The following is a 72,089-nucleotide window of genomic DNA, read 5'->3' as shown; positions in this document are numbered from 1 at the left end:
TTTGCACAATATGTTATTTAATACTTAAAAAAGTTTAAGAGTAAGACAAAATACATTATTAATTGTTTGTTAGTATTGTCTTCTACAATATAACAATTTATATCGAGGTATCTGATTCGATTTGCCTCGTGTTTTAACTGTTTCTTGAAACATTGGTGCTTTGTGGATACATTCACTATATAGGGGAAAAATAAATATCTACAATATTTGAGTAGACGTTAGAAAAGAAGTGCTATTCTGTGATTTCATTTACTTTTATGTGCAGAATAAAATGTAAAAAGTTAAATGATATTTGAAAATATTGGAAAAAAATCAATTTTCAAGATATCATTGAACCTAAGGATGAGATATATAAATGGGGGAAAAACTAAGGAAATGGTCATAGTCTAATAATGGCTTCAAATTCATGTTGGTCTGTGTTGTCACTAAAATTCAAAAATATAGGCCATAGTTTTACCACATTATAAGAGCAAAACTTTCTCAGGGTGATTTAATATGCCGAGTTCCAGCCTCATGAACACAGAATATCATGTTACTATCCTCTTGATTTCTTTTGTCTCCTTAGAGCAACTACATAAATCCATAATAAAAAGTCTTATTAGATAGACAGATAGATGATAGATAAGGAGTAAGACTAGGGGTGAATTTTTTTTTTTTTTTTTTTTTTTTAAAGCAGTAATTTTGAATAGGTGAGAACTCCGAAAAGTCAGAGGTTACCATTAAACTGCAGAAAACTGTCAAGGGACGGCATATTCCCTGAGAAATTCTGCAAGAGTAGCATAGTAATTTTGATACGCAAAGCGGCATTTTAATAGCCAATTGCAATGGTTATTAAAATACCGTATTACACATTATCATTACAGCTCTAATGAAGACTGCTGATGACAGCTCCTCAAATGAAGGCCGTCACTATTCAGTTAGCAACACTTTTTGTTTGCCTCAGTGTCCCTTTGATAACCTGCAATAGTAATCAAAAGAACCACTAAATGAATCCCTCAAAAAAAGTATATGCTCTACTTTCTACTCTATCCCATGTCCTACCTCTACCCAATATCCTAATAAAAATCCAAGCCCTTAGAAATGAGCAAAATACAAAAGAAAGTGCAAATGCACAATTTTTTATGTTTATGTGATAACTATTATATGGATGTTGAAACATTATAAATCTTAAGTAAGAAATTTATAGAACTGTTAGGCAGTGTTTTTGTTTTCGTTTTTTTTTCTTTTTAGGCAAAAGAGAACAGAGACCATAGAATGAAGAATTTTAAAGCCGTAATGGAAACAAATTGGAGCTTTAGAATTTTTTAAAGTAGGCTAGCTCCTAAATAGGAGCTAGAAATTCTAATAGGGGTAGTCAGAGAAAATGAATTGAAAATGAAAAAAAAAAAAACAAAAAAAGAACAAAATGAAGAAGAATGTTTTTCAATGGAGAATCTGAAATTTCCAAATGAATCAGATTTGACATATGATATTAAAACACTATGTGACCAGGCAGGTATTCATCCTACAGAAATAAAAAATTATGTCCACACAATAGTGGCATAAATGATTCTTCATGATCACAGTAAATTGAATATGACACAAAAGTCCTTTACCAGCTGAATTGATAAAGAAATTCTAGTTTTAAACCACTACACTGGAATAATGCCCAGCAATCAAAAGGAACAAATTATATATTGACAAACTCAGTATAACAGATGAATTTCAAAAGCATTTTGCTGAATAAAATCAACAAGTCTCAAAGTATTACATTGTTTATGATCCCCTTTATGTGCTACACGGGGAAAGCAAAAGCCACAGGAATGGAGATCAGTGGATGTCAGGAATTACATACAAAGGAAAAACAGCACAAATCTTTTAGGTGATCAAACAGTTCCACATTCTTACTGTAATAGTCATTAAACAAAACTGTACATGCATTTAGTTTTATGTATTTAGATTTACATTAAACAAAACTGTACATGTACATAGATACACTAAAATCAGTCTACTTTAATGCATTAATTTTTAAAAAATCAGAGACAAAAATGTACTGAAATATTTAAGGAAAATAGAAGGGAGAGAGACAGAGAAGAAGAGAAGGAAAATAAGAAAGAAGAAAGAATTATTGTTGCATTCTAACTTGAAAAATTGTGGAAATTCTTTTTTTAACTATTCCTGAGAAAATTTCTAAGAAAATGGACATCAATTTGTTTTGCTTACAATATCTTGTTGTTAAAATAATTCAGTTCCCTAGATAAGGTTACAATAAAATCTGTTTTTGCTGTTTGTACTTGATGTGTTCCAATAAAGTATCAGCTATTATTTCTAACTAGAGTCTTTCATTTTATAAAAGCAGTTTAAAATAGGGTCTTTGACATATATTGTAAGCATTATAACAAATGTACATTTAAAAATTATATTATTTAAAAATTGAATGCACATTTTTATTATTAAAATAAATTTCATCATGTTACTTTATATTATTTTATTAATTTTCATGAAATCACAATTTTGATGGATAAATCAGTTATCTATATTTGACATTTAAGAGTCACAACATTATATTGAGTGTTGATGTAAAATAGCAATTGAGCATTGAAGCCTAAGAGACAGAAAACCTCAGTGGGAAAGCCCCCGCTGCCCTTACACTATGGGACATTAACCAAAATGTGTAAATTTTTAAAGGCTTAGCTGCTTTATTATAAAATATGAGTTACAATAGTATTAATGAACTTTTTATAAGTTTAAAATTAGTACCATATTTAAATTAGCATGGTACTTGGCATACATAATTTCAAAATTAGTATTAAATATTATTGGTATAAATATTACTGTTATGATTATTTGCAAATATATCTTTCAATTAACTGTAAAATGCGAACAAATCTTGTAACATTTTAAAATTGGCAATTGTTCATACCGCCAACAATGAAATGTGTTCAATATTCTTCTATAGTTAAGTATTCATTTTATGTGTCTGAAAATTTTGTGTATTTTAATATTTTATGTGTATAAATGCTTTCAGAGTAATTACTCTAAAAACTACAGTTCATTATAGACAACATGTGCATGAGCTTCGTATTTTTTATTTTTATTTAAAAAATATGTTTATTGTTATTGATGGGGAAATGTAAGCATTGATGTTTCTTTCTGTACCACTAGAGGCCATCATATGCTTTCTTAAACAAATAAGTGCATATGCAAATAAAATCTTAATTTGAAAGGCACTTATAACTAGTCTGGAAAAATTCACATGTTATATAATCGAGGAGACACCATATGGAGTCTGGGTGATTTGCTCTCCTTTACTGGATTATTCAACATACTAGGATAGATTGGTAGCTATAACTGAAGGCAACTTGATTTTCTAGTAGTTGCTCTTGTTATAGCAAATACAAGGAAATAAATAGAAGTAAAAATAAGATGTATTTCCAAGTTCACCAAAAATTTTGTCATGGAAATTATTTTGTTGCTTTCTTTGTAATATATTGAAGGGTAGGATGCCAATCAAGTAAATGAAAAACATTACATTCTTGAAATACATTAGATATTTATAACGTGAAGTAAGATAACCACAAATTGATGGCATTTATTTTTCTTAGGAACAACTGCGTGAGCTATATTTAAAGAAATACATAATAATTTCATGCATATATAAAAAAAGAAGTAGAAAACACTGACATATTTCCAAAAGTTAGCATGTGGCTTTATCATAAAACTTCCATCTTATTTTTAATTTTAGTGAACTTAGCTTTTTATGGTTTGCGTAGTAGTCCCCCAAGCTGTTCTGCAGTTGGAGCATAGAATCAAAGAGTTTTTGTTATTACGTCTGTATAATTCAGTGAACATTACAAGCTAATCTAAAAGGTGTTTACATGAATTAATTATTGCTATAATTTACATTATAGATTTATATTATGATGTTACATATTTCCATACACAGTAATGGAAAGATAACTTCATTAAAGCAATAGCCACCATATTAGAATGCAAATGGACCATATTTGAAGATTAGGTATGAGAAACTCTAAAATAACACTTGCAATAATTAAGAATATACTTCGAAGATTATTTAAAATACTGTTTGCCAAAGCATGAAATATCATTTGAAATCATGCTATTATTTTAGAAATTAATGAGCAGCGGTATATCACAATGACCCTGATTAAATGATACAGAAAATTTAATCTCCACCATAACAATTTTACATATCATTGTATGTAGAACCACCGATGTGAAATATCATTACAGCCCTCTTAGATAATTATAGGAGAAGCAGGAGCTTTTCAGAGCACTAAAGACTTGCTCTTTAGTTCAGGAAATAGAAGCAAACCTTTTAGCAGCAAAAGCTGAATCACGTGCTCTTGGGATCCAACACTTTAATTTTTGAATGATTACTAAACGAAGTAAAACATAATTCAAGGAAGTTGCATGTGATAATATGATGTATTTCTGTTTATGTAATTACTATTTCCAGTGAACTTTAATTTGAGTTGCAAAAATGTTTCTTCTAGTGTCACATTGCTAAATACTATAAAACAAACTGATTTTGGTTAATAAAATCTAAACTTTACTTTCATTAAAATATTAACCAAGTATTATGTAGTATGGTATAAAATAAGTGTGGTCTCTCTTATTTAAGATCTTTGATTTATAATAGACATTTTCTAAATTAAGGTAGTTTCTTTATAAATCTATATATGCAGATTTTTAAAGTACCATCTATAAGGGCAGAGTCCTAACTTTATATTTTACTTATGAAGACTATGGATACATATAATCTTTGAAGATTTAAAAATAATACTGTGCATCGTGTAATATTAAGGGGAATTTTAATATTGGAAAATGGGATATCTTATTCTACGTGTCAGCATTATCTCATCCACTTTATTTTTTAACTGTGGTCTTTAATTTTCCTGCTAAATAATCTAAAACATCTTAATGGGCATTTTCCTTGTGAAACTAATAACTAAGACTTTCAACAACCTAATCAAACCAGACCCCTCCCCCCTCCAAAAAAAATAAAGACAAACAATACAGCTGGGATTAAAGAACCAAGAGAAAAAAAAAAAAAAGCCTATATTTAATCAAGTATTTCAATGAAAAAAATTATACCAATTAAAATAAAATTCTTAAATATTTAAAAACCAGAAGGGAGAGGATGAATCTTGTCTATATGAATTGCCAGGTTACTAAATACAGAAGCTGACTCACTCAGTCAAGTCTCCAAATAAACATTCATTGCACCCAACATTTGAGTCACTGATATTTTCAATGAGATTGGTTCATAAAATTATTTTATCTTTTTTTATTATTTGCAATATGAATAGTATATCTTCATGTGTCCCTTTATTATGGAGTAAGCAGGTATAAATATTTTGCTCTGCTAGCTTTGTGTGTTCAGAGAAATATTTTAACTACTGACCTATGTGATCAAGGTACCTATGGAACTCTCATGTATCAGTCTGTTCTCACGTTGCCATGAATAATTACCACAGACTGGATAATTTACGAAGAAAAAAGTCCTCAGGAAACTGAGGTCCTTCAATCATAGTTGAAGGCATCTCTTCTCAGGGAGCCAGAAGAGAATGCATGCAAGCAGGGAAATGCCAGATGCTTATAAAACCATCAGATTTCATGAGACTCATTCATTATAATGAAAACAGCGCCAGGGAATGACCCCATGATCTAATCACCTTCCATGAGGTCCCTTTCCCAATACATTGGGAATACAATTTAAGTTAAGATTTGGGTGGGGACACAGAGCCAGACCATAACATTCAGCCCCTGACCACTCCCAAATCTTGTATTCCTCATATATTAAAACACAATTATGCTTAGCTGTTTCCATAGATCCTCTGAAATCTGTGTGGAGATTCCCTGACCTCAGTTATTAAATTTTGTTCATTTGAGGACCCAACACCATGTGGAAGCTGCCAAAGCTGGGGCTTGCACCCTCTAAAGCAACTGCTCGAGCTGTACCTTGGCCCCTTTTAGACACAGCTATAACTGAAGCAGCTGGGTCATAGGACACCATGTTCCCAAACTGCAAAGAGCAAGGGGAACTCTAGGCTCAGCCCACGAAAGCATTTTTCTGTCCTAGGCCCCTGGGCCTATGTTGGAAGGGGCTGACATGAATATCTCTGACATGCCCTAAAGACATTTTCCCCATTGTCCTGGTGACTAGCAGTCAGCTCTCCATTATTTATGCAAATTTCTGCAGCCAGCTTGAATTTCTCCTGAGAAAATGGGTATTTCTTTCCTACCTCATGGTTAGGCTGTAAATTTTTCAAATTTTTATGCTCTGCTTCCTCTTGAATGCTTTGCCACTATTTCCATGTCTTACATCAGGTATCCTAAATCATCTCTCTCAAGTTCAAAGTTCAACAGATCTCTAGGGCAGGGGCAAAATGCTGCCAGTCTCATTGCTGAAATATAACAAGAATCATATTTATTCTAGGTTCCAACAAATAAGTTCCTTATCCCCATCTGAGACCACCTCAGCCTGGATTTCCTTGTCCATATCACTATCAGCAATTTGATCAAAACCACTTAACAAGTCTCTAGGAAGTTCCAAACTTTCCCACACTTTCCTGCCTTCTTCTGAGCCCTCCAAAGTGTTTCATGTCTTTCTGTTACTGAGTTCCAAAATTGCCTATATATTTTTGGGTATCTTTACAGCAGCACCCCACTCCTGGTACCAATTTACTGTATTAGTCCATTCTCACACTGCTATGAGGAACTATCAAGACTGGGTAATTTATTTTTTAAAAAACAGTTTTAATTGACTCACAGTTCAGCATGGCTGGGGAGGCCTCAGGAAACATACTATCACAGTGGAATGCATCTCTTCAGAGGGTAGCAGGAGAGAGAATGAGTGCAAGCAGGGGAAATGCCAGACATTTGTAAAACCAGCAGAGCTTGTGAGACTCACTCATTATCACGAGAACAGTATGGGGGGACCACTCCCATAATCTAATCACCTCACACAAAATCCCTTTCCCAAAAGACGGTGATTACAATTCAGATTACAATTCAAAATGAGATTTGGTGCAAATATTTTGCTCTGCAAACTTGTGTGTTTAGAGAAATAGTATAAGTACCCACCTATGTGATCAACATTCTTATGGAACTCTCATATTTATTCTATAAGTCAGGATGCAAATTGTTAATTTCTGGAAGTCTCTGCCCTTTCTACACCAACCTTGTTAGCTCTATGCAAAGATTGGATACATTATTTACTTGGAACCCAGCTTTTGAGAAAATTTCATATAATTTTTTCCCTTAATATTACAATATGTCTGATTTTTTTCAGGTGGCTTATCTAAAATATAATACAAAAGTCAAAAGTAACATTCATTAATTTAAAATATATGATAGCAAAGGCCCTGATTTTTCCCACTATCTTCAGCCATTTATTTAATTTTGTGGAGGCAATTTTAAATATTGTTCTGAGTTGAGTAGTCAAATCAGAGCTTAAGATAGATAATACTTTTCATGATACTTCTGTGTTTTCTAATCTAGTCAGGTATAACTCCAGATGGAAAAAGAAATGACCTAGTCACCATCTGCTGCCAGAGCCTTGTCATTCATTGTCTCAGTGGTGGAGTGGTCTATGCTCTTTTATGGATTTGTGTAAATGACAGCAAACTAACACTTTGAAAATTAATTAACAAGAACATATGGAAGTGGGTGTCAGTTTCATAACATACAAAATGGTTCAATTTTATAAAATCCTTCATCTAAATATTTCTTTTCATGCAGATAATCATCTAAAATCATTTGGAAACTTGAAGGAAAGTATGCCTTAGTGATTCTGACTTACTAATTATAATACAGGATAATAAATCTACATGAAATCATTTTATATCTTAGAAATTATATAGGAAATAATTATAAGACAGAAGATTTCATCTTGAATTACTCAGATTTCCTTCCAATTTTTACATTAATCCTTTTTTTCATGGAACACAATATAGATTAAACATTGGTTTTGTTTCTTTTCAATTAAGCAAAACGGTTAGACTTAATAAAGTGAAGCAATTTATATTAGTGAAATCACCATGAGATATTTTTACAGCTACATGATTCCAAATACATTCATGCATTGCTTAACAGTGGCGATACATACTGTGAAATGTGTTGTGATATGATTTCATCATATGTGAACATTATTTGGTGTACATACACAAATCTAGATAGTATAGCTTACTACCCATGAAGGCTATATGGTATAGCCTATGCTGTTAGGCTACAAACCTGTACAGAATGTTACTATACACTCTATGCTATTAGGCTACAAACCTGTACGGCATGTTACTGTACCGAATCCCTAGGCAATTATAACACAATGGCAACTGTATATCTAAGCATATTTAAACATGGGCATGGTAATGTGTTGCACTCTCGTGCTATTACAACTACAATGCCACTAGACAATAGGAATATTTCAACTCCATTATAATCTTATGGGACCACTGTGTTTCTGTGTTCTGGCCCATCAACCAAAATGTCATTATGAAGCACAATATGTAACTTATTTGATTATATTTTTATTTTGGCCGGATATTTTTTACTAAAATTGGTAAATTCATAAAAGAAAGCATTGATTAAAGTTACAAAATTATTCCACCTGTATTACAGTTTGATTTAAACCTTCCTTTGAGCACATCGTGGAACTTACTAACATTCTACCTTTGCAAGAATTTAAAATGTCCCTAAGATGATCTATAGCAAGCTTTATGGCAAGAACTGCACTAACACAAAATTATTTTCAGAGGGATTTTAATGTACTTGCACTTCAAATATTATATTTTAAATGAGAGATTAATAAAATATTTATTTTTGATATATTTACTAGCTTCCTTTTAAATATCTTTGTGTAGTAATGAAAATATATTCTTTTAATGTGTTTTTGTTTAGAAAAATAGATTTTTAAGTGACTGTTTTATAATAGAAATAACATATTTTAATGGTGACATCAGAAAATGTGTTGTTCTCTTTACCAAATTACAGACTCTTTATTTTCTCATAAATTACTATAAAACATAAATAGAAACATTTAAAAATACTACTTTATGAAACCTGATTATTGTATAGATATCAAAATCTACATAAAGAATATGCATATGAATCTGTGATTTGAGCAACATGTGCAAAATGATCAATTTTTGACTGATGTTGTTCACATATTCCTTTTCATCAATAGTGCATTTCCCAACCACAATTGATATTATCACATACATATTTTGTTTCCATCTTTCTTGAAATAGTTGATGCTTAAAAATAAAACTGTGCTTGTTTTAGATTCGTTTCATGTTTTTCTATGCTTTATGCAACTCATATTATTAACTGCATTTTCTTAGAGCAATAATATCTGCAGTGTTTATTAATACTATTTCAAATTTTCCAGGTTTTATGAATGTATTAGTCAGCTTGGGATGCTGTAACAGACTACAGTAGGCAAGGTGGCTTAGGACACAGAAATTTATTTTCTCACAGTTCTGGAAGCTCAAGGTGCCAGCACAGTGTGTTTCTAATGAAGGCACTTTTCCTGTCTTGCAGAGAGCCATCTTTTCACCGGGTTTTCACATGGCCTGTCTTCAGTGTGAGTGTGTCCTTGAGAGAGAGGGGGCTCTCTGGTGTTTCCTCTTAGAAATACACAAATTCTCTTGCATCAGAGCCCTGTCATTATTTAACTTTAGTTTATTCTTATTCCAAATGGAGCTACACTGAGAGTCAGGATTTCAACATTTGAATTTTGAGGGAACACATACATTCAATCCATAACATTGTAGAAAATTTTCAGTTATAACATTTTTTCTCATCTTTTTAAAATGTAGTCATTAGAACTATTGTTCTGCAAAAGTTGTGTCTCTTGTGAAATAAGAAATCTTTCGAAAGTCAATGAATTTAAATATCATGTTTGAAGAGAGTCCCAAACACGTAGACTGTGTTTTATGGATTCGAATTGGTTTGGTGATTTCTTCAGTTCCACCTGAAATTTGATAGCTACAAAAGCAAATACAAAATATCAGGAAAGACATTTTTTGCAGGAAATAGATACCACCTCATTGCCAGAAGTTACCAAAATTGTGATTAATTTCAAATTATTTAACGTGAGCATTTTTGTTCAGTATGCTATGTTGTATGTACAACAATACTATTATTTCACATACATTATACACATACTTCTCATTTTATTAAAAAAAATAATATAACTATTGGTAACTTACTGGCTGAAATACAGCAATCTGGAACTCATTTCACGTATTCAAAAGAAAATCTCCAGAAACAGTTTCATTCTTGGCTAAGTGACACAGGGAGCCTTTGTCATAGGTCCAGCACCATAAACATATCCTGTGAGAAAGAAGATGTATATATGTAACAGTATGGAAATACAGGTTTTAATGTTCAGAGCATACCTTATTGAAGACATTTTCCAAGAAGAGTATTTTAAAAAGATGATGGGACAAAGCTATTGCAGGGGAAAGCCACTTGAAATTCTAAAGCTCTGATAACAAGCCCTGGAGGAATTCGTTTGTCCTAGCGTGAGCATATATGCAGGGACTTGGAGAGCTTATAATTTCAGCAGGCAGTCAGATAATAGATACATCACTCTACATTTGAGATGCATGCAGCTACTTCTTTCCCAGTCTCTTCTCTCAAACCTAAAACCTTCCTATTTATGCCTGGCGCTCATGGTATCCAATCTTGAATCCCATAAAACTACCCCAATGAAGGACCAAAACACCCAAAGAATATATACACTCATCAGAGTAGAAATAGTTATAAAATCATTGTATTTTTGTTGCTGTTACCTGATTTATTTCAACATTTTTTTTTTCTGGTAGCAAGTATTTTAGAAAGGATATTATAAGAAAATATACCAGTTTTTACTCTGTAGACTTTGGGAAATTTCATCTTCTCTTTCACTGTCTCCAGTCATATCTCCTCCAAAAGTTTTGATTAACCAAATATTTCTGCTGTGTAGTTTAAACTCTTTTTTTCAAAATTAACTTAATTGTTTAATATAATTTTAGATTAACAGACAATTTAACATATAGTACAGAGTGTTTCCATCTATTCCACACTCAGTTTCTCCTATTGTTAACATCTTACATTATTATGGTATATTTGTTTCAGTTATTGAAACAATATTGATGTATTATTGACTAGAGTCTATTCTTTATTTAGACTTTCTGAATTTTTAACTTAATATTCTGATTCTGTTCCAGGATCCCATCCAGAATACCACCTTATATTTATTAATCATATCTCAAGTTAACCACTGTTGGCTGTGACAGTTCCTTAGACTTAACCTGGCTTTGATAATCTTGACAGTATTTAAGAGTACTGGTCAAATATTTTGTAAAATGATGGCTTATTAGAATTTGTCTGATAGTTTTTCATGTGTAGACTGGAGTTACGGGTCTTTAAGAGAAGAGATAAATAGATAACATCACATTTTCATTATATAGCATCCAACATTAATACTATCAATGTAATTTTTACTATTCATGTTGACCTGGACGATCAGACTGAGGTGGTATTTAACACATTTCTCCACTGTGAAATTACTGTGGAATACAGTTACTCCACATTTGCCACAGGAAAGTTAATATTCCTGTTTATGTGCTCCACACATAGGGAGGAAGTCATTATGTGTAGCCCATATGTAAGGGATGGAAATTTATGCTCTACCTCCTTAAAGGTGGGGTATCTGCAAAAATTATTTGTAATCCTTCTTCATGGGAGATTTGCCTCTTCTCCTTGATGTACTTATTTATTCAATCATTTATTTATATCATTATAAACTCATGGATATTCATTGTATGGTTTAGGGAATAAACCAATACTAATTCATTTATTTAGTTGCTCCTACTGTTCCAGCTTCGGCCATTAAGAACTCTTTCAGTTGTCTGTTTTATGACCCTTTGACATAACCCCATCAATGTAGAATAATTATGAGCTCTCAGTGATATAAAGAAATTATTAAATAAAAATAAGTAGAGGATAAGAGACAAACCTCCCGGTTAAAAGAATTCCAAGTAATTTATGTAGATTCCCTACTCTCAAGGAGATGGAGCAAAAGTTCCCAATTCTTAAGTATAAACTGTATGTAATAACTAGCTTCCAAAGAGTAGACCTCAGAAAGGTTCTGGGTAGGGGGAGAATAAACGTACACGAGGAAACCTGAAAAACGCTACCGTATCCAGATGATTTAGGTCAACATCAATAGTAATTAAGCATGTTGATAGTATATATCCTTGATATTACGTGTTGATAACCATACTTTATCTCTGAAATCATCCTCTCCCAAAAAATCTGTAACCCTCATATCTAAACATGAGAAAAATCTCAGACAAATTCTAGTAGAGGAGCATTCTACAAAAAAATAGTTAATTAGTGCTCCTCAAACTGTCAAGATCATCAAATACAAAGGAAGGTTGAGAAACTATCACAGCCTAGAGTTGCTAGGTCAAGCAGATATGATGACTACATTAAATTCAGTATGGTATGTTGCATGAGGCCTTGGAATATAAAAAGGACATTAAGGAAAAACTAAATATAATTTTAGTTAATAATATAGCAATATTATTTTATTAATTGTAACAAAGGGCTTTCTTAATGTAAGATGTTAATAACAGAAAAATCAGGCAGGATATATGGGAACTTCACTCATCAAATTTTTGTTTTCTATAAATCTAAAAATGTTCTAAAAATAAAGTTGTTGTTAAAACAATGCTATCTGATCATAATAGAATTAAATAGAAACCAGCAACAGAAAGACATCTGAAAATTCCTCAAATATTTAAAAATTTGACAACAAAATTCTAAATATCCTATGAATGAAAGAGAAAAATCCCAAGGAAAATTAAAATATATGATAAATTGCAAAAATATAAAATTCAGTGTATAAAAAAATTGCAGAAAGCAGCTAAAGCCTTCCACAGAGGAGAATTTATAGTATCCAATGTTTATATTAGAGATTAAAAACTGAATCATATCAATAATCTAAGCTTTCAATGTAATATTTTTAAAGAGCAAAATAAATGCCAAACAAGCAGAATAGTAAGAATCTGTAATATTCAAGACAGAAAAATAATAGAGTAAAACAATAAAACAGAAAGCTAGGTTTTTGAAAGAATCAATAGTGTTCATAAATCTACTGAGGCTGAAAAAGAAAAAAATAGAAGACACAAATTATCAAAGTCAACAATAAAAAGTGAGGTGACTATGTTTTTTGTCTTGTTTTGAAAGTCTGTTTTGAACAGTTAATTAAGCGAATGTACCAACCACTTCCTTTTGGGCTTTCATACTCTGTGGCCACTGTCTACCTACACTAATCACCCTGGAGTCAGGTGATTAGCCATGCTTCTTAATTCCCATGTATTTGTATAGTATTGTCATTATTTTTTTGTCTTTATTCTACTGTAGATTGAGAAGATACTTGATATAATTTTAATTTTTAAAAATTCATGGCCCGGCGCAATGGCTCACGCTTGTAATCCCAGAACTTTGAGAGTCCGAGTCGGGCAGATCACGAGGTCAGGGAATCCAGACCATCCTGGCTAACACGGTGAAACCCCATCTCTACTAAAAGTACAAAAAGATTAGCCGGGCGTAGTGTTGGGCACCTGTAGTCCCATGTACTAGGGAGGCTGCAGCAGGAGAATGACGTGAACCCAGGAAACCGAGCTTGCGGTGAGCTGAGATCGCGCCACTGCACTCCAGCCTGGGCTACAGAGTGACAGAGTGAGAGACTCTGTCTCAAAAAAAATAATAATAATAACAATAATAATAATAATAAGACCATAAGACTTTTGCATTTCCTAACACGTGGCCTATATTGGAGAATGTTTCATGTGCTGATGAAAAGGATGTATATTCTGTAGTTGTTGGGTAGAATGTTCTCTAAATGTCTGTTAAGTCTATTTGGTCTAAAGTCCAATTTAAATCCAATGTTTCCTTGTTAATTTTCGTGTCAATCATCTATTTAGTGCTTTGAGTCGGAGCTTCCACTATTATAGTATTGTTGCCTTTTTTTTTTTTTTTTTTTTAAGTCTAGTAATATTTGTTTTGTAAATTTGGGTGCTCTGCTGTTGGCTGCATATGTAGTTAAGATTGTTAATCTCTTGCTGAGTTGGTATCTTTACCATTATAAAATGACCACCGTTTTTGACTGTTTTTGATTTAAAGTGAGTTTTATGTAAGTATAACTATTCCTGCTCACTTATGGTTCCCATTTACATGGAATATATGTTTCCATTTCGTTATTTTCAGTCTGTATGTGTCTTTACAGCTAAGGTGAGTTTTTTGTACACAACATAGAGTTGAATTGAGTTTTAGAATCCATTATGCCAATCTGTGTCTTTTAAGTGGAGCATTTAATTCATTTACATTCAAGGTTAATATTGTTATGTGAGGCTTTGTTCCTGCCATCTTGTTGTTTTCAAGTTGTTTCGTAAATTATTTTTCTTTCCTTTTCTGTGTATGTCTTTGTAAAACAATGAAATTCTGTGTTGGCATTTGATTTCTTATTCTTACTCCTTTGTGTGACTATTTGATATAAACTGTGTGTTGATATATATCCATGTGTTTTCATGATGGTGATTATCAACCTTTCATTTCCTTGTTTCCATGTTTAGTACCCCGTGAGAGTTTCCTGTAGGACCAATCCAGTATTGACAAATTTCCTCAGTGTTTGTTTGTCTAGGAAGAATTTTATTTATACTTCATTTATGAAGCTTATACAAAATTTTTGACTGACAGTTATTTTCATTCAGAACTTTGAAAATGTCATCTAATTGTCTTTTGTCCTGTATGGTTTTTACTGAGAATTCTGCTATTAGTTTGATGGGGTTTCCTTCATAGGTGACTAAGTATTTTTCTCTAGTTAATTTTAAAATTTATTCCACACAGTTTGACTTTAGACATCCTGAATATAAGACATTTCTGTGAGATAATTTTTGTGATTTTTTTTACCTAGGGATCACTGGGACTTATATGCCTGGATGTTTAATCCTTTTGATAAATTTAGGAAATTTTGATAAATTATGTTTTAAAATATATTTTCTAAACTTACTAATTTATCTTTCCCCTCAGGAATACCAACAATTCATGTTTGGTGACATGATTAGTCCCAGATCTGTTGAAGCTTTTGTTCATTCTTTCTTATTCTGTTTTCCTTATTTTTGTCTGACTGAGTTATTTCAAAAGAGCTGTCTTCAATTTTTGAGATTAGTTTTTTTATGCTTTGTCTACTTGGTCTAGTCTATTCTAGAAGCTTTAAAATGTATTTTGTATTTCCTTCAATACTTTTTATTGCCAGGATTTCTACATTTTTTTTTTAAGATGTCTATCTCCTTGGTAAATTTCTGATTTTTAGGGTTAGATTCGTTTTCTGATTTCTTTGAACTGGCTTTGAGGTTTCACTTGCATCTTATTAAGCTTTGTGGGGTTTTTTTTGTTTTTTGTTTTTTTTTTTTTGAGACAGAGCCTTGCTCTGTTGCCCAGGCAGGCTGAAGTGCAGCAACATGATCTCAGCTCACTGCAACCTCTGACTCCCAGGTTCAAGCAATTCTCCTGCCTCAGAATAGCTGGAATTACAGGCATGTGCCAACACACCTGGCTAATTTTTATATTTTTAGTAGAGACAAGGTTTCACCACATTGGCCAGGCTGGTCTCAAACTCCTGACCTCAGGTGATCCACCTACTTTGGCCTCCAAAAGTGCTGGTATTACAAGTGTGAGCCACCATGTCCAGTCACATTGAGTTTCTTTATAATCCGTGTTTTGATGTCTTTTTCTGGAATTTTGAGGAATTCTTTTAGATTAGGATCCGTTGCTTAACAATTGCTTTGGTACTTTGGTTGTGTCATAGTTTCCTGTTTTCCGGGCCCTTACATTGTTTTCTGCATGTGTGTCAGTCCAAACTCAGGCCCAGGGTGGGACACAATCCAGTGTTAAACTCTCCAGATGGAGCCTTGGACCTGGGAACAGAAAGAGCTGGACACCCCCCAGGCAAGCAGGGTGAGTATAAAGTTGTGGGGAGTACAATCTGCTCATGAAAAGATACTCTTAAGAAAATGAAAATAAAAGGACTGAGTGAAATTATTTGCAAAATACTTATCTGATAAAGAAATTGTAACCATAATATAAAAGGACCCTCAAAACACAAATATAAGCAACTCAGTAAAAGAATAGGTGAAAGTTGTGAACAGGCATTTCACAAAAGACTATCTATGGATGGCAATTAATATATTAACAGATGTTCAACGTTATTACTTGTTGGGAAAATAAAAATTCAAATTCCCCTAAAATACTATTTTTAAGATGAAAGAAATATGTATACAATATATGTATGTATGAGTGAATATGCACTAATCTTTAATAAACCCAATTGCTAGGTTTTTTGTTTATACAAAAACTGCATGTGCAATCTAATAGCATTGTTACTTACAGTTTCCTCAAACAGAAAACAAATTTCTTTCAATTTGTGAATAAGTAAAAAAACTGTGGTATATAATATAATACAACTTAGCAATGAAAAGAAACAAACTTGATTCAAACAACATAAATAAATCTCAAATGTAGTAAACTAAGTCAATCTCACAAAATTCCTTAGCATATAATAATATTTGCATGACATACTGGAAGAGGAAAAATTATAGGGAAAGATAGGGTGGTGGTTACCACCAGTGGGATATGAGCAGAGTTTTGATTACAATCAGCATGTGAGAGTCTTTGGGAGTGATGAAGGTGGTCTTCACCATTTCCAAAATGATGGGAATAATAACATGGGTTGTTAAAATTTTAAGAAATATACATTTAAAAGGCTGAACTGTATCATATGTTTTCTTTTTGAAGTTTTATGCCATGGAAATGATGAACAGTATAATAAATAGTGAGTGTAAAACTGCTACAAAGTACATTTTGCTGAGAGAAATATATTTCTTTGTGATATAGTGGAAAGACTTGCAGTGTTAGAGACCTTTAGCTTACATACATAGCAACTGGAAATGCTGGCTGTTACACTATTAACTAATGACCCAGGTATTCAATGCCTGACCTAAATCCTTTAATAAGCACTGACAATAATAATAGATAAATGATCTTTTCAGTGCTGGACACTCTGGCAATATACAAAGAGTGAAAATACAACAAAATATATAAGTATCTGATTTAATTCATGATAATTTCATGAAACTTACCTTATTTATTCATGTGTGATAATGTAATTACAATCTAATATAAAAGGCTTACTTTTGCTGAGATTTTTAATAGCAAGTTTTAAATTATAAAAATAATCAATTATTTTATCTGTGTTAAGTTTATCTAATATTAGCTCTTTTCACATTGTAAAACTTAATATATATAGTTTACATAATTTCTCTTTATGTGTATAATATACATTTTTATTTCCAAAGCCAACCTCACACCTTTTGCCAACAAATCAATGTTAAGAAACACTTCAAATTTATGAATTATTTTGGTTAATGTCTTTGTTTTACTCCAATATCATGATTCCAATGATAAATTACTTAGCTGGAAGTTATTTTAATGACTTTATGTCCTCAAAAAAATTGACATTATAATATAATATTATAGAGTATGAGTGTATGAGTGTCAGAAAAAATAAATTGAATTTTAAAAGACTATTACTGATACTGATAAAATATAAAAGAAAATCTACTTGAAATACCACAGGTTCTCCTCTGAAATTATTGCAATATCTTTTTAAAAATATATTTTGAGGTTAAACTATTATAATTTTATCTTTTTTTTTCTCTTTACTGATCTTTCAAGCTTAAAATCTTCTTTAAAATTAATGATGGCAAAAATAGAAATTATTGTGAAAGAAACTCAGTGTCATTTTTAGCTAAAATAATAATTTATTTGAATTTAATAAAATTGCTTAGAATGCTCCAAATATTATAAAGAATGCCATTTAAATAATTCAGATAAATCTTTAAAGTGCCAAGCTTATGAGATTTGCAAAATTAACTTTGTAATTACTGTGTGTCACAAAAGACAGCGCTGATAGGCATTTTCCAACTGAATGAAGCACTATTTAAGAAACGAACATTATGCATAGGAGAATATCTGTAGATTTGTATATTATATATACAATAGATATACACTGTATAATATGTAGTTATATAATAGATATATTATACAATAATATAACATTATATATTAATGTGTATATATATTATATATATATAAAATTTGTCATCTCCAATCTTTGCCTGTAAAAAATGCATCAGAAAATAAATATCCCAGACTTTTGTGAAAAGTTCATACAATTTTTTTCATTATCTGATTGGATATTCAACTGAAATATCTACATTAACTTTTAGAATAATGTTTGCTTTATTCTACAACAAAATAACTTAATTTCCCTTTTGAACAGTTTTTATTTTCAGTTGAATTGTGACATTAAGAGATCTCTAAACACATTTTTTTATTGATTAGTGTATTATTTAAGTCAATACAAATAACAATTGCAAATTGATAAACTGTTGCTTATTATTGGATTAAACTTAAAGGAACAAAATATAATTTTAAAAATGTACATTTAAGTTTTTGATTTTAATACATTTTTATATTTTACTACTTTTCCCAGACCACTATGCAATAATTATTTTCCAAATGTCATGAGCTATTTTTTCCTCTAAGATCTTTATTTCTAACCTTATAACCTTGCATATTACAATGAGACCTCTAGTACTATAACAGAAAAATAATATATATTTTAAAAAATGATAATGAAAAGCAATTTAAATCTAGCTATTGAAACAAAATAGACATGATATATCATCATTTTGGAGTATTCTAACTTATTTTTTTCATTTTACTTTAAATGTTTTGAAACATCTGTAAAGAAAGAATTCACCATTACATAGTCTTATTATCCACTACCCCTAAACAACAAGTTGGACTTTATATTTTAGTAATGGTTATTAATGTAGATAATACATTTGAAACAACCTTCAATTAAATATTTTGATATGAGCTTTGTGGGTGCTTTTAGTGATCTTCAAATTATGTAGCAAGGTGTCGCAAGGATTCAGTTGAGATGCTGATATACATTTATCATAAGAATATCTCACTTAATGTTATTTTGTACCGACTTGCATCAGAAAAATCCAAGTGCACTAACATCCTCCACTAAATGCTCTGCTCATTTCTGGAACAGAGTGACATCCCTAATTCAAGAGGATTACCAAATGAATCAAATTTTAATTCCTCAGGCCTTTTCCCTTACTCCCTGTAATTTACAGACTTAAACTCCCTTAACTGGTATAATAAGGTTTAAGGTGTGTGGTTCAAAATTGAGAAGGAATAGGGTTTAGAATAGGGACGTATTATTTATCACTACGAAAACTGTCTTATTTCTTGTGCAAAAAGGACTGCTAATCCATCATTTTATTCTGAAGTCCACAGGATGCTGGAAAAAAAAAAAATGCATTCAAAGTAAGAATTTTTTTTTCTTCTTTTTTTTCTTTTTTTAGACAGAGTTCTGCTCTGACGCCCAGGCTGGAGTGCAGTGGCACTCTCTCCGCTCACTGCAAGCTCCGCCTCCCAGTTCACGCCATTCTCCTGCCTCAGCCTCCCGAGTAGCTGGGACTACAGGCGCCCGCCACCAGCCCGATTAAGTTTTGTATTTTTAGCAGAGACGGGGTTTCACCGTGTTAGACAGGATGGTCTCAGTCTCCTAATCTCGTGATCCACCCACCTAGGCCTCCCAAAGTGCTGGGATTACCGGTGTGAGCCAACGCGCCTGGCCAAAGTAAGATTACATTTAAAAAGGGAGTTTAGGGTGAGATAGGTGATGTTTTCTATTTCATGTTTGTGATCATATGTACGTTCTCAGTGTCTGTTCTTCCTTCATTTTGTACAATAAAATTCATTTATCACTGAAGCAGGATTTCTTCCACCAGGCAATAATTACCTTTAGGGATGTTGTCTTTGGAAAACAGTTACATAATGCATAGAACAAACTGTAGAATTAACTAATGTAAAAACGTTTTCTCCTTTCTAAATTCCTTCAATTTTTTGAATAAGGCCTAACAGATGCAAAGTTGCAATGAAATGTTCTTCAAATAGAAATATGCAAAACTCTGAGACTGAAACAGGAATTCATCTACTTAGAGGAACTCTTTTAATATTTAGGGTTTAAATTGTGTTGTTTGGGGTGGGTCCCTTCAGAGCTTCCATTAGTTGTACCAGGAGTCATCATCTGCAAAGTCAGAAAACATGGGTTAAGGAATAGGATTTATTGAGACATAAGAAAATTCAAGAGGACAGAATCAGCAAGACAAAGAATCATGTAGTTCCTCATTCTCCACATCTTCCAATGGAATGTTGTGCCAGTGCGAAGGGCCCAGCGGCAGTGGGCCATGGTTTGGTTCCATTGGAGGGAGCTGACATCGTGCCCTGTGTCTCCCCTCTTAGAGTGTGAAAAAAATAGCCTGTGTTTCTGCTTGGTGCCAGTTAGTCTGAAGTATATGCTATTTACAGGAGTTGCTTTGGAACTTTGACTCCAATGCGTCTAAGGAATTAGGATCTACCTGTGGTGCCTGTGGAGTGTCACAGTTCAATTTTACACCCTTACTTGCTGGTGGTGGTGAGTCACAGATTGAAAGATTTAGTACTGTCCATACCACTTCAGGTCATTCTTAGACAATTCTGCTCCTAGCATAATTAATATTTTTTCTTATGTGATTATTTAATGCAAGGCACATATACCAAATTGGAACTCCTGGAACCTTTTTCTATGACTGCCTAAATTTTAGTTTAAAAATGATGATTCATCAGTAGCAGCATTGCAGTTTTATTCACACTGCAATTCAAAGGGGAAAATAAATTGGAAATTTTATTATTTTTAATACATCTGATCTGCCTGTTGAGCCATCTACTATCATGATTTGTGAAGGAAAAACAAGAACAAATCAAGTCCTAATCTGGGATTAAATATTATTTTGATATAATAATTCATTCTGTTTAGGTTTAAATAAGTGTATTTGAGATATATAACAATTTTTCAGGTATTCCCTCTCCTCTGACATGACATCTGGATATATGGGAAAGGGACTTATATGAGCTCTCAACTTTCGAGGGAAGAGTAGAATCTGGCTTTATGAAGGTACACACTGCTGTCTGACAAACTGAGATGTGATTGTTGCAGTAACGTACTCAGGTGTTAGGCCATTATCATGTGTCAGTCTTTCGCCAAAGAAATCAGAGCTCTGTGGTTTCCTGTTTTAGTTAGACTTTAATCTGACTGTTAGGGTGCCGCTGCTGTTTCATACCTTAGGTGTCATATCTTCCTTCTTTTGCATTTAGGTTATGATCTCACTCTGCTTCCTTGTTCTGCTTCCCCAGGACTGCAGGTCCACTGGGCAGTCCATGAACTGTATCTGCCACCAAGGAGCTAAGGCAGACTGAAGAAAACATGCTGGGCCCACTTTCTGCCTGTTCACATCAACTATGCTATAGCTACCTGGAACCAACCTGCCCAGAAGTCTGCCAGAAGACCCAGTTAAAAGTGACCCTGGAATTCCTCAGTCTTTGAGTTATGCATGGAATATAATGTCATTACTTCTGTGGCATCAAATCCCCTGGGTAGAGCCCCATGTTTTTCATGCACTTTTTATTCTTAGCATAAACTAAAATCTCCTCTTCTCTTTTGCTGAGAAACACCTAAGCATCATCTCTTTTGTGTGTGTGTGTGTGTGAGACAGAGTCTTACTCTGTTACCCAGGCTGGAATGCAGTGGTGTGATCTCGGCTCACTGCAACCTCCACCTCCCGGGTTCAAGCGATTCTCCTGCCTCAGTCTCCCAACTAGCTGGGACTACCTGTGTGCGCCACCACACCTTGCTAATTCATGTATTTTTAGTAGAGACAGGGTTTCACCATATTGGCCAGGCTGGTCTCAAACTCCTGACCTCATGATCCGTCCACCTCGTCCTCCCAAAGTGCTGGGATTACAGGCGTGAGCCACTGTGCCCGGCCGCATCGTGCCTACTTTTCCCAACTCTTCCTCATGTTGCCTTTATATACCCATAACAATCTGGAGTATTCTTTTTTGAAAGACTATTCATGAAAATTAACTGTTGAGATGTCTTAAAACAAAAAGAAAAAAAAAATGGGGAATTGATATGCTTTGGCTCTGTGTCACCACCCAAATCTCATGTTGAATTGTATTTCTCAGTGTGGCAGAGGGACCTGGTGGGAGGTGGTTGGATCGTGGAGGCGGTTTCCCCCTTGCTGTTCTCCTGATAATGACTGAGTTCTCATAAGAACTGATTGCTTGAAAATGTGTAGCACTCCTCCTTTTGCTTGCTTTCTCTCTTCTGCCACCATATGAAGATGTGCTTGCTTCCCCTTCACCTTCCATCATGATTGTAAGTTTCCCGAGCCCTCCTCCACCATGCCTCCCATGGAACTGTAAGTCAATTAAAACCTCTTTTCTTATAAATTACCCAGTTCCAAGTAGTTCTTTATAGCAATGGAAGAACTAACTAATACAGAAGTAAATTCCAACAGTGAATTATTTTTTCCTCTGGCAGACTAGCTCAAGTCAAATATATTTTGTACATTAGCCCAGTAAGATAACTCAGAAAATTCAATCTAGTATAATCATTTTAAGTATAGAAGAAATTAAGACCTAAATACACCAACTTTCTCAAAGAAGTAAGAGAGAGTATTAGAACCCATTTCATCTTCTCTGGCCTTAATATTCTTTCCTGACTCTCAAAAAGCCATAGGATCCTGTATAATATGTAGAGCCCTATCATTATTAAAGCCATGTTGTTACCATCAGTAAACTATGATGGTCAACTTTTAGGAAACATTCCTATATGAAGTTTTAGCTAAATATGTGCACCAAAGGAGGAGCATACAATGTCTGTGCATAGAATTCTCAAATCCGTATTTTAGAAAACAGTAACCAAAAATCCTATTCAACACTAATTAACCAAGCCAATGCAAAAATGAACAGAAAATACATGAAAGAAAATTCATTTTCCCTCGTTGAGAAATCAAAACTCTAGAGTCTTCTCTGGTGCAAAAGGCCTGAAAGTATTTCACCGTATTAACAAAGTAGATAATGAAAAATATGTGTTTACCTGTAAAATAGCAGAAACACAAATGTTAGCATTAGTGCAAAGTAATAAGATTCCAAAAGGATGATGCAGTTTATCAACAGTACATATTTTCTCAGGGTGTCTGTGAAATATAACATGCATTTAAATGTCTATAGTTGAGGAAGGACCTATCAAATATTTTTAAATCTGATGAAATAAAAAGTAAGACATATAAATATCAGTGATAATTTGCATTTTTCCTACTTAGACTTATTTTTCATTGTTCAACATATTCATAATTCTCTTATTACGACTAAGACCCATTTAAATCCATAATTGTCTCATTTGAGCTCAGCATGGTTACCATTTAAAAGCTTTTTTTAAAGGTGTCCATACTGCTCTGGTGCATAATAAGCTGTTTGCAATCTTGTGATAACATGATGAGACCCTCACTTGAGCCTAGAATGATTGCATCTTAGCTCAGTATGAATGCTGGGTTGATGTTTTGTATTTCATGCTTTGGAAAAAAGAAACAATAAATTAAAGTAGCAATTGAAACCCAATATATCATTTCAGATTTCAAACCACAGGTGTTCTATGTGCCTTAACTGTAAAGTGCTAATGAAAGTTTATTTCATGTGGATTAAAAATGATGTAATTAGAATATGTCTTTCATTAGGAAATTATCATTTATGATTGCATAAAATCAAATTGTTTATTTGGTTTTATCTTTGGTAATTTACTGGTGACCCAAGTATATTTGAAATGTTAACCATAGTTTCAGGGTATTTTTAATTCACTTCCTTCATGAAATTTCAAAAGAAATACATTATTAAAACTAATATATATAGTCAACTCTGTAATAATAAGTAAAACAAAGCGAGCACTTTGTATTAACAAAAATCACTAGAGTTATATATTGGTGTCATGTCATTAAACTATATTTAAGTCATTCTAATTTTTTACTAGAATATGTTTTTCAAGCCAATAAATATTTTAAAATATATTTACTTTTAATCCGAGATAGAAAATTTTGTTTTCTGTACAATTACTATTCAAAATTGAGAAAATGTGGGTGATCTGATAAAAGAGTACTTCATTTCAACTTGGTTGACACATCTCTCTAATTTTATAGATGGTTAATGTGTCTTGCATAAGTACTTTTTCAGAATAACAATATCTAAAGGAAATGAATGACATTAATTTAATACAATGTATAGAAATCACACTAAAGAAAATCCAGAGTTTATGAATTAATATAATGCTTTTAGATCATTAAAATTATATTTAAATGGGATATCTATTTAAGCATCTTTATCTTTATCTGTACTTTATTCATAACATGACTCAGTATATGATTAAGAACATAAAAATCATCTGAAAAGACTCATTTAACCTAAAGGACTCTTTTGGGAGAGCATAATTTGTAAATTTTACAAAAGCATAAAATATCTGAAAGCACTTTCAAAGTATAAATTGTATGCAGTGAACTTGCAAAAATGCTTCAGTTTATCAAAAGCATTTAATCTTCTGTTTTAAAATATACTGTTCAACGTATTTACTAAGTTTGGCATCAACTGTACATTGCATAACACATCTCTTTTTATTTTTTGTTTTATATGTACATTTTCACAAATTATATTTCACCTTTCCTCCTTTCCACCTCTTGTCTTTCAGGATTTGGTGCATACAAACCCTAACTGGTTTTATTTATGAGACATGTAAAGTGCTAAAAGAAATTATCAGGGTATTTGTATTATATTACAAACTTAAAAGCTATGCTTCTAAACTGCAAAGAATCAACTAGTATTTTATGAAATATATATTAATAATATGGGAATATATTTTGAGAACAATTTATATTTTAGAATAGCTAAAGGGTCAGCATGTTTATTAGAAAACACATTCTCAGATATTTTATTGAAAAACAGCTTCAGATAAATAGTGGGTAACAATTTATTGTTTCTTGCTATTCAAACTCCTACAGTTAATTTAAATGCAACTTTGTAGTGCTTTTGAAAATTATTGAACAAGACCATACATTTTCATTCACGGAATAAATGAAAAATGCATTATATTAATTTACATTTTTCCTTTTGATTTCAGAAGTGTTTATCCTGGTCTCCATTCCAAAAAGAGATCATTTTGGATAAGTAATGGTCTGATATTAATTCTACAAGCATACAAATTTTACTCTTTCAAATATATAATTTGCACTGTAACTTAAAAGACAAAGAAAAGGAAGTGTTTAGTTAAAATTCTATCTCTCAAAGTAGATGAGTAGTAAAAAGGAAACTATGGAATGGATGATGATGTTTTATAGGGTGTTTTGAAATCTTACTTTCATTAAAATTTGTTAACAATATAAAACAAACACACATGCATCCATTCTAAAAACAATACTCCCTCTGACAAATCCATCAATATATTTTAACACAAAGAGCTTGTTTATAGATATTGCTTGGAGATTTTTAAAGCAGAGTGAAATTATACCTCAAATCAATATTTCAGATACTTTAAAATGATCCTTGTTTAAATACCTTGTATGTAGAACTATTGTGATTCTCACATGAGAAGAACTCTTACGATATATGAGTAATACTTGAAATAAAATACATTGCTATCTAAATTATTTCAGACTCATAAACAGTTAAGGCTTTTCCATAAAGTTTGAAAATAATTTATTTTTTAAAAGATGTATATGCAACATGTTGGATAGTCATATTTTCTGAGTGACATCACAAATAAAATAAGATCATTTTAACTACATGTTTCATTATGCAATTTAATTTAAATTTTAATCCATAGTTGGTGTGCCGTTTCTTTGTGTGATGCATACAAGATTAAATCTTATACCATGCACCAGATGTAAAATAGCATTTTCTCTCAATAAATCATAGTTTATAGTTACATTTTATTTCTTTATTAATGGAGTACCAAAATTACTATGCATAATTTCTGCATTGTGTCTAAAATTATGTTGCTAAAATTTATACTAATTTCATTTTGTGTTTAAAATAAAATATAATTTATTTATACTGATGAAAATAAATAAAACTACAAATATTACCTAAGGTGATTTTTGAAAGGGATAGAATTATGTAAGATCATATAAAAACATAGCTACATCTACATTTATATTGAGACATAAATTCCTTCTGTATTTATATTTAGAAGTGTTTATAGGTATTAATAAACTAATTTTTCCATTAAAAAGTAGAATGCCCCCTCCAGTTAGATTTTAACTACTGATTTCCAAATTGCATTCTTCTTTCTGATATCCTACAATTACTAAAACAAAACAACACATATTAACCATTATCTATATCTTCAGCAAATAATAATTTTCTTAAAAAATATATAAAATGAAGAATATTAATTTTGAATTAGAATAAATAATTGCCAGCAATTAATTCCAGACTTAGATCATTATTTCATGTATGTGTTGAAAGTAGCAACTATATAAAATAGATTTTAAAATTAAAATTTACCATATCTATTTTTATAAACATACAACATCTAAATGATAGTTATACCTCTGTAACATATGTCATAACAACATAGTTTGGAAAATGTCTTTGTCTAAGGATGTCTTCTTACATTAAATGGTTTTACATTTTGAAAATTTCGGTAAATGCCAATTTAAAATTAATTAAATATAAGAAAACTATTAAATGGAATCTGCTTCCTGACAATTTAGAAAGAGTAAAATTAAAGTGAGCTGTCAGATTAAAATTAGTTCCTTGCAGTCTGACATAATCAAACTATAAAAACAGCTTAAATTATTTTGTTATTAGTATTAGGCACTTTCAACAGGTCAGATCAATTTACAGTTCTGATTACCATATTACTTGATCTCTGTTTAGACTTTGGTATTGTCTAGATTTTTTCAATGAGAGATAGTGTGTGATGGTCCCAGTGTGTGATGTTCCCCTTCCTGTATCCAAATGTTCTCGTTGTTAAATTCCCACCTATGAGTGAGAACATGCAGTGTTTGGTTTTCTGTTCTGTTATGGCTGCATAGTATTCCATAGTGTACATGTGCCACATTTTCTTTATCCTGTCTATCATTGATGGACATTTGGGTTGGTTCCAAGTCTTTGCTATTGTAAATAGTGTCACAATAAACATGTGTGCATGTATCTTTATAGTAGAATAATTTATAATCTTTTGGGTATATATCCAGTAATGGGATTGCTGGGTGAAATGATAATTTTGGTTCTAGATCCTGGAGGAATCACCACAGTCTTCCAAAATGGTTGAACTAATTTGCACTCCCACTAACTGTAAAATTTCTCCACATGCTCTCCAACATCTGTTATTTTCTGACTTTTTAATGATTGTCGTTCTAACTGTTGTGAGATGGATCTCATTGTGGTTTTGATTTATATTTCTCTAATGACCAGTGATGATGAGCTTTTTAAAAAATGTTTGTTGGCTGCATAAATGTCTTCTTTTGAAAACTGTTTGTTCATATCCTTTGCCTACTTTTTGATGAGATTTTTTTTCCTTTTAAATTTGTTTAAGTTCCTTGTAGATTCTAAATATTAGTCCTTTGTCAGATGGATAGATTGCCAAAATTTTATCCCATTCTGCAGGTTGCCTGTTTACTCTGATGATAGTTTCTTTTGCTGTGCAGAAGCTCTTTAGTTTAATTAGATTCCATTTGTCAATTTTGACTTTTGTTATCTTTGTTTCTGGTGTTTTATTCGTGAAGTTTTTGCCTATGCGTGTGTCCTGAATAGTATTGCCTAGGTTTTCTTCTAGGGTTTTTGTGGTTTTTGGTCTTACATTTAAGTCTTTAATCATCTTGAGTTAATTTTTGTATAAAGTGTAAGAAAGTGATCCAGTTTCAGTTTTCTGCATATGGCTAGTCAGTTTTCCTAACACCATTTATTAAATAGGGAATCCTTTCTTCATTGCTTGTTTTTGTCAGGTTTGTCAAATATCAGATGTTGGTAGATGTGTGGTATTATTTCTGAGGCCTCTGTTCTGTTCCATTGGTCTATATATCTGTTTTGGTACCAGTACCATGCTGTTTTTGTTTACTGTAGCCTTGTAGTATAGTTTGAATTAATAGCCTACCAGCCAAAAAAAGCCCAGGACCAGATGGATTCACAGTCTAATTCTACCAGACCTACAAAGAGGAGCTGGTACCATTCCTTCTGAAACTGTTCCAAACAACAGTAAAAGAGGGACTCCTCCCTAACTCATTTTATGAGGCCAGCATCAACCTGACATCAAAACCTGGCAGAGACACAACAACAACAAAAAATGAAATTTCAGGCCAATATCCCTGATGAACATTGATGAGAAAATCCTCAATAAAATACTGGCAAACTGAATCCAACAACATATCAAAAAGCTTATCCACCATGATCAAGCCAGCTTTATCCCTGGGATGCAAGGCTGGTTCAACATAGGAAATCAATAAAAGTAATCCATCACATAAGCAGAACCAATGATAAAAACCACATGATTATCTCAATAGATGCAGAAAAGGCCTTCGATAAAATTCAATATCCCTTCATGCTAAAAACACTCAATAAACTAGGGATTGATGGAACATATCTCAAAATAATAGCTATTTTGACAAACTCATAGCCAAATCATACTGAATGGGCAAAAACTGGAAGCATTCCTCTTGAAAATTGGCACAAAACAAGGATGCCCTCTCTCACCACTCCTATTCAAAATAGTATTGGACGTTCTGCCCAGGACAATCAGGTAAGAGAAAGAAATAAAGGGTATTCAAATAGGAAGAGAGGAAGTTAAAACATCTCTGTTTGCAGATGACATGATTGTACATATAGAAAATCCCATCGTCTCAGCCCAAAATCCCCTTAAGCTGATAAGCAACTTCAGCAGTCTTGGGATACAAAATCAATGTGCAAAATTCACAGGCATTCCTATACACCAATAATAGACAGAGCCAAATCATGATTGAACTCCCATTCACAATTGTTACAAAGAGAATAAAATACCTAGGAACACAACTTACAAGGGATGTGAAGGATCTCTTCAAGGTCAACTACAAACCACTGCTCAAGGAAATGAGAGAGGACACAAATAAATGGAAAAACATTTCATGCTCATGTAAAGAACAGATATCGTGAAATGACCTTACTGACCGGAGTAATTTATAGATTCAATGCCATCCCCATCAAGCTACCATTGACTTTCTCATAGAATTAGAAAAAAAAATTACTTTAAATTTCATATGGACCCAAAAAAGAGCCTGTAAGCACAAAGAATAAAGCTGGAGGCATCATGCTATCTTTGTATTCTTACAGACGATAGACATTTGATTTACATATATTTATTTATTTTAAGTTCCAGGGTACATGTGCAATATGTGCAGGTTTGTCACATAAGTAAATGTGTGCTATGGTGGTTTGCTGCACTTATCAACAACCCATCACCTAGATATTAGTCCAAGCTTGCATTAGCTATTCTTCCTGATGCTCTCCGAACCACCACTGAAAGCGCCAAGAGTGTGATATTCACTGCCATATGTCCACTTGTTCTCATTGTTCAGCTCCCACTTATAAGTGAGAACATGGGATGTTCAATTTTGTGTTCCTGCATTAGTTTGATGAGAATAATGGTTTCCAGCATCATCCATGCCCCTGCAAAGGACATAATCTTGTTCTATTTATGGCTGCATAGTATTCCATGGTGTACATGTACCACATTTTCTTTATCCAGTCTATCATTGATAGATATTGTGATGCTATTATGAATAGAAGAAAGAAAGGGTATCAGCTGCTCTTTGTACCTCTGGTAGAGTTCAACTATAAATCCATCTGGTTCTGGGCTTTTTTTGGTTGGTAGTATATTTATTGCTACCTCAATTTCAGAACTTGTTATTGGTCTATTCAGAGATTCAACTTCTTCCTGATTCAGTCTTGGGAGAGTGTATGTTTCCAGTTATTTATCCACCTCTTCTAGATTTTCTATAAACACCTCTATGCAAATAAAGTAAATGATATTTTTAAAATGAGTTTCAGATTTCTCAATTATATGTTTTTCCCCCTCTGGCAATAGAATTAGCACTGTATTAGAATGAGTCTTCTTAGATTTACTATAATTCTTAGTACTTCAGTCACATAATAATCTCAATTTATGTGGGCAAATTTATGTAGATAAAAAGATGGAGAAGCAGTAAGCTGAGTGAACCTACCTACCCATGATACAATAAGATAAATCTCTCATATAGAACATTCTTTACTGTGCATTTTCATGTTCTACTTTATTGTCTTCACCAAAGGTCTGATATGATTTTATTTATTTTGATCCATAAAATGATTTATTCTCCCTCGTGATTACCAATTTGAACTGTACTTCTATCAGTTGATTTTCCAGAATCTCATCTCTACAGTCAATAAACAAAGTCTGAATACAATTTCTTCAAAAGTGCACATTCTCATTTAAAACACTATTTGAAGCAATTGGCAGTTTTACATGCTAAATAGCTCAAGTTTTATGAAATCCTGAACTAGAAGTTAAGATCTCACCAGGAAATAAATGAATACATTATGAACAAATAAAAATAGAGATGTATGTGTTTACATATTAAACAGAAATTCAGCTTTTAATATAGCATAAAATTACTATAATACATTAATGTTTTCATCTTCTATCAAATCACATGTTAACATAATTAATATTGACTAGCTGGAAACTGTTTTATGTAAGATTATAAATAAATGATAATGATACATAATTAAACAAAGAGATCATTTGGATATTGTAGTTAAACTACTTATCCATGTCAGGTTGAGTTGCAGATCTGACTGAGCCAATTCATTGAATGTTCCCATTAAGTTTTTGGTTTGAATGTGGAGTGTAAAAGTTATCAAATGAATTTTGCTTTGTTAATGTTTTGGTTACTAATTGCTGCAGAACCAAGTACCCACAAAGTTTTTGAATGAAAATAACAGTCATGCTATATATTGCATAACTTTATGTGTTAGAAAATTGAGCAGAGCTCAGCTGAACAGTTCTATTTCAGGTGGCAAAAGTTAGGTTCACTCAGTAGTATTCATGTGGTGTCTGTTTTGGTATGGAGGGTCAAAAACTAAGTAACTTCTATATCTTGATAGCTTGAAATGGATGATCAGGACTCGATGGTACTCTCTCCTCTGGCTATAGTCTTGGGGCCTCTCTCTTATGTATTCTTCTTTCAAGGATATTGAGGTTTCCTATCAAGTCTCCTGGGGATACAAGAGTGAGTGCTCAGATAGAAACTTCAAGATTCCTATGATCTAGTCTCAGAACATTTTACCTACTATGTTTAGCCACGTTTAGTCCCTATTTAGACCCTGATTCAAGATAAAGGAAGAAATAGATACTATGTCTTATGAGGAAATTACATACATGTTTGGGAAGAGAAAGAATTGACAGCAATTCCTTGAAAATATGTTGCTACAGTTACTTAAAACAGTAAACTTTTAAGAATCATAACCCACTCGAGTATTTTCAGATTGCACCAAGATTGTCTCATAATATTAATTTTTTGTATGTGAAAGCATGGACATATTTTACCAGTTTCATTATATATTCATATACATATTATATTCATCAGTTCTGTCAATTTAAAAATATCACCCCAGAACAGGCTATTAAAATTTACTTCTGAAGAATATGCTTAAAATTTGGTCCACATCGCTGGGCATGGTGGCTCACACCTACAATCCTAGCACTTTGGGAGGCCCAGTGGGGCGGATTGCCTGAGCTCAGGAGTTGAAGACTATCCTGGGCAACACAATGAAACCTCATCTCTACTAAAAACACACAAAAAAGTTAGCTGGGTGTGGGGGTGGGCACCTGTATTCCCAGCTACTCAGGAGGCTGAGGGAGGAGAATCATTGAAATTTGGAGGCAGAGGTTGCAGTGAGCCGAGATCACACCATTGCACTCCAGCCTGGGCAACAAGAGCAAAACTCTGTCTAAAAAAAAAAAAAAAAAAAAAATTGGCCCACGTTAAAAAATAAATTAAATTCTGTATATAATAAATGTCTACTTGCAGCCAAACTTTAGTCTTTATTATCTGATATACTTCTCCATTTCTTGGGGACACAGATGGCTCAAGTTTCAGGAATAAAAATTTGTGATTTTTTTATTTGTCATAAACAAATGCAAGCACATTTGGAATTAAGTCTGGAACAGAAGATATGAATTTTTTTTTCTTGCTTTCATCTACAAAATCCAAAAATACTTTTGGCCACTGAGAATATGTTGAGGATGGGTATAACATGACTGAAGTGCCTTCTTAAAACTCCTCTTTCTCTGTGCTTTTTAGAGTATATATTTTTCCATATTATTAGATTCCATTTGCTACTAAGCTCTTTGGTTCTTTGTTTTCTCCTTTGAGTCCTAGAATTTCTTTTGATTGATATTTTGAATAAACATCCTATTTGGAAGGCTGCTAAAAAGAAAAGAAAAATTCAGGCACCTACTACTTTACATTTAACATAATTTTAATTTTTAGTCAATAAAGTAAAACAAAATATTGCTGCACTAATTTGAGTATATTTTTTATCAATAAATTACATGTGAGGGAAAATGATGTGCCATCAACAGTTAGCGTTGGCATACATTGATCTTGGATTCTAGTTTATGTCAGAGATACGCTGCTTAATAATTTTGAAAATGTACTCTAAATACTAGAATCTTTGTATTGTAAAAATGTTAACATCAACAGATTATTTTAATACAGTATAAATATTTACTCTGATAAATTTCATATGTATCATTACCTTCAGAAGAAATTCAACCTGACTAATATACCGTTTCTTTTTAAAAACAATTTAAACAATGACGGACTCAATGTGCAAACATTTTGAATAAAAGTTTTGCATTTATGCTTCTGAATAAGATTGTCCTTGTCTTATTTTGGCAGCAAGTTTATGTAAGTCTCATGTAAAAAGATGGGAGTTGATTTTTTTTTCCTTTTTGTATTCCCTTTACATATTTATGAAATACTAAAATTATTCATATATATATTAGAAGTTTCTAGAATCCCTTCTTAGTCCTAGATTTGATTTGTGGGACTGAATTATCGATCCATTTTTAAGGAGTGCTTTAATTTTGGGGTTTTACATATCTTCTAAATTTCATCTCAATAAGATATATTATTAAGAAAAATATTTATTTTATTTATCTTTCCAAAGCGTTGAATTAAAAAAATTACAATAATAATTTAAGGATTAATAATAAAATAAGTAGATAAGATTCCCATCATCGAGCTTATTAAAAGGAGCATTACCAACATTTAGAAACCTGCTTTTCAGCCCTTCCTTATTCACACACTCTTCTCTCCTCAAAAGTTAAGGTTATATTAAATATAGAGATGCATATTGCCTCGCTTTGCTTTGTAGTGTTAGTACACGTGAATGTAACCATATAAAATAACAAGTGTTTAATTTTTCCTGTTTGAGGACATAATAAAAAGTGAAATTGTACAATTTATGTGAAGTTGATGATACTGCACCCAATGAGTTTTATTGTGTGATAGGAAGAGTAACACCCCACCCCCCAGTGATTAGTCCACACCCTAATCTTTGGCACCAGTTAAAATCACGTGCTATGTTACACGGCAAAAAGGACTTTGTAGATGTTTTAAGTTTATAGAACTTAAAATAGGGAGATGACCATGGTTTTCTGGGTGGGACCAATAAAATTACATAAATCCTTAAAAGCTGAGAACTTTCTCTGACTGGAGCCTGTGAAATGCACCCAGAAGTAAGAGATTGTAAGCATAGGAAACTTCCCATGAACTGTTACTGTTTGAAGAAGAAAAGGGACTTGTGTGGAAAGCATAAGAAGAAAAGGAATTCTGCAGCATCCAGAGAACTCAAGGGAAGAGGACCCTGATTTCCCGGAGGAGAAGTGCAGCTCCAGCCCCATCTTAACTTTTGCTCAGTAAGACCTTAAGCAGAGTACCCAGTTGAGTCTACTAGACTTCTGGCCTAAATAAATTGTGAGATAATAAATGAGTGTTATTTTAAGCCACAAAATAGTGATAATTTTTACAAGAAGAGAAAATAATTGATTCAATAAATTATTTTTAATTTACCAAGTGTTTAAAGATTGATTTTCTCAGCATTTGCTTATGCCTATCAGAACTTCCTTCTTAGGTCATATTCTGTCTTCTTTAAGTATATCTTAGAAGTTACTTTAGTGAGACTTTTGTCTTGGAACATTCTCTGAATCTTTGACCTATTTGTGAATAATAACATTCTTTATACAGAATTTTGAAGATATTTCTTGTCTTGTGTGATTCAGTCATGCTGCTGAATTGTCTGGTGTCAAACCGATACCTCTTTACAAATAACCTGCCCTTTCTATCTGGCTGCTTTCAAAATGCTTTCTCTCTTTTGTGGTTTGCAATTTTGCAATTATTGGTAGAGGTATGCCTTTCTTAGTGGCATATGGGTAAAGTAACTCACCTGTTAAAACAAAGCAAAATAACCTCTCCCCCTCAAAAAACAAAATAAACAAACAAAAAACCCAAAACCTCTTTGTAGTGTTTTCTGAGGTTTATTATATTTCCACCGTGACCAGTTCAAGCTATCAATGTTTTAAAGATCAGCTGGTAAATTTCTGAATGTTTAACAGAAGACTCTTGTGGGACACTATGAACTGACTACAACACAATACTGTCTTCTTTGGTTTTTGTTTAAAGGAGTCATTTTACTTTCAGGATCTAAAGCTCCATGACTTTTGTTAGTTTTGGAAAATCCTCAATATCACTTTGCATTTTTATCTCATGTCTCTTCCTGAAATTTAATTAGATGTACATTAGATTTTCTTACTCTCCTCCTTATCTCCTATGCTGTTCCCTTTTGTGAATCTTTTCCCTCTATGTTCCATTCTGAGTAATTAATTTAGATCTATCATCCTGTGAAATAAATGTATTCCCAGCTATAATCTGTTCATTAACCCATTAATTATTATTAATTTTAATTTAAAGATTCAATTTGGCCACTTTTACACATTTTGATGTTTCTATGGTTTATATTTATGTATATGTTTCCAATTTTCTTTTTATGTTCATATATATTTTTAGTTTACCTGTTTCCTATGGTTTCTGATAATTCTAGTATCTGGATGTCTTCCGTTAGTATTCTGTTGCTTCCTGTTATATTGACTCTTGAGTGGTGGTTTTTTCTTTTTGCGTGAGAACTCATGTTTGCCAAGGCTTAACTTGTGAGAATTTTGAAAGATATGCCTGTAGGTAGGTTTTTCAATAGAAAATTTGCATTTATTCATTCTCTATATCTAATGGCAAAACCAATATCTTTCAGTTGTTTCCTTGGTCTTGGATTTCCTGGATCACACACATAATGAACAATCAGACATCAAACTAATGTAAGGGCAGCTTGTACATGCAAATTCTTACAGGAAATTATTTTATTGTACAATTATTTTTAAGGCCTAAGATATACAAATTACCTTATATAGTTGCATGGGCATATATATATTTTTTGACATCTTCTTACTTAGATTATAGTCTATAAATATTCCTAGCTTTCTGTATTGTTTACTATTACATCTCACCTAATGATAGCTAAAATTTTGCCTCCAGTAAGCTATTAAAATCCAACTATTCAAATTACTGGTATCAGTAGAAACTTGTAGGAAAACCTGCAGGTTAAGTATTTTCTTTGAATCTGTTTATAGCTCTCTCTTCATTTATTTACTTGGTTTATCATCTTGCTTTATTATGCCCTCAGTCAAAAATATAAAAGCACTTTTGTTATATTGTATGCAGCATTCTTATAATGGGAAAGTTTTCAGAATATTTAATCTGACATGTTGCCAAGAAAAAATATAATGTGTTTTTAAATGCAAACAAATGACAGCCAAAATGAATTAGGGAATTACACAGACAGTAACATAGTCAACAAGTGATATATATGACATTATGCATATATATAATATATATTATATATATAAAGGTAGAAATTATTTATTGATTCTGGCTTTTTCTTAATACATTATTTACTTATTATGGTATACTTAAAGTTTTGGTATGTCATTTGAATTCAGGTTATGATAATTTATTTAGAATAAAACATTCAAATCATTTTTCATGTCAAAATTCTCTGTGTTTTGGATGCCATCCTTAAAAGTCAATGTTTAATGTAGATGTTATATAAAGATAAAAAGATGCTTAAGATGGAACAATGTATAAGTGAGTTCCTTCTTCTTTACTTAGGGATAGGTTTAATTTTTTGTGAAATAGTTTTCATGTATGTATAATTTATATTAATGGAATATACACTCTTTTTTTGAACATGATATATTGTTCTGAAATTGTCTATACTCTAAGAGCTGAGCTGGGTGTGGTGAGTCTCACCTGCAACCCCAGCACTTTGAGAGGCCAAGGTGCGCAGATCACGTGAGGTCAGGAGTTTGAGACCAACCTGGCTAACATGGTCAAACCCCATTTCTGCTAAAATACAAAAATCAGCGGGGCCTGGTGGCTGGCACCTGTAATCACAGCTACTTAGGAGGCTGTGTGTGTTCCTTGACTAAGGTCTACATAAGTGGGCCTCTATCTTTATATAGTCTTAATTTCTCTAAATGCCTGTTTCTGTTCTTCCTTTTGTTATAAGTACTTGTCATTGGATTTACTGCCCACCCTATTTCAGGATGATCTCTCATCAGTGGATGCTTAGAAGCTGCAAAGCCTCATTCTGAATAAGGTCATATTTTGAGTTTCTGAGTGGACATATTTTGAGGAGCCGCAATTCAACCACTACACATCAGTGCTCTTATTTTGTACTGATTTTTTCTTAAAGTATCAAATGTTAAAAACTAATTTCTTTTCTTACAAAATTGATTGGCTCTTTTAAAATACAATTCAATTTTAATTCATCCTTATGATGTTACATTGCTTACACTATTTAATATCGTCATAACATGTAACATTACTCTCCATCTACTCTGTCTTGTTTTCAAATGAGATTACATGGGAAGTATTAAATGATCAGGTTGCTTGTAGATACACTTACAGTATAACTACTATACTTTTTGTCTTAATATATTTAAATATAATAATTTTTTTTTAAATATTTTTTCCATTAGTGTCATGGGATATATAAATAACAGGAGATTTGGAGTGAGACAAACATAAAGTGAAATACAGATTACAATTTACTACTAATGTAAACTTCAAAAGGTTTTTCTTTTATATTAATCTATGTATCAGTTTAAAAACCCTCTTTACTAATTAAGTAGTATTCTCAATTAACCATAATAAATTTTATTTGACAATAGTACAATTGTTATTTTTCAACTTATTTCATTATTTTATCCTGTTAATGTCACAATTTTTCTGTTTCTTTTTCCCTCATATATACAATTTATCGATTTTTCACCTCTATTCATAAAGAAGATGTGGTTGCTAGATGAGTGATTAAGAGCTCTTAAGTCTGTTATTCCTAGTTTTTCTTTTGCTAATAATGTTTACCATTCTTTCAATTACAGAAATGTATGCACAGTTAATGCAGGAATTATAGGAAATAGAAAATACATTAATTCTATAATCCCTTGAAAAGAGGGAACTTTTTATTGTACAAGTAGAATTAAATATTTATAAGTAAACAAATAACCTGGAAAATGATTTTATTTTAGTAGTTTATTGAAAATGCTCATATGGGAATAAGTTTCTGAGACAAGAATCTAATATCATTAAGATTACATGGCAAGGACTAACTATGTAATTAATTTATTATTAATAAATTTTACTTAAACACACATTTGACATTTAGCATGTAAGCTACCATGCTATTTATAACAATTAACACACATATCAAGTGTCAATTAGCAGTTTAGGGATTAATTGCTATGAAATTGATTTGTCAGAAATTAGTATTTAAATGTTAATGTATCGAAATTCATTGCAATTAGAAGCCAAATATAAAATTTAGTCAAGTGAACATTTATTATTCATATTATGTGTGAAATAAACAATGTAAAATAATTTTCTGAATGTATGTGAATCAATAATAGAAGTTCTTTTAAAATAAATTATGTCATATAGAGACATTACATTTTATGTCAGTTTTAAATAATCAACGTCATATTGATAATATTTCAGAGCCTTTAAATTACTCTGTTTACTATATATTTTCATTATCAAAATTGTTCTAAAAATATATGGTGCAACAAGCTAGAGTTTATCTGCAATGGTTACAGATAAAAGATGGAGCCAGAAAGTATGACTGCATAGAAAAAGCAGATATTGAGAAGCAGAACATAACTTTAGAATTAACTTGTAATCCCTTTACTATGTTTTATTTATGGCCTATAAAACAGCTGCTCTATATTTAGATTGGCATTTCATTGAAACCATTCCCACTGTGAGTGATAAGAACCCCAACTAAAACTGGCTTAGATGAAGATTATGTCTTATGTAAAGTATTTTCTCGTAAAGTATATGTCTATGTAAAGTATATGTCTTATCTAAAGTATTGATTATTGTCTTATGCAAAGTATAGTGATGCCTAATACCATGGCATTAGGAGATTAAGAATTTCTCTCTCTTTCTCTGTTGGTCTCTTGCTCTGACTCATTTTAGTTTTTGCTTTCCTTTATGTTGACATTACTCCCAGGGAGGTTCTCAACCTGATGTCTGTTCTCCGACTTAGATTTTATTTTCCTGAGAGTTAAAAATTATACATTTCCTTCCTAGACAATTAAATAAAATTACACAACTGAAATTCATCACACGAATCAGGTAATACATGCATTCTATCTCTGAACAAATAATTATGGCCAGTGAATAAATATTGTTGCTTACAGGTTAACTAAATCACATGTTCACTCCCAGTGCTCCCTGAAATATCTGAAATGTAAAACCATAAAGATGAAGAAAAAAGAAAGAAAGACAGACTATGGAACAGAAAACAAACTTAAAAAACCTTAACAAATGTAAAATCACTTGTCGGTTTACCTCTGCATTACTTCTTGATATGATTTGGCTCTGTGTCCCGATCCAAATCTCATCTTGAATTATAATCCCCACGTGTCCAGGGAGGGACCTAGTAGGAGGTGATTGGATCAAGGGAGCAGTTTTCCCCATGCTGTGTTCATGGCAGTGAGTGAGTTCTCGTGAGTTCTGATGGTTTAAAAGTGTTTGGCAGTTCCCCATCTCTCTTTCTTTCTCTGCTTCCATCATATAAGATATGCCTTGCTTCCCATTCGCCTTCTGTGATGACTCTAAGTTTCCTGAGGCCTCCCCAGCCATGTGGAAGTATGAGTCAGTTAAACCTCTTTTGTTTATAAATTACCCAGTCTCGGGGAGTTCTTTACAGCAGTATGAAAATGGACTCATACACTTCTTTTGTTTCAATTATTAATTGAATTATAACTCATACTATAAATACCAGTGTCAGTTTAAAAAATCTGGAATATTCTAAAAACTTTTATCAGAATAAGGACATATATAAGGGTAGCAAAAGTCATACATGTCCACTACAATAACAGATCTCATCTAGTCATTTCTAATGACACAATCTAGGAACAATAAAAGTCTGTTCTAAATGGAAACAATAGTAGGGAAATATCCTTGGTCTAATGAGATACAGCTGTAGGCTGAAAACACATGCTGCCTACCAGTTCTATTATAAGAGTTCTAAAAGAAAAGCATGCATACATAATTATGTGTGTATACTATAAAATTATGCCACAACATGTCCCAAGAACTGCATATAGGGTAAATACTGAACTTTCCCTCCATGGCAATAATCCACAATAATTGAGTGACAGCTCCCCTTTCAATTTGGACACCCCCCTCTTTAAATTGCTGTGCTTCTCATCACTTTATCTATATTCTCCACAAAAGAGCCAGGTTCAGCTTATTAGTTTTCTTATAGTAGATTAATAGATTTATAGATGTTTGACTCTATTGAAAGGAAATACAACAAATCAAAGAGCAATGACTGTCTCTATGTATCATGGACTGAATTGTGTTCCTCACATACCCCCACATTTAATTCCTTTGTTGAAGTCCTAACTTCCAGTGTATTGGGAGACAGGGTTTTCAAGTAGGTTATTAAAACTTAAATAATATCATAAGGGTGGAGCCCTAAGCAACAGCACTGGTGTCTTTATAAGAGGAAGAAACACCAAATATCTCTGTGTGTGTGTGTGTGCACATAGAGAAACACCATGCAAGAACACAGAAAGAAGTCGCGATCTGTAAGCCAAGGAGAGAAGCCTCACCAGAAACCAACACTGCCGGCATCCTGATCATGGAATTCTGGCGTCCAGAACAGTGAGAAAATGAACTTATTTGCTTAATCTACTCAGTCTGTGGTATATTCTTATGGCAGCCTGAGAGGACTAATACACCATGCTAAGGAATGTAATATTTGTGATTCTTTTTAATTATTTTATGGTATTCAAAATTATTCACATATTAATGGTGATTGTCACATCTTTACAGTTGGATGTTGAATTCATCCCATACTATTGCACTAGGCTTTTTTTCTATCCTTTGTACTGACTAAACTTGTTTCTAACACATCTTTGAACTTCTTTCTTCCTTTCACTTGGTGTAACCTGTTTGTAAAACTAAATTCCTGGCTCTTCTCAGATATAAAATCATTACCTCACAAGTGTTATCTTTTCCAAACAACCATAAAATACCTGCCAAATACTAAATCACTAATTTAATCGAATCATTCTAGATAACCCATTACATTGGATGAGTGTCTATTCATGATACTGTTTAATTTACTTACTATGACAAGTTTCTATCTGAGATTATTTTTATTCACTAATTATTTTAAATGTATTTTGTCACTCTTACAAATTTAGAAGGGTAGATAGTTGCAAATTTATAAACATAAATTTGAAATATACTTTAACTGCTATAGAAAACGATTAGAGATCCTTGAACAGAAGATATAGGATTTACATAATACTCTCTAAACTCCTAAAATAATTTAAAACTTATCTGAAACAAATGATACAATTTTATATCTGCCACATGAAGACATTTTCTAAAACTGTGGGACGGTAACTAGGACTATAGCAACTGTCAAACAAATGTGAAATATTTTAAATTAACAAGTGTTTTAGGGTTTTGAAATATTCTGGTTGAAATGTTAGAATAGTATTGGTTAACAAATAGAAAACAGAAATAATTAGAAAAATATCATAGAGGAAAAAGTAAAATTTGTGTGCATTTAGAGAAGAAAAACTAAAGGTTTATATACTCGATTCCTAGAAACAACTGTATCTAGCCTTATTTGAGAGAGGTCATGAATAAATCTATAATGGTCATAATGTGTTTGTGTGTTGTCAGAATTCCTTATTGGAGTTAGCTAGTTGGTAGATAGAATTTCATAAATAAACATTGGGAGTAAAGACATTTTTGAAGAAATGAACATAAAATTTACAGACACTAAATAACACTATACATTATCAGGAAAATATAACCTAAATCGCATATGCTGAAAATCTAAAGGATATAAATCAGAGAAAATTCGCGTAACAATTTCAAATAATGAAAGGAAAAAAAAACACAAATTTTAAAATGTAAGATAAATCCAAAAAATTCAGGACATGAGGAATAAAGAAATCAAGGGAAAGCAGGGTGTCCATAGATCACAAAATGCAATGTTACAAGTAATTTTAAAGAAATCAGTAATTGCAATGAATATAAATACATTATACTCATAATAAATTATAGTCTAAGTGCCTTTAAAATGATTTTAAATTTACTCATGTAGTTTAATAGACTTAAAACTTAATTTATGCATACAAATGTTTGAAGAGAAAAAATATTTTTGTCTTTTGTTTGAGAGATCTTGAGTAATTTATAAGTTTATCCAGAGAAAACTATACAATCCAGAAACATATTAAAAGTAATTGGTGATTTAAATTTTTAAAAATTTAATAGCATAGCTAATTATATGAAACTTTTTTTAAGTAATAAACTGTCCTTAGATTCCTGGTAAGTGCAATTCATATAATTAACCATATTATTGGGCTAAAATGAAAACAAAATAATCTCAATATATGTTAAAAAGTAATTTAATAAGATTCAATATCTATACTTGATAACTCAATAGCATAGGAACAAATAAACATTTTAATATGAAAAAATTAATTAACTCTATCTTGATATCAACATAAATTATCAGTAATTATTGTTGTGGTCACACCACAGAGGCAGAATGATTTTCTTATTTAAAAGTAGTTCATATGTCAAGACAGATGATCTCACACACACACACACACACACACACATACACTCAATAAATTTATAGCAGAGTGAGGTTTTCCAAGAAGATCTGGGAAGACTTCTAAGCAGACTTAAAAATAACAAGAGAATGAGCAGGAGTAATAAGAATACGCTTTATTAATAGGGTCAGGCTTTAGACCAAATTTAGCTTTAACTGTCTTGGTTATTTACTGTGGTAAGGGTGAGGTTTTTACATTCATGTATAGGACCAAGCTTGTGTGAATTAGACTTCTCACCAGTGCCCAAAGCAGCAGTGCACAGGCTTTTTTTTTTTTTTTTAATCCGCATGCTCAGATTTGAAGAAGAGATGGAGTGATTTAGCTTCAATGCTTTTAGCGGTAAAACATAAGAAACAGAGTCAAAATATTTGTTACAACTATGTCAATATCTATTTTTATATAGATACATGTTAATTCAAAAACTAAATATTCTCGTAATGTTCAGGTGTAAGACATAAATTTCAAAAACCTTCAGTATAAATTAATAGAGATATGAACACATATTTTGAAGCTAAAGAAAAACAAAAGCTTTGAAAAAAAGAACAGTAAGTAAATGTATGATTATAATGATATAATTGATAATCTGAAAAATTCAAGTAAAGTTTTGAAAGCTATTATTAAAAGCAGGATATATGGGTTAAAAATAAAAAGTAATCAAAAAGCAATAACATTTCTATATAAAACAATTAGTAATCCAACATAATGAATGAGAAGATTCCTTTTTCAATAGCAACAGGAAAAATACAGTTACCTAAAATAAATTTTAAAAGATTGAGCAAGCTATGTAAAATCACACACATACACACACACTGAAGTGAAATACAGGAAAACAACAATAGTTCAAATCAATGGAAATACATAGTTTGTCTAGAAGAGATACATTAGATATATTTAAATCATTTTATAAATGTTATGCAATTGCAATGAAAATATCAAGAATTTTTATGCACATAGCATGCTGATAGAAGACTGAATGTAAAAAGGTGAACAAATTCTGAAAATGTAGAATTATGAGGGGAGCAAGATTTCAGCAATACAGCTCAGTTCAGAGTATGTAGTATGTTACAAGTAGGTTTTGAATATTATAGTAATTATTGAAGAAACAATTAAATATCCATGTAGTAAAAGCAAATGTAAAATATTAGATCCTTACTTCACTTTTTACAACCACAACAACAAAAATTCCAAAGTGATCAAAGACTTAATTATAATAAATAAGGGAATCAATATTTATAATCTCAAAATTGCCAAGGCTTTTCTAAGTAGGTTGTAAAACTCAAAATGAACAACAAAAATTATTGAATTTTACTGCATCTCCTAGCAAAATAACATGCAAATTAGTAAGAAAAATGTTAAAAGTTAATCATGAATTATTTTGTGACAGAAATGTTAATAATCATTTAAATGCTTTTCAAGAGGAAAGAGTTAAATAAAATGTGATATAGATAAGAAGAGGACATAAATATGAGTTAAAATGATGTGTTCTACCATTATAGGTAGTCCTTGTAATCATTTATTGCATTTAAAACAAGGTGAATGACAGGTACAATTTGAGGTAATTTATATACAATTAAAACATAAAGATGTATATGTTTTGTGTAGTTGTGTAACTGATTAGAAAATGTATTGCTTTTTAGAGGAGAACAAAAGGGAGCTGGGACTAAGGGAAGTATCAGACAACTTACGTATTGTGTGTAATATTCTAGTTTTTTTGAAGGATAGCTATATGATATTTGTGTTATTAAATATGCTTAATATTTAATATTAAATTCAAAGTCATAAAGTGGATGGAAGAAGAATATGTAAACAAGGAGAAGGTGAATTACAGAAGCTTAGGGAAAATGTATTTGGATAAAGTGAAAGTTAGAAGAGAACAGAGAGGAGGTGGCAGGAATAGCTGAGAGGCAGTGCTGCCAGGAGAATCAAATGCTTATAGATGTAAGGAGAAAGAGTCAAGAAAGTGGTCAACAGTGGCACATGTTTTAAGGAATAAAGTTCTGAAAACTAAAGATCCAGGAGATCAAGGCAAAAGTTAGGATAGTAGTAGAAAGTCAGATTACAAGCATTTTAAACAGCAGGTTGGAAATTAGGTAATAGGTCATTGAAAGCACTCTCATTGTTTTGATAAGTTGTTTTAATTATCTCTATAGTTCTTTGTATGCTACAGTCACTGGCCATTAATTTATATTTATTTAATCCTCACAACTTTTGCTACTACTATTATCACTGTTTTAGGCATGAATAAACAGAGTACTAGGCAATAGTAAAGTGAGGTTACCTAACTCCCTGCAAGTTGCACAGCCAGTTAATGATGGTGCCAGATCCAAACTACAGAGTCAGGATTTTTACTCAGTGAAGATGTTGTAAGTTATACTGCAAGATGTCAAATACCAATTGAGATGAGAAGAGGCTAAATCTGTAATTGTGATTATATGGACAGGGTGATAGACTGAACAAATTTATCTTTGATTTTTGTGAGGGGGAATATATATTTTTTTGGTCAGAGCAGACCAAAGAAACAATTCAAAGTTTCCAAAATGGGAGATCCACAAAATCTTATTTATAAGTACACTCTGGATTGCAAGATAGGAGATGAGCTCAAGGGCATAAGTGGGATAAAACAGTATATATATTCTGTTTGCAGGATGCCTTCATGACCCTAGTAAGTTACCCTTAGGAAACACATACCCCAAGTTAGGATTATTTTCTCCTAGACTGCTTCTCCTGCCCTTTCTCTTGCTAACCTGCTACACATACTTGATGCTTTTTTTATTTAGTTATTTATTCTCTGCAATCAGTGACATGTTAAAACAAGATTCTAGCTGCTGAAAGTTCAAAACTGAGTAAAAATAGAGAAGTTCTACCACCGAGCATAGTCTATGATAAAGCAACCTTAGCTAGGTGACAGAGTGCAAGATTTTGCTCTGGGACCAGCAATAATACTAGGTGCTCTTTTATATGGCAACATGGGATTTAAAGGTAAGTTAGCCTGTTAAGAGTCAGGCAAGATAGCCTTTCCTAAAGTATAAAGTGACAATGAACAAAGCTTCTTTCAGGAATCTTTCTTACCATTTGCAGTCCTTTCCCTCTATTGTTTTTCCATGTATTGGATATATCTCCTTTGAGCTTCCTGAATTGATCTTTTCATTTCCTCTACCTCTGTGTATTAAACATATACAATGAGATCAGATTCCTGCTCATCAAACTCTTTAAACTTACATTTATAAATAGCTTTTTTAAAATAAATTCTTACTGAAAGTCTGTATATGCCAACAATACATTTATTATCTTTTAAATTTGAGGCAGGGGATCATGCTGAACCTATTTACAAATGAAATGTGCCATATGATAGTTTTACATCCAAAACATTATGCCTTTACAAATATGATTTTACCTTTGTAATATTCTAAGATTTTACTCATATAAATCAAATTTACAATTTTGAGAATTTTGGTTGCAATAGAGAGTGTCTGTAAGTCACTCCTCTGTAGGGTTATAATGAAAGGAAAGAACTAAAAATAAGAGTAAAAAGAAACAAAAGCATAAAGTTGTACAGGCTGAAATAAGACATTATTTGTATGTGGTATGAAATCTGCAGATCCGGCCTGGTGCGGTGCCTCACGCCTGTAATACCAGCACTTTGGGAGGCCGAGGAGGGCGGATCACGAGATCAGGAGATCGAGACCATCCTGGCTAACACGATGAAACCCCGTCTCTCTACTAAAAATACAAAAAATTAGCCTAGCATCGTGGCGGGCACCTGTAGTCCCAGCTACACGGGGGACTAAGGCAGGAGAATGGCGTGAACCCTGGAGGCGGAACTTGCAGTGAGCCCAGATCCCGCCACTACACTCCAGTCTGGGCAACAGGGACAGACTCCGTCTAATAAAAAAAAAAAAAAAAAGGACATCTGCAGATCCATGAAAAAACTTCAAAGAGAGGAAGCGAGAACTTATCCATGTCCACCTGAAACAGCTAAGGTGGAGGAAGCTTCCATTGGCTCTAAACTGATCCTTTGTGCACAAGAGCTATGTTTCTAAGAAAAATGGGCTCAGGGGAGAGTGGGTGCTGATTCTTAGTTTTAATCAATATTAATCACAATATCAGATAAGATTAGAATATTTGGTCAAAAGGTAAAACAAATAATCATATTTGTTCAACAAAAGTAACATGATTTTACTAGTGCCTCAGTGTAAATGAACGCAAGATTATCCTTAAAACAATTTTTAGTAAACAAGTAATTATATCCTTGATGGCAAAATTAAAATGTAATTTTGCAGTCTTTGGTCACATTTCAGTAAATGTAAAGTTACTTATAAAGGATTACTGTAACTGTATTTTTTTTTATGATTATACTTTAAGTTCTAGGGTACATGTGCATAACGTGCAGGTTTGTTACATATGTATACTTGTGCCATATTGGTGTGCTGCACCCATCAACTGGTCAGCACCCATCAACTCGTCATTTACATCAGGTATAACTCCCAATGCAATCCCTCCGCCTTCCCCCCTCCCCATGATAGGCCCCGGTATGTGATGTTCCCCTTCCTCAGTCCCAGTGATCTCATTGTTCAGTTCCCACCTATGAGTGAGAACATGCGGTGTTTGGTTTTCTGTTCTTGTCATAGTTTGCTAAGAATGGTGGTTTCCAGCTGCATCCATGTCCCTACAAAGGACACAAACTCATCCTTTTTTATGGCTGCATAGTATTCCATGGTGTATATGTGCCACATTTTCTTAATACAATCTGTCACTGATGGACATATGGGTTGCTTCCAAGTCTTTGCTATTGTGAATAGTGCCGCAATAAACATACATGTGCATGTGTCTTTATAGCAGCATGATTTATAATCCTTTGGGTATATACCAAGTAATGGGATGGCTGGGTCATATGGTACATCTAGTTCCAGATCCTTGAGGAATCGCCATACTGTTTTCCATAATGGTTGAACTAGTTTACAATCCCACCAACAGTGTAAAAGTGTTCCTATTTCTCCACATCCTCTCCAGCACCTGTTGTTTCCTGACTTTTGAATGATTGCCATTCTAACTAGTGTGAGATGGTATCTCTTTGTGGTTTTGATTTGCATTTCTCTGATGGCCAGTGATGATGAGCATTTTTTCATGTGTCTGTTGGCTGTATGCATGTCTTCTTTTGAGAAATGTCTGTTCATATCCTTTGCCCACTTTTTAATGGAGTTGTTTGTTTTATTCTTGTAAATTTGTTTGAGTTCTTTGTAGGTTCTGGATATTAGCCCTTTGTCAGATGAGTAGATTGCAAAAATTTTCTCCCATTCTGTAGGTTGCCTGTTCACTCTGATGGTAGTTTCTTTTGCTGTGCAGAAGCTCTTTAGTTTAATGAGATCCCATTTGTCAATTTTGGCTTTTGCTGCCGTTGCTTTTGGTGTTTTAGACATGAAGTCTTTGCCCATGCCTATGTCCTGAATGGTACTACCTAGGTTTTCCTCTAGGATTTTTATGGTATTAGGTCTCACATTTAAGTCTCTAATCCATCTTGAATTAATTTTTGTATAAGGAGTAAGGAAAGGATCCAGTTTCAGCTTTCTGCTTATAGCTAGCCAATTTTCCCAGCACCATTTATTAAATACGGAATCCTTTCCCCATTTCTTGTTTCTTTCAGGTTTGTCAAAGATCAGATGGCTGTAGATGTGTGGTATTATTTCTGAGGACTCTGTTCTGTTCCATTGGTCTATATCTCTGTTTTGGTACCAGTACCATGCTGTTTTGGTTACTGTAGCCTTGTAGTATAGTTTGAAGTCAGGTAGCATGATGCCTCCAGCTTTGTTCTTTTGACTTAGGATTGTCTTGGAGATGCGGGCTCTTTTTTGGTTCCATATGAACTTTAAAGCAGTTTTTTCCAATTCTGTGAAGAAAGTCATTGGTAGCTTGATGGGGATGGCGTTGAATCTATAAATTACCTTGGGCAGTATGGCCATTTTCACGATATTGATTCTTCCTATCCATGAGCATGGTATGTTCTTCCATTTGTTTGTATCCTCTTTTATTTCACTGAGCAGTGGTTTGTAGTTCTCCTTGAAGAGGTCCTTTACATCCCTTGTAAGTTGGATTCCTAGGAATTTTATTCTCTTTGAAGCAATTGTGAATGGAAGTTCATTCCTGATTTGGCTCTCTGTTTGTCTGTTCCTGGTGTACAAGAATGCTTGTGATTTTTGCACATTAATTTTGTATCCTGAGACTTTGCTGAAGTTGCTTATCAGCTTAAGGAGATTTTGGGCTGAGACAATGGGGTTTTCTAAATATACAATCATGTCATCTGCAAAGAGGGACAATTTGACTTCTTTTCCTAACCAAATCCCCTTGATTTCTTTCTCTTGCCTGATTGCCCTAGCCAGAACTTCCAACACTATGTTGAATAGGAGTGGTGAGAGAGGGCATCCCTGTCTTGTGTGAGTTTTCAAAGGGAATTTTTCCAGTTTTTGCCCATTCAGTATGATATTGGCTGTGGGTTTGTCATAAGTAGCTCTTATGATTTTGAGGTACGTTCCATCAATACCAAATTTATTGAGCATTTTTATTTTTTTTATTTTTATTTTTTTATTATTATACTTTAAGTTCTAGGGTACAGGTGCATAACGTGCAGGTTTGTTACATATGTATACTTGTGCCATGTTGCTGTGCTGCACCCATCAACTGGTCAGCACCCATCAACTCGTCATTTACATCAGGTATAACTCCCAATGCAATCCCTCCCCCCCCCCCCCATGATAGGCCCCGGTGTGTGATGTTCCCCTTCCCGAGTCCAAGTGATCTCATTGTTCAGTTCCCACCTATGAGCGAGAACATGCGGTGTTTGGTTTTCTGTTCTTGTGATAGTTTGCTAAGAATGATGGTTTCCAGCTGCATCCATGTCCCTACAAAGGACACAAACTCATCCTTTTTTATGGCTGCATAGTATTCCATGGTGTATATGTGCCACATTTTCTTAATCCAGTCTGTCACTGATGGACATTTGGGTTGATTCCAAGTCTTTGCTATTGTGAATAGTGCCGCAATAAACATACGTGTGCATGTGTCTTTATAGCAGCATGATTTATAATCCTTTGGGTATATACTAAGTAATGGGATGGCTGGGTCATATGGTACATCTAGTTCTAGATCCTTGAGGAATCGCCATACTGTTTTCCATAATGGTTGAACTAGTTTACAATCCCACCAACAGTGTAAAAGTGTTCCTATTTCTCCACATCCTCTCCAGCACCTGTTGTTTCCTGACTTTTGAATGATTGCCATTCTAACTGGTGTGAGATGGTATCTCATTGTGGTTTTGATTTGCATTTCTCTGATGGCCAGTGATGATGAGCATTTTTTCATGTGTCTGTTGGCTGTATGCATGTCTTCTTTTGAGAATTGTCTCTTCATATCCTTTGCCCACTTTTTAATGGGGTTGTTTGTTTTTTTCTTGTAAATTTGTTTGAGTTCTTTGTAGGTTCTGGATATTAGCCCTTTGTCAGATGAGTAGATTGCAAAAATTTTCTCCCATTCTGTAGGTTGCCTGTTCACTCTGATGGTAGTTTCTTTTGCTGTGCAGAAGCTCTTTAGTTTAATGAGATCCCATTTGTCAATTTTGGTTTTTGCTGCCGTTGCTTTTGGTGTTTTAGACATGAAGTCTTTGCCCATGCCTATGTCCTGAATGGTACTACCTAGGTTTTCCTCTAGGGTTTTTATGGTATTAGGTCTCACATTTAAGTCTCTAATCCATCTTGAATTAATTTTCGTATAAGGAGTAAGGAAAGGATCCAGTTTCAGCTTTCTGCTTATGGCTAACCAATTTTCCCAGCACCATTTATTAAATAGGGAATCCTTTCCCCATTTCTTGTTTCTTTCAGGTTTGTCAAAGATCAGATGGCTGTAGATGTGTGGTATTATTTCTGAGGACTCTGTTCTGTTCCATTGGTCTATATCTCTGTTTTGGTACCAGTACCATGCTGTTTTGGTTACTGTAGCCTTGTAGTATAGTTTGAAGTCAGGTAGCATGATGCCTCCAGCTTTGTTCTTTTGACTTAGGATTGTCTTGGAGATGCGGGCTCTTTTGTGGTTCCATATGAACTTTAAAGCAGTTTTTTCCAATTCTGTGAAGAAACTTGTTGGTAGCTTGATGGGGATGGCATTGAATCTGTAAATAACCTTGGGCAGTATGGCCATTTTCACAATATTGATTCTTCCTATCCATGAGCATGGTATGTTCTTCCATTTGTTTGTGTCCTCTTTGATTTCACTGAGCAGTGGTTTGTAGTTCTCCTTGAAGAGGTCCTTTGCATCCCTTGTAAGTTGGATTCCTAGGAATTTTATTCTCTTTGAAGCAATTGTGAATGGAAGTTCATTCATGATTTGGCTCTCTGTTTGTCTGTTACCGGTGTATATGAATGCTTGTGATTTTTGCACATTAATTTTGTAGGGCTGTTGAATTTTGTCAAAAGCCTTTTCTGCATCTATTGAGATAATCATGTGGTTCTTGTCTTTGGTTCTGTTTATATGCTGGTTTATGTTTATTGATTTGCGAATGATGAACCAGGCTTGCATCCCAGGGATGAAGTCCACTTGATCATGGTGGATAAGCTTTTTGATGTGCTGCTGAATCTGGTTTGCCAGTATTTTATTTAGGATTTTTGCATCAATGTTCATCAGGGATATTGGTCTAAAATTGTCTTTTTTTTTGTTGTGTCTCTGCCAGGCTTTGGTATCAGGATGATGTTGGCCTCATAAAATGAATTAGGGAGGATTCCCTCTTTTTCTATTGATTGGAATAGTTTCAGAAGGAATGGTACTAGCTCCTCCTTGTACCTCTGGTAGAATTCAGCTGTGAATCCATCTGGTCCTGGACTTTTTTTGGCTGGTAGGCTATTAATTATTGCCTCAATCTCAGAGCCTGCTATTGGTCTATTCAGGGATTCAACTTCTTCCTGGTTTTGTCTTGGAAGAGTGTAAGTGTCCAGGAAATTATCCATTTCTTCTTGATTTTCTAGTTTATTTGCGTAGAGGTGTTTACAGTATTCTCTGACGGTAGTTTGTATTTCTGTGGGGTCGGTGGTGATATCCCCTTTATCATTTTTTATTGCATCTATTTGATTCTTCTCTCTTTTCTTCTTTATTAGTCTTGCTAGCGGTCTATCAATTTTGTTGATCTTTTCAAAAAACCAACTCCTGGATTCATTGATTTTTTGGAGGGTTTTTTGTGTCTCTATCTCCTTCAGTTCTGCTCTGATCTTAGTTATTTCTTGCCTTCTGCTAGCTTTCGAATGTGTTTGCTCTTGCTTCTCTAGTTCTTTTAATTGTGATGTTAGAGTGTCAGTTTTAGATCTTTCGTGCTTTCTCTTGTGGGCATTTAGTGCTATAAATTTCCCTCTACACACTGCTTTAAATGTGTCCCAGAGATTCTGGTATGTTGTATCTTTGTTCTCATTGGTTTCAAAGAACACCTTTATTTCTGCCTTCATTTCTTATGTACCCGTAGTCATTCAGGAGCAGGTTGGTCAGTGTCCATGTAGTTGAGCGGTTTTGATTGAGTTTCTTAGTCCTGAGTTTTAGTTTGATTGCACTGTGGTCTGAGAGACAGTTTGTTATAATTTCTGTTCTTGTACATTTGCTGAGGAGTGCTTTACTTCGAATAATGTGGTCAATTTTGGAATAAGTGCGATGTGGTGCTGAGAAGAATGTACATTCTGTTGATTTGGGGTGGAGAGTTCTATAGATGTCTATTAGGTCTGCTTGCTGCAGAGTTGAGTTCGATTCCTGGATATCCTTGTTAACTTTCTGTCTCGTTGATCTGTCTAATGTTGACAGTGGAGTGTTGAAGTCTCCCATTATAATTGTATGGGAATCTAAGTCTCTTCGTAGGTCTCTAAGGACTTGCTTTATGAATCTTGGTGCTCCAGTGTTGGGTGCATATATATTTAAGAGAGTTAGCTCTTCTTGTTGAATTGATCCCTTTACCATTATGTAATGGCCTTCTTTGTCTCTTTTGATCTTTGATGGTTTAAAGTCTGTTTTATCAGAGACTAGTATTGCAACCTCTGCTTTTTTTTTGTTCTCCATTTGCTTGGTAAATCTTCCTCCATCCCTTTATTTTGAACCTATGTATGTCTCTGCATGTGAGATGGGTCTCCTGAATACTTGACTCTTGACTCTTGGGTCTTGACTCTTTATCCAGTTTGCCAGTCTGTGTCTTTTAATTGGAGCATTTAGTCCATTTACATTTAAAGTTAATATTGTTATGTGTGAACTTGATCCTGCCATTATGATATTAACTGGTTATTTTGCTCGTTAGTTGATACAGTTTCTTCCTAGCCTAGATGGTCTTTACATTTTGGCATGTTTTTGCAATGGCTGGTACCGGTTGTTCCTTTCCATGTTTAGTGCTTCCTTCTGGGTGTCTTGTAAGGCAGGCCTAGTGGTGACAAAATCTCTAAGCATTTGCTTATCTGTAAAGGATTTTATTTCTCCTTCACTTATGAAACTTAGTTTGGCTGGATATGATATTCTGGGTTGAGAATTCTTTTCTTTAAGAATGTTGAATATTGGCCCCCACTCTCTTTTGGCTTGTAGAGTTTCTGCCGAGAGATCTGCTGTTAGTCTGATGGACTTCCCTTTGTGGGTAACCCGACCTTTCTCTCTGGCTGCCCTTAAGATTTTTTCCTTCATGTCAACTTTGGTGAATCTGGCAATTATTTGTCTTGGAGTTGCTCTTCTCGAGGAGTATCTTTGTGGCGTTCTCTGTATTTCCTGGATTTGAATGTTGGCCTGCCCTACTAGGTTGGGGAAGTTCTCCTGGATGATATCCTGAAGAGTGTTTTCCAACTTGGTTCCATTTTCCCCCTCACTTCCAGGCACCCCAATCAGACATAGATTTGGTCTTTTTACATAATCCCATACTTCTTGCAGGCTTTGTTCATCTCTTTTTCTTCTTTTTTCTTTTGGTTTCTCTTCTCGCTTCATTTCATTCATTTGATCCTCAATCGCTGATACTCTTTCTTCCAGTTGATCGAGTCGGTTACTGAAGCTTGTGCATTTGTCACGTATTTCTCGTGTCATGGTTTTCATCTCTGTCATTTCGTTTATGACCTTTTCTGCATTAATTACTCTAGCCATCAATTCTTCCACTCTTTTTTCAAGATTTTTAGTTTCTTTGCGCTGGGTACGTAATTCCTCCTTTAGCTCTGAGAAGTTTGATGGACTGAAGCCTTCTTCTCTCATCTCATCAAAGTCATTCTCCGTCCAGCTTTGATCCGTTGCTGGCGATGAGCTGCGCTCCTTTGCAGGGAGAGATGCGCTCTTATTTTTTGAATTTCCAGCTTTTCTGCCCTGCTTTTTCCCCATCTTTGTGGTTTTATCTGCCTCTGGTCTTTGACGATGGTGATGTACTAATGGGGTTTTGGTGTAGGTGTCCTTCCTGTTTGATAGTTTTCCTTCTAACAGTCAGGATCCTCAGCTGTAGGTCTGTTGGAGATTGCTTGAGGTCCACTCCAGACCCTCTTTGCCTGGGTATCAGCAGCAGAGGCTGCAGAAGATAGAATATTGCTTGACAGCGAGTGTACCTGTCTGATTTTTGCTTTGGAAGCTTGGTCTCAGGGGTGTACTCCACCCTGTGAGGTATAGGGTGTCAGACTGTCCCTAGTGAGGGATGTCTCCTAGTTAGGCTACTCAGGGGTCAGGGACCCACTTGAGCAGGCAGTCTGTCCCTTCTCAGATCTCAACCTCCGTGTTGGGAGATCCACTGCTCTCTTCAAATCTGTCAGACAGAGTCATTTGCATCTGCAGAGGTTTCTGCTGCTTTTGTTATTGTTTACTGTGCCCTGTCCCCAGAGTTGGAGTCTACAGAGACAGGCAGGTTTCCTTGAGCTGCTGGAGCTCCACCCAGATTGAGCTTCCCAGTGACTTTGTTTACTACTTAAGCCTCAGCAATGGTGGGTGCCCCTCCCCCAGCCTCGCTGCTGCCTTGTCGGTAGATCGCAGACTGCTGTGCTAGCAATGAGGGAGGCTCCATGGGCGTGGGACCCTCCTGGCCAGGTGTGGGATATAATCTCCTGGTGTGCCTGTTTGCTTAAAGTGCAGTATTGTGGTGGGAGTTACCCGATTTTCCAGGTGTTGTGTTTCTCAGTTCCCCTGGCTATGAAAAGGGATTCCCTTCCCCCTTGGGCTTCCCAGGTGAGGCAATGCCTCGCCCTGCTTCAGCTCTCGCTGGTCGGGCTGCAACAGCTGACCAGCACCGATTGCCCGGCACTCCCTAGTGAGATGAACCCAATACCTCAGTTGAAAATGCAGAAATCACCAGTCTTCTGTGTTGCTTGCGCTGGGAGTTGGAGACTGGAGCTGTTCCTATTCGGTCATCTTTCTCCTGTAACTGTATTAATATTTATTTTATTGGCCATATTTTTGAAGGTCTTTGAAGGTCACTTGAATTCATATATCAAATTCACCAGTGCCTTTAGACAACTATCTAGAAGAGGAATGGAATATTGACTGTGATTACTCCCTAACTAGTCAGTCATTCTTAGTTGTAAGATCTAAGTGAGATTTTTCTTATAAATATTTTATCCCCAACATATTTCATGAAATCAAGAGATCTCATATTCAATATATGTTTATTACATAATTTTGCATGGTTTGTCTACTGTTCAAGTAACAAACAACAAATACAAATTTGTTGAGCTCCATCCAAGTACTGAGAATTTCAAAGCTGAACAGGGTAGTTGTGTTGTTTGACATAAAGAAACTTAGAAACTACTGGTGCAATATCTTCTAAGTCTGAAGTAAAAAATGCAATTCTAATGCAGAATATATAGGTGATTGTAGTTTTCTAGGGTGCTTAATACATTATGTGCACAGTAGGGGTTAATAATGATACATGGTTAGTAATGATATTTGAGAACAGGAAGTGTCTGAAATAAGGGAAATTTAGAATAAATGGAGTTAGCTTAAACAGGAAGAGAGGAGATGAGAATATTCCTTGCAGAAGTTATAGAGCAAAAGTTTACAGCAAAGGTAAGGATTACAGAGGAACCCAAAAATTTGTGTAAATTAAGCATAAAATAGTAGTATTCAGGGTAGATAAGCAGGAGCTAGACTGAGCATGTGGAGGGAGGAATTGTGAATACTGCCTGGGTTTCTTGACATGTCTTTTTAAGTTGTTTAAAAATTCATTGTAAAAATAAGATTATACTGTTGAAATGTAAATATTTTTGTCCAATTATGAATGCACATGTTCATTCTTTCATGCCACTACTGATAAACTCATACCTCAAAATTTAATATAACTTTACCTAGTTACACTAAATATATGGCGTGAATTTAGGAAACATGTTCTAAATTCTAATTCAATTTTACTTGACAGCTAGATTTATGCTTTGCTTTATTGTGCTTCACAGACATTATGTATTTTACAAATTGAAAGTTTGTGGCAAGATTGCATCTTAAAAGTTTATCAGCACAATTTTTCCAACAGCATGTGCTCAATTTATATCTCTGTACCACATTTTGGTACTTCTTGCAGTACTTCAAAACTTTTCATTATTAGCATATCTGTTATAGATCCTTATTCTCTTCAGACAAAGCCTAGTTCAGAGTAAGACCCTAAGTCTTTTCAGTTTTATGATACCTGAGACAGATGAGGAAGCCGCAAAGGAAAAGTTGGAAGCAAATAAAGTTAGTTCACAGGGTATAAAGAAACGACCTTGTATTAGTCTGTTTTCATACTGCTATAAAGAACTGTCTGAATTTGGGTAATTTATAAAGAAAAGAGGTTTAATTGACTCACAGTTCAGCATGGCTGGGGGTCCTCAGGAAACTTACAGCCACGGCAGAAGGCGAAGGAGAAGCAAGGCACATTCTTCACAGGGCAGCAGAAATGAGAAGTACCATATAAAACTGTCAGATCTCTTGAGAACTGATTCACTATCAAGAGACTAGCATGTGGAAAATTGCTTACATAATTCAATTAACTCTACCTTGTCTCTCCCTTGACATGTGCTGATTATGGGAATTATGGAGGTTACAATTCAAAATAAGATTTGTATGGGGACACAAAGCCTAACCATATTAGATGTCATCTCCATAATATAAAAATGCAAGGTAAATCTTCTAGTGCTGATGAAGATGGCTACACTAAACAACAAATTTTCCTTTTATAACCTTTATTTTAGGCTAGCGGGGACATGTGAAGGTTTGTTATATAGGTAAACTTGAATTATAGGGGTTTGTTGTATAGAGTATTTCATCGCCCTGGTATGAAGCTTAGTACCCAATATTTATTTTTTCTGCTCCTCTCCCTCCTCCAACCTTCTACCATCAAGTGGACTCCAGTGTCTGTTGTTCCCCTCTTTGTGATCATGAATTCTCATCACTTAGCACCCATTTTTAAGTGAGAATAAGTGGTATTTGGTTTTCTGTTCCAACGTTAGTAAAGGATAGCAACCTCCAGGTCCATCCATGTTCTTGCAAAAGACAGGATGTTATTCTTTCTTATGGTTGCATGGTAATCCATGGTATATACGTACCACAGTGTCTTTGCTTAATGGGTCATTGATTGCATAAAGGTTAATTCCATGTATTAGACTGATTCCATGTCTTTGCTTTTGTAAACAGTGCTACAAGGAACATTCTCACGCATATCTGTGGTAGAATGGTGTATATTTCTCTGGGTAAATACATAGTAATGGGATTGCTGGGTCAAATGGTAGTTTTGTTCCTAGCTCTTTGAGGAATCACCATGCCATTGTCCACAATGATTGAGCTAATTTACATTCCCACCAACAGTGTATGTGTTTCCTTTTCTCCACAATCCTGCCAGATATCTTCAAGACCCATCTCACACATAATTACACCCATAGGCTCAAAATTAAAAAAAAAAAAAAAAAAAAAAACAAATAAACAAAAACAAACAAACAAAACATAAAAAAGCATAGGTTGCAATCCTAATTTCAGGCAAAACAGACTTTCAAACAAAGATCAAAAAAGACAAAGAGGGCATTACATAATGGTAAAGGGTTCAATAAGAACCCTAACTATGCTAAACATAAGTGCACCCAACACAGGAGCACATTGTTTCATAAAGCAAGTTCTTAGAAATCTACAAAGGGACATAGACTCCCACACAATAATAGTGGGGGACTTCAACACCCCCGTGACAGTATTAGATCACTGAGGCAGGAAATTACAAAGAAGTTCAGGACCTAAAATCAACATTATATCAAATGTGTATGATAGCCCTCTATAGAACTCTCCACACAAAAAACAACAAAATATACATTCCTCTCATTGCCACGTGGCATATGCTCTAAAATTGACCACATAATTTGACATAAAACAATCCTCAGCACATGAAAAATAACAAAAAATATTGCAAAACACATTCTTGAACCCCAATACAATGAAAGTCAAAGTCAAAACTAAGAAAATCACCCCAAGCCATGCAATTACATGGAAATTAAACAACCTGTTCCTGAATGACTTTTGGATAAGTAATACAATAAGGCAGAAATGAATAAGTTCTTTGAAACTAATAAGAACAAAGATACAACATACCAGAAATTTTGGGACACAGCTAAGGCAGTGTTAAGAGGAAAATTCATAGCATTAATGCCCACATCAAAAAGTTAGAAAGACCTCAAATTAACAACCTAACATCACAAGTGAAAGAATTAGGGAAGCAAGAACAAATCAACCCCAAAGCTACCACAAGAAAAGAAAAAACCAAAATCAGAGCTAAAATGAAGAAAAATGAGATATGTAAAACTATTCCAAAGGCCAATAAATCTAGGAGTTGTTTTTCTGAAAAAAAAATTAATAACATAAATAGGATGTTAGCTGGATGAATTAAAAAGAAAAAAAGAGAATATACAAATAAACACAATTAGAAATGACAAGGGGATGTTACCACTGAACAAACAGAAATAAAAATAACCATCAGAAACTACTATAAACACCTCTATGTATACAAACTAGAAAACCTAGAAGAAATGGATAAATTCCTGGACACATACACCCTCCAAAGATTAAAACAGGGAGAAATTGATTTCCTAAATAGACCAACAATAAGCTCTAAAATTGAATCAGTAATAAACAGCTTACCAACCAACCAATAAAAAAAACAAAACAAAACAAAGAAAACCTAGGATCAGATAGTTTCACAGCTGAATTCCATCAGATGTACAAAGAATTCCATCAGATGGTACCATCCCTCCCTCCAGAAACTATTTCAAAAAAATTGAAAAGGAGAGATTCCTCCCCAACTCATTCTATGAGACTAGCATCATCATCCTGATACCAAAATCTGACAAAGACAGAACAAAAATGAAAGTTTCAGAGCAATGTCCTTGATGAACATCAATGCAAAAATTCTCAAGAAAATACTTGCAAATCAAATCCGGCAGCACATCAAAAAGCTAATCAACCATGATCAAGTAGGCTTCATACCTGGGATGCAAACCTGGTTCAACATACGCAAATCAATGAAAGTAATTTATCACATAAAAATAACTCAAGACTAAAAATCACATGATTATCTCACTAGATGCAGAAAAGACTTTCAATAAAATTCAACATTTCTTTGTGTTATAAACTCTCCATAAACTAGGCATTGAAGGAATATATCTCAAGATGTTAAGAGCCATCTATGACAAACCCACAGCTAATATCATATTGAATGGACAAAAGCTGGAAGCATTCCCCTTGAAAACTCACTCAAGACAAAGATGCCCTCTTTCACTACTGCTATTCAGTGTAGTATGAGAAGTCCTTGCCAGAGAAATCAGGCAAGAAAAAGAAATAAAGCATATTCAAATGAGAAGCAAGGAAGTCATACTATCCCTGTTTGCAGATAACATTATTCTATATCTAGAAAACCCTGTAGTCTCAGGCCAAAAGCTTTATCAGCTGATAACTTCAGCAAAGTGTCAGGATACAAAACCAACATACAACAATTACTAGCATTTTGATATACCAACTACAGTTAAGCTAAGAGCCAAATAAGGCAGGCAATCTCATTTACAATAGCCAGAAAAAAGAAAAAAATACCTAGGAATACATCTAACCAGGGAGGCAAAATATGTCCACAGTGAGAATTACAAAACACTGCTCAAAAAAAAAAAAAAAAAAAAAAAAAAAAATCAATGAAGACACAAACAAATGGGAAAACATCTTATGCTCATGGATAGGAAGATTTAATATCACTAAAATGGCTATACTGCCCAAAGCAACTTACCGATTCAAAGATGTTTCTATCAAATTACCATGGACATTTACAGAACTAGAAAAACTATTTTAATATTCATATAGAATCAAAAAATTACCCAAATAGCCAATGTAATTCTGAGCAAAAAAAGAAAGCTGGAGGCAGCACATTACCCAAATTCAAACCATACTACAGGCTTACAGTAACCAAAACGGCAGGTACTGCTACAAGTACAGTCACATGGACCAATGGAACAGAATAGAGAGCCCAGAAATAAGACTGCACACCTATGACTATATGATTTTCAAAAACACTAACAAAAAACGAGCAATGGGGAAAAGACTCCCTATTCAATAAATGCTGCTGGGATAACTAGCTAGCCATATGCAGACGATTAAAGCTGGACCCTTTCCTTACACCATATACAAAAATCAGCTCAAGATGGATTAAAACCCTGGAAGGCCACTTAAGGATGGGCATAGGTTTCATGACAAAGGCACCAAAAGCAATTGCGAGAAAAGCAAAAATTGACAAATAAGATCTAATTAAACTTAAGAGTTTCTGGGCCGGGCGCGGTGGCTCACGCCTGTAATCCCAGCACTTTGGGAGGCCGAGGCGGGCGGATCACAAGGTCAGGAGATCGAGACCATGGTGAAACCCCGTCTCTACTAAAAAATAGAAAAAAATTAGCCGGGCGCAGTGGCGGGTGCCTGTAGTCCCAGCTACTTGGGAGGCTGAGGCAGGAGAATGGCGTGAGCCCGGAAGGCGGAGCTTGCAGTGAGCTGAGATTGCGCCACTGCACTCCAGCCTGGGCGACAGAGCGAGACTCCGTCTCAAAAAAAAAAAAATAAAAATAAGAGTTTCTGAGCATTAAAACAAACTGTCAACAAAGTAAACAGATATTCTACAGAATGGGGAAATACTTGCAATTTATATATCTGAAAAAAACCTAATATCCAGCATCTAGAAGGAACTTAAATTTATAAGAAAAACACAAACACCCCATTTAAAAATAGACAACAGTCATGAACAGACACTTCTACAAGAAAAGTGTCTTTTCTTTTAAAAAAGACATTTTTTAAAAGTCTTTGCAGCCAACAAAATATGAAAAAAAAGTTCAATACCACTGATCACTAGAGAAATGCAAAGTGAAACCACAGTGAGATGCCATCTCACACCAGTCAGAATGGCTATTAGTAAAAAGTCAAAATATAACAAATTTTTAAAGTAGAATATAACAGCTTTATACTCATATCTAGAGAGAAGAAGTCAGTTCTTGGGGTCAAAGCTTCAAAGGACAGACTGTCTTGGTAGGGGCTAATGCAATTTGTAACTTTAAGTTGAAGCAAAAGCTTATTTACCATTTTGAAAATACTAGATCCCTTAAGAAGAATTATTCTGAATGTACTCTGCCTGTGCCCCATACATGGTACAACAAAGTCTGACTGACATCACATCACATCACATACAGAATAGTTTACTGAGTAGTTTAAACCCACTGTTGAGATCTACTCAGAAAAGATTCCTTTCAAAATATTACTGCTCATTGACAATGTGTCTGGTCACCCAATAGCTCTGACAGAGACGTTCAAGGAGATTAATTTTGTTTACATGCCTGTTAACACAATATCCATTTTGCAGCTTATAGAACAGGAAGTCATTTAGACTTTCGAGTATTATTATTTAGGCAATATGCCACATAAGGCATTAGCTGCCATGGAGAGTGATTTCTATGATAGATTTGGGCAAAGTAAATTTACAATGTTATGAAAAGAAGCATTGTAGATACCACTAAGAATGTTGGTGATTCATGAAAGGTCAAAATATCAATATTACCAAGAGTTTGCAAGGAGTTGATTTCAGCACTCTTGAATGATTTTGAAGAACTCCAGACTTTAGAAGAGGAAGTAACTGCAGATATGATGGAAATAGCCAAGAAACTAGAATTATAAGTGAAACCTTAAGATGTAACTGAATTGTTGCAATCTCATAAAAGTTTAATGTATGAGGAGTTGCTTCTTATGCATGAGCAATGAAAGTTTTTTTTTTTTTTTTTTGATGAAATCTACTCCTAGTGAAGATGCTGTGAACCTTATTAAAATGACAACCAAGGATTTAGAATATTATGTAAACTTACTTGACAAAGCAGCATCAAGGCTTGAGAGAATTGATTCCAATTTTTAGGGTAAATACTGATGGTAAAATGCTATTAAATAGTGTCACATGCTACAGAGAAATTTTCTTTAAAAAAAAGAGTCAATTGATACAGCAAGCTTCACTCTGGTCTCATTGTAAGCAACTTAGTAACTTCCACAGCCACCACAACCTTCAGCAACCATGACCCTGATAAGTCACCAGCTACCAATATTTGAGGCAAGATCCTCCAACAGCAAACAGATTATGACCTGCTGAAGTCTCAGATAGGTGATTGTTGCTTCTTCCTTCCAAAGTTCTGGGATTAGAGGTGTCATCCACGACATCAGGCCCTTTCTAGTTATTTTTTCTCACCTCACTGAAACCTCTGCCTCCTGGATTCAAGCAATTATCTGCCTCAGCCTCCTGAGTAGCTGGGATTACAGGCGCCCACCACCAGGCCTGGATAATTTTTGTATTTTTAGTAGAGATGGGGTTTCACCATTGTGGCCAGGCTGGTCTTGAACTCCTGACCTCATGATCCACCCACCTCAGCCTCCCAAAGTGCTGGGATTACAGGTGTGAGCCACTGCACCTGGCCTCTAGTTCTTTAAAGCCCATCATTAGTCTGTTTATGCGAAGTGTTTCTACTTTCGTAAGTGATATATAGCTGTAAACTGTGTCTTAGCACTGCTTTTACTGCATCTCATAGAATTTGATATGTTGTGTTTTCATTTTCATTTGTTTCAAGAAAATTTTTAATGTCCTTCCTAATTTCTTCATTGACCCACTGTTATTCAGGTGTATATTGTTTAATTTTCAATGTTTTTGTAATTTTCAAAATGTTCCTTGTTATTGATTTCTAGTTTTATTCCATTGTAGTCAGAGAAGATACTTGATATATTTTCAACTTTTTTGGATTATTTAGGACGTTTTTTATGGCCTCACATATGCTCAAATATCGAGAATGTTGCATGTGCTGAAAGGAATAATGTGTATTCTGTAGCTGTTAGATAAAATGATGTGCAAATATCTATTATGTCTATTTGGTTTATACTGCAGATTAAGTCCAAGTTTCTTTGTTGATTTACTGGCCAGAAGATCTGTCCAATGCTGAAAGTGGAGTGTTGAAGTTTCCAGCCATTATTGTACTGTAGTTTATTTATCTCTTTAGCTCTCATAATATTTGCTTAATATATCTTGATGTCCCAGTGTTGAGTGCATAGATATTGATAATGGTTCCATTATTTTACTGAATTGACTTCTTGTCATTATATAATAACCTTGTCTTTTTTTACAGTTTTGTGTTTGAAATCTATTTTGTCTGATGTAGGTATAGCTGCTCTATTTTTTGGTTTCCATTTCCATGCAGTATGTTTTATGTCATTTTATTTTCAGTCTGTATGTGTCATTCTAGGTGAAGTGCATTTATTTTAAGCAACAAATTGTTCAGTCTTGACTATGTATCCATTCAGTCATTCTATGTCTTTTAATTTGAGAATTTAGTTCATTTATACTCAATGTTATTATGGATAAGTAAGGACTCACTCATGAAATTTTGTTATTTGTTTTCTGGTTTTTCTGTGGTCTTTTCCTTTGTTCCTTCCTTCTCATCTTTGTTTTAGTGAAGGTAGTTTCTTTTGGTGGTATCTTTTAATTTTTTGGTGTTTTTTTTGGGGGGTGGCTTTTTGGGGGGAAGGGGAGTGGTTACCATGAGGCTGTAAAAAAAAATTAATAACCCATTATTTTAAACTGGTGACAACTATCACTGTTTGCATTAACAAAATAGAAAACAAAGAAAAACTTAATACAAACGCTATTTTAACTTCATCTCCCATTTTTTAAAACTTCTTGTTGCTTCTATTTATATCTTATTGTATTGTCCGTGTCTTGAAAAGTTGTTGTGGTTATTATTTTTGATCAGCCACCTTTAATCTTTCTACTCATGAAATGACTATTTTATATACCATGATTACAGTGTTATAATATTTTGTGTTTTTCTGTGTACTTACTATTACCAGTGAGTTTTGAACCTTCAGATGATTTTTTCATTGCTCATTAACTTCATTTTATTCAGATTAAATAACTGTTTTTAGCATTTCATGTGAGACAGGTCTGGTGTTGATGAACTTCCTCAGCTTTTGTTTACCTGGGAATATCTTTATTTCTCCTTTACAACTGCAGGATACTTTTACTGGATATATTATTCTAGGATAAAATATTTTTCTTCAGTACTTTAAATATGTCATGCCACTCACTCCTCCTTACTTGTAAGGTGTCCACAAAGTCTGCTGCCAGACATATTGAAACTCCATTGTATGTTATTGGTTTCTTTTCTCTCGTTGCTTTCAGATTATTTCTTTATCCCTGACCCTTGGAACATTCATTATTAAATGCCTTGTGGTCATCTTAATTGAGTTAAATCTGCTTGGTATGCTAGAACCATCTTGTAGCTGAATATTGATACCTTTCTTTAGGTTTGGAACGGTTCTCATTATTTCTTTGAAAACATTTTTTTACTTCTCTCTCTCTACCTCCTCTTTAGGCCAATAATACTTAGATTTGTCCTTTTTAGACTATTTTCTATATCTTACAAGCATACTTCATTCTTATATTTTTTGTCTACTCTGTGTATTTTTAAATAGCATGTCTGTCTTCAAGCTCACCAATTTTTCCTTCCACTTGATCAATTTTGCTGTTAAGCATCTTTCATGGGTTCTTCAGGATGTCATTTGCGATTTTCAACTTCAGAATTTCTGCTTAGGCATGGGAGTTAGGTATTTATTGTAGTCTCTGCAGCCTGGGCTTGTTTGTATCTGTTCTTCTTGGGAAACATTTACAGATATCTGAAGGAACTTGTGTATTATGATCTAAGTTTCGGGTCACTGCAGTCATATCTGCATTAGGGGTCACCCTCAGCCCAGTAACACTGTGGATCTTGCAGACTTGTAAATGTACAGTCTTAGTGGTCTTCGATTACATCTGGGAGAATTATCTGGTAACCAGTTAGATAACCTTGTTTTATTCTTTTACTTTCACCCAGTGTCTCTCTCTATGCTGAGCTGCCTAGAACTAGGGAGGGTTGACACAAGCACCCCTGTGGATACCACCACTGGGATTATGCTGTGTCACACCTGAAGCCAGCATAGCACTGGGTCTCATCCAAGGCCAGTATTAAGCATTGCCTGGCTATGGCCTATGATTGGTGAAGGCTCTAGGGCTCTGTAACCATCATGTAGCAAACCCGGGCAGGCTGTCCCCTTCCCTTCAGGGCAGCAAATTTCCCTTAGTCTTGGGCAGGTCTAGCAATGCTGTTCAGGACCCAGGTTCTGCAGTTGGAAACCTGAGAAATCTACTTGATGCTCTATTCTACTGAATCTGAGTTGACATCTCAGCCAGAAGAGACAGTTCTTCCCACTCTTCTCTCCTCTTTCTACAAGTAGAAGAGTCTTTCCCCATGACCACCACCGCCCCAGGCTCATGGCAAGTATAGCCTGGCTACCATTGATGTTCACTGAGGAGCCTTTGGGATTAATGTTTTCACAGCATTCATGTGATCTGATGAATGTTGTGATGAATTTTGTGATTAATGTTGTCACACCTGGGACTCTCTCTTCAGGGCAGCGGTCTCCTCTCAGGCCTACGGCAGGTTCAGAAATGTCATCCAAAAGCCAACGCCTGGGATTGGGGACCCTAAGAACCCGCTTAGTGCTCTACTCCACTGTGGCAAAGCTGGTACCTGAGCTGCAAGAAAAATTTCCCTTTACTCTTCCATCTCCTTTTCTCAGGAGTCCCTCTGAGTAGCCACAATAGCTAAAAATAGTCTGGGTCACACCTGAGGCCAGCATAACTCTGAATCTCACCCAAGGCCCACACTAAGTACTGTCTGCATACCACTGTTGATTTTTCAGGGCCCAGGAGTTCTTAGTCAGAAGGTGATAAATTCTGCTAGGTCTGGATCCTTCCTTTCAAGGCAGTGGGTTTCCTTCTAGCCCAGGGTGTTTTTAGAAACGTCTTCCTGGAGAGAGCACCTGGAATGGGGTCTCAGGACTTTGTCTGGTGCCCTATCCTACTGTGGCTAAGCTGGTATCTAAGTTGCAAGACAAAGTTATTTTTACCTTTTCCTTTCCTCTCTTCAAGCAGAAGAAAGGAGTTTCTCCTGGAGCTGTGAGCTGTATTGCTTGGGTTGAGAGGGGTGGCAAAAGGACTCCCTTGGCCACCCCAGTTGGTGTCTCACTGGGTAACGTGCGTGTCCCTTCTACTCAGTACGCTAGCTTACAGGTCCGGCATACCTGGAATTGCAATCCTTGTAGCCTAGTCTGCCTTTCAAGTTTATTGGAACACCAGAGCACTTTGGCCTGTGGTGGCTAGGCTTGCTAGAACTGAAGTTACAGTTGCTGGGATGGGCAAATTGCACCCTGCCTAGATCTGGTGTAAGAGCTCCCTCTGTGGTTGCTGGAGAAGTTTTTCCAATGTTGCTTCCACTGTTACAGGTCATCACTGAGTTCCAATGCCAAGTCCCACAATCACTGCACCCTCTGTACCCCAGATGCATGGATTCTTTCTCTGTATGCCATGTGGCCACAGCTGAAGAATGGAAAGGGGTGGAGTCAGAAATTCATGACTGTCTTTTCTATCCTCTTCAGTGACTCTTTCAATGGTATAAAGTTAAAACCAGTTATGATGATCACTCACCTGTTTTGTTATTGTTGTTGTTGTTTTTTTCTTATGAAGATGATTTTTTTGTGTGGATAGTTGTTCAATTTTGTGTTCCCATGAGAAGCATGATCAGTGGAGGCTTCTATTTGGCTATCTTACTCAAATAAATGTACGTATGCTAGGGTTTAAGAATTAAGTAAGTGCCTCTTTTTAATTTTGGAAATCTCTAGATATAAATCTAATTTCACTGTATATATATATTAGTTGAGTAAAACAATTTGTGCCGTCAAATATAATATTGTAAAAAAAGTGCACCCTACTGGTATAAAGTTAAGAAATAATATTAAACTATCAAATCTGCAAAGTTTTTTTCCCAGAATACTAAAAATATGTTTCATCTGTACTCTAGAGCATTTTGTCAAATAAAAAAGAGTACATTGCAATGAAAATTAGATACATTCAATTATACGGATCCAAAACCTAAGAGATGCCAAAACAGTAATAAATTTAAAAAAGTTTATTACTGATAATAAAAGGAAGATGAACATCAAATACTAAGTAATTCAGGCTTTATAACAAATCATATGGTTGATAATATAGAGAAACAAGAGGGAATATATGTTTTTAAAAATAGCAGCATTAAAGATGTTGCTAAAGATACCGATGTCTTTATAGCAACTTGAAGATATTTGTAAACATCTTGCAACATGATGTTCCATATATTTTGATTTTGATGTATACATATGTAGGAATAACAGAAGTGCCATCACCTTAGATGTAATTTTCAAATTTTCAGAAATATTTGATTGAAAATAATATGCAATAATTATATCAACACTTTACTATGATTTTAAAATTAGATTTTGACATTAAATTTTTTATAAAATTATATATCTGAGTGTAAAAAAATATTTTAGATAACATCACATTGTATGTTTTATTAGTAAAATAAATATATCAAAGGTTAACAAAGTATTTTAAATGAATATCACATCAGAAAATTTTTGTGTAATTGGTCAAACTATCAAGTTTGATTAATTGAATATAATTTGGAGAGTTCTTAATTTTAAATAAAAATTATCTGCCTACACTGTTGCAAAAATATCTTAAACTCCTGATGTAAAATGGAAACTGAGCAAATATATTTTCCCATATATCCTATGCATTTTATTGATCAAATAATAATAAAAGGAAGAGTACATAAATTTGGTTGAGTGTAGGTTCCCTTAAAGTTATAAAAATTTATCACTGGATTTAGTATAAACTTTGGAGTGTTGGAGGTATAGAGAGATATCATGTACAAACTCTAAAAGAGTCTAAAACTCTTAACTTTTTTTACACTTTATTCATAGTTGTCACAGAAATAGACATAGTGGCTCTGGTGGCATCTATGTAAGTGTCATGGAGAAATATACAAATAGGTTATTCCTTTATGTTTCCAAAAATACTCACTGTGAAACCTACTACATATAAAAACTGTTCTAAGTAACACTGTAGATATAATAAAGATAATATATATGCAGGCATATGAGAACTCGTATATATACATACATATACACATTACATATAATGTACTATATATGATATATAATACATATATAATGTATGATACATATATTTAAATAAAGTTCTTTGTCATAAGAAAATGTGCAAAAATGTAGTTCTGAAAATTTCAGAAGTATTTCAAATAAAAGTATATTATGAAACTTTGTTCAAGAGACATTATTCACAGGTATAACAAAATACATATTATTTATGGATTAATTTTTAAACCATACGAGTGCCCAAACCAAATATATGTTCAAACTAAATGTTAAAATTTTCATTAATATACACTCATAACTCCATGAACAGTAGAAATTAGGTCTATTAAAGTGTTTGTATCTTCTTACCTGTCCTCAGATTTCACAGTTAGCATCACTGGAGAAAAACTGAGAATGGGAAAGAAGTAAGACATTTCAGTAAAGTATCTTACATGGTGAATATTACACAAATTAATTGCTTTCAAGATACATTGTTCTTATGATATCTTACACAATTTCATTTCTTTCTTCTAGAACAAGCACCCAAGTCTTTTTTGGTCTTGATTTAATATTCTTGTACTGTGTTTTGTATAAATCAAATAACAATTTGTATTGATTTTGAATCAAATAACAATTTGTTTCAAATTCAAAACTGCGTGTTAAATATTTTACAGGTGTTATTTTCCTTAATCTCCACAACAATCAATGGCATTATTACCCCAATCACATATACAAAAAAATTATTTAGAAATTTTGTAAGATTCAATCACAGAGCTATACCGCTCCTTATTGTCTTCATCATTTAATTCATATTTATCATTGTGATAAATAATTTAATAATATATCTGCTTCCACGATTTAATAAAATGTATTTTTCAGTTAAATGTTATTTCTCCAACAAATTATAATGACAAACACTAATAGTATGGAAACTGATTATTTTGATATCTTTCTTTGTTACCAAGAGAAATGTTGAAAAAGTGCTATGAGTGGTAAAATTTCATTGTCAAAATAAGGTTACCATCATGAAAATCACAGCAATTTTTATTATTATTGGAAGATGATACTCAAAGAGAACAGATAAATCTGTAACTCCATCTCTAAATCTGAAAGTTTAAACCACGGTTGAGAGAGCAGAGAGATCAACAGTGTAAGCAAAGGTTGGTTGCAGAGTTTTCAATAACTTCCATTTCAATTCAATGAAATGGTGCTAGAGGTTGAAAAGAAAGTACTAAAATGATGGAGAACAATAATGGGTAATATGAAAGTCACAACTAGGATGTGCACAGCAGCCTGTACCACTGTTCCATCTATTGGCTACGTCTATGAGGCTCCTCTGCAAGGACAAGAAAGAAGCAGCAATATAATACGAGCAGTGTCCACTACATTGGGGTGTGAAGAGCATTTGCAATTCAGAAGATACATAATTAAAGAGAGAAGATTCTTACCAAAAAAATGCAATATAAAGAGAAAAATTCAAAACATGTTGCAGACAAAGGAAGATACACCATCCACATTTAAAGTTCACAAGGTCTAAATTTTAGGCTCCTCACTTGTACAGTTCTTTCCAAGGCCTTAGGAAAGGGCATAGCTTAGTGTGTTTTCATGGTCATATATTTTTATAAAATTTACATAATTAAGATATTTAGACAAGAATTGGCCAAGAGTCTTTTTTTTTAATAGTAATTTTCTCTCTCTTACACATCCTTTAGTGGAAAGTGGCATTTTTGGTATTCAGCCAAAGAAAATTTGAATAGGAAATATGACACAGTAAAAACATCTTTGCAAACCTCCATAAAACAGTGGGAAATTATAGATTGTTATTTGTTCATTATTTGTTCATAAAGGGTAACTCACTTGGTCAAATTTAAAATTATGCATGATAATATTAGAAAATGAATGTTTAAAATGTGATATTAAAATGGTAAAGATAAGCAATGGCATCAATATGTATTTTCTGAAATCAAGCAAACTGGTATATAGCTTAGGTTAGATCAAAAGTAACAATTCATTAAGTGAAAGATGGAAATTTTAAAAAATTTTAAAAGGTTTAATAAAAAAATCTCTTGGATTATTTGATAACCCAACTATAAAAACAAATAAATAATATAAACATATTAAAAAATATAAATTTCTCTCTGATTTTACATAAAATGTCACCATTGATGGAGATTATATAAAAGATTGCCATAAGAACACTGACAACAAACTGGCTAATAAGTGTCAAAAACTCAAACAGTATTTAAGATATGCCACTGCATAAAAAACTTGAAATATTCAAAATCATACTTTTAATGTGAAACATGCTATAAGTTTGGATGTTTTCTAAATTTGACAATACTACTAAACATTTATATAATATTGCCAGTTACAAATTATGAAAACACAAATAAGACATAAAAACAATTTAATAAAAATCAAGTTTTGAATAATGGAGAGAAAGTAATTCTATTTTTATCATTTTTATAGAAAACTATAACAGAAAATCTTTAATACATCAGAAAAAATTCAAAGAATATGCACCCATAAATAAATGTGTGCATAGGGAGAGTATTCTAATGTCTTAGCCTGTTTTGGCTGCCATAACAAAATATCTTAGACTGCGTTATTCATGAAGAACAGAAATTTATTGCTCACAGTTCTAAAGCCTGGGAAGTCCAAGTTCAAGGCACCAGCAGATTTGACGTCTGCTCTATAGATGGTGCCTTGCTGCTGTTTCCTCACATGGGAGAAATGGCAGGGTAGAGCCCTTCAAATTATTCTATAAGGATGCTATTGCCATTTATGAGGGCTTCATCCTCGTTAATTAATCAATCATGTTTTCAAAAGGCCCTAACTCTTAATACTACCATAGTATGGATTAAGTTTCAACAAGAATTCTAGAGGCACAATTTTAAACCATAGCATATAAATATGCATCAGATTTGTATCTTTGTTCTGGCCCTAATTCCTGTAGAACCAGGGATAGTATATACAATCTTTCTGAACCTCCTTTAAATGAGACAGGATTTGATTTAATTTCATCAATTTGTTTTAATTGCCTTTTCTGGATTGTTGTGTGACAATTACATAAAATAGGGTATATGTAAAATGCATAGCTTAATGCACTCTGTGAAGAGTAGAGTTGTTGTAAATAATAGTATACGTAAAAATCAAGAGTTGGACCTTCAATCATGTTTAATCTGACGTCTCATTTTGCCTGTTACTGTAGGGTGCCTGAGATTGTGGGTCTTTTAGGGGGTGATCAGTTTAATTTCTAAATGGTAACCACAGTTCAGATGGCAGGTATCAGGTTCATCCTGTTATTTTCATTTTTATTTTTTCAGAATGTGTATTTGGGAGAGTAGTTGGTTGGAATTCTCTTTCATTCCTGTCCTACTTTATGAGCAGGTTAAGTTCAAGACTATCTGTAGTCTATAAAGACTTTGTATACCTTTAACTCATGTGTCACAATGGAAGAGTGTTGATTGCTAACAACTGAAGTGAGATAGGTCATTACTAACACAAGGACCAAATGAAACAGGGCAATAGATATTTATTTTTTTTCTTCACTAAATAGGTGGAGAATATCTCAACAACAAAAATAAAAATTTGGTCATTCAAAGTCATTTTTGACATCTTCAGATTTCACAGCTATTATTATATTGCAGGCTAAATTATCTGAACCCGAAGAGATAGCAGCCTGGAGACTTTTTCCATGAAATGATTCCTAAGCTTAAAGTTCTCCATAAAAATTTGCAGTTTCCATTTGTGTCCACTGAAGGGCAGATAGAGGAAAAAAACTTATTGAACTTTGCTTGAATTTCAAAAATTTAAATTAAAGACTACTGAGCACAGCCCATTGTCTGACTGATAACATTCTCATTCTTAGAGGAACCAAGGTAAATATGCATTCAAGAAGAAGCAGTCTATAAAATTTAAAAGGAAAGGGTAAAAAATAAAGAAGTTGTGTGGATCTTCTAAATGTGGAATAAATTGGGGTCTTTACTCATTTAAGTTATAAAACCATGAATATATAATACATTATATAATCATGAACTAATTCAGTTAATCAACTAATATTTATTTTGTGGTCACTGGCTCTGTCAATAAAACATTAAATGAGATGTAGATTTTTTGTCCTGATTATGTAAGAGATACTCTTAATAAATCAAGCAATTAAAATAAGGTACAGCAAATATTTGAAGATAAAATATTTTGAAATATCTCACCTTTTTTTTTT

This window comes from Chlorocebus sabaeus, chromosome 7 (genome assembly GCF_047675955.1).
Source record: "Chlorocebus sabaeus isolate Y175 chromosome 7, mChlSab1.0.hap1, whole genome shotgun sequence".
NCBI lineage: Eukaryota > Metazoa > Chordata > Mammalia > Primates > Cercopithecidae > Chlorocebus > Chlorocebus sabaeus.
Note: the sequence above shows the minus strand (reverse complement) of the source record.